The sequence below is a fragment of the Dasypus novemcinctus genome, chromosome 30 (genome assembly GCF_030445035.2).
Source record: "Dasypus novemcinctus isolate mDasNov1 chromosome 30, mDasNov1.1.hap2, whole genome shotgun sequence".
Lineage (NCBI taxonomy): Eukaryota > Metazoa > Chordata > Mammalia > Cingulata > Dasypodidae > Dasypus > Dasypus novemcinctus.
The window spans coordinates 46,476,581-46,548,669 of NC_080702.1; the positions used below are offsets into that span (position 1 = coordinate 46,476,581).

Here is a 72,089-nt window from a genome sequence, read left to right on the forward strand (position 1 = left end):
AGATACCATCTTACTCCCATAAGATTGGCAGCTATGAAAAAAACAAAAGAATACAAATGCTGTAGAGGATGTGAAGAAAGGGGAACACTCATCCACTGCTGGTGGGAATGCAGAAGGATCCAACCATTCTGGGGGACAGTTTGGCAGTTTCTCAAAAAACTAACCATAGATTTGCCATATGACCCAGCAATACCACTGCTGGGTATATACCCATCAGAACTGAAAACAAGGACACAAACAGATATATGTACACCAATGTTCATAGCAGCATTGTTCACTATTGCCAAAAATTGGAATCAATCCAAATGTCCATCAACAGACGAGTGGATCAATAAAATGTGGTATATACACACAATGGAATACTACTCAGCTGTAAGAACGAATACACTACAATCACACGTGATAACATGGATGAACCTTGAGAATCTTATGTTGAGTGAAGCAACCCAGGCATTGAAGGACAAATACTACATGACCTCAATGATATGAAATAAGCAAACTGCCTCAGAGAGCTAGAGTGTGGAAAAGAGGCTTACAGGAAATCGCGGTGTGGAGGAAGGATGTGAGTTAACGTCTGGAGGGGTGGAATCTGTGATGAGCTGGCGGTAAGTATGAGTACAAAGAAGGGACTAAATGGGGCAAGGGGATGCCTTCGGTTGGGGCTTTGTGGGTTTGAGGGGGGCTGGGGATGGGCAGAGGGGTAATATTGTCCAAAAATTGGGGGGAGGAAAGGGCAACATACGAACATGGGAGAGTGTTAAGGTGTTCATTGAGAACAAAAGGTGGAGAAAATCGTATCAAAGTATAAGTAGGAGGGTTACCTGTTTAGGATGCTCAGGGGGTATTGTCTGATGCAGGACTGACTCCGGGGGAATAGCTGAAGGCTCATTTTGCCAAGGTGGGTTGTACCATTGGGAAGAGACCCAAGAAGTGAGAGTTGGGGTGGACCCACATCCTGGGGAGGCTAATGCCGTCAAATAGAGAGAACTGTATCTCTCGTGAGAAAGGATGGCTCCCAGGGCATTAGGGCAGTTGAGAAAGTCAGGCCCTGAATCCTGCTGCAAGTATATCTGGACATGGCTTCTTGGGAAATGGAGAGCGACTGGCGTTGTGGGCCCCAAGGGGAGAGGAAAATGGATGTGGAATGGATGGAACCAAGGTAACTATGGGGGCAAGAGAGGAGTTTTGTGAGAGTACACGAGGATGAATATAAAACATGTAATATTACACCAAAAACATATAGGGGATGACAGACTAATAATGTAAACCATAAGGCAAAACATAGGATAACTAAAAAATTTAGAAAACTGTACAACCTAAAGTATGAACCACATAGTAAGCACAGATGTCACCTTGTTTGAAAGCTATTGTTTCGGAATCTGTACATCAGTTTCAGGAAATATGATATCAATAAGTTAAAAGATTATCGCTGTGGAAGGGAAAAGTTTTTATGGTGGATCTGGGGAAGTACTGTATATTGTATATATGAATTTTGGTGACTTACTTCATTTAAAACACCCAAAACAAAGGTCTGTGAAATGTTTCCTATGGTTATTGTTTTCATTTAAATTTGAGCTGTTGTAAGTTTACAGAAAAATCATGTAAAAAATACAGCATTTCCTTATTGCCCCATATCCTTGGCACTTTGCTTTAGTGGGTTTCCTTTATTATAGTTCATGAAAGATTATTTAACTAGTATTATTCACTATCAACCAAAGTTTATGGAATATGTATTTTTTAACATATAGCAGGCTATAATTACCTCTTTTATTAAACATGCCATATGCTCATTATCTTTAATGAAAGAACATTCTTATACTAGCACTCTGAATTGTAGTCTTTTGTCTCCAAAAGGCTTACTCTATTCTGTGTTATCTTAAAATCTTTTAATTTAATTTTTAATTTTTTTAACTTTTAATTTTTTTTAATAACCTATGCAACCTAAAGTTTTGCCTTTTACCTATAAAATTCATTGTTGGTTATTATACTCTAAATACTGTGCTACCAAAATGACAGCCTTTTTAACAAACAGCTCCCATTCCTCTTGTCAATCTTTCAGGGACCTTCCTTGTTCTTAGAATAAATTTCAAAGCCTTAAATGAACTACACCATCTGTACAATCTGACCAGGGGCATTCTCATCTCACATCTTCTTTCTCCTCATTAAGTCCCAGAGACTCTGTTTCCTCCCTGCACCTGGCAACCTCAGGACCTTTGATTAGGATGTCCCATGCTTGTAAATTTCTTTTCTATCTCTCTGTCCCTTTCCCCTGCCTACACCTACGTGCCAGTTTCTACCCTACTCCTGCTCATTCTCCAGGTACCTTCTCTTGTTTTTCTTTTTCCTCACTTGCTATAAGTAGGTATAGACATTCCCCACTATTCTTTCATTGCACCCTCAATTTCCCTTCACAGCCCAATGCCATCCAATCATCGTTTCAACTAGATTAGTGAGCGGAGCATGAGGTTCTATTGTGTTCACTTCTATATAAAAACAATACTTTAAAGATACTAATATCATATATGTTGAGTGAATGAAAAAATATATGCACACAATGAAATGCACGTAAAACAAAATTAATACAGATTCACAAATTTATTCAACTAACATATTGATGTCCATATGCACCACGCCATGTGCATAGAAAGCATTTCCTCTGAAGATTTGTGGATATATAGTCATAATTTCACTCAGAAAGGAATTACTTACAGATCAATAATGCAGTATCAACAATATAATAGTATTCACTTAAATTAGTCTCAAAAGAAGTATGAGAATAATCTGATCCCAACTTCCATTTTAACCATTTTTACTAAGCAAATGTATACATTTGAAAATGTTTCAGGTGAGAGAGGTATGCAAAGGTAGATTAAGATGATACCTAAAATGACAAAATCTGAGAGCCTTATACAGGCCACCTCCACCACCCACACCCAAGTGGTAACACAACTTCTTCATGCAGTTCATGCTGGGTGTATGAGCTACTCACTTCTGCCTGCAGTTGGTCATCCTGCCTGTAGTGATGGGATCTTGCTCTAGTTCTTTCTACAGAAACCAATTAATATTTATTTATTAGCTTAGCCTATATCTTGACTGGAACAACCTCCAGTGCTAGGAGTGTTGGAGTGCTTATCCATGCACTATCTATGCTAGGAATGGTTTTACATTTCTAGGATTACTGGTTTCTATTTGAGTCCAAATCCTGGAGTTATACAAAACACTTATATTTGATAAGTGGTTCACAAGTTCCCGAAAGATATCAGAGAGGTTGCTTTACTCTAAATTTACAGTGACCTTGAACACATTTGCTTATGATTTGTGACTTAAAAAAAAAAAGCCATAATTTTTTTTCGGAAAGACCTGTATTTTTTCCCCATAGAAAACATTTTGCACATTGTGGAACGCATTGTACAACAGTGGTCAAAAGAACATAGATTATCATGTTGGTACAGACAAAATAGTACATGAAGAAAGTGATAAGATCTTTGAACCACCTCTTCTTACTGATGATGATGATGAAGGAATAATGAAAGAATAAATAAATGGATTTCCTTTAACAACAGATCTTGCTTACTGTTCCACAGCTGATTTGCTGTGATTTGGGGCTCAGTTGACTCATCTGTGAGACAAAGGGTACAGTTTAGAGCATATTTATGCTCAGTTTCAGACCAGTGCTCCTGTGACTTGCTGTAAGTAAATGAAATACATAAAACATAGAAGGAAATACACTGAAACATTCCCTGGGCTCTACACTTCCTAAGAATCTTAGCAGTTTATCAGGTGATTTCAGATATCACTTTATTCTTACTCTTTCAATTCTAATTCTCTTTATCCCCTTCCCAGAAAATCACATATGGGGATGGAAAAACCAGCCAATGCATTTGACCAAAGAAGTAATAGATCAGTCTAAAAGTTAGAGCTGTTCCATGCCATCACTTGGTTCATTTCTTCACTTTGAAAAGGAAAAAAATTCACTTTTAGCCATTCTAGTAGATTAGAATACATTGAGGTCAGCAAGGCTTTTAATATATTGAGCTCCTTTGTAAGTATTATTGACCATTTTTATATCATAAGTTGCAAAATTGTTTAAGTTTTTGTCCATTTCTGATATGGGCTATTCAGCATATATTAATGCATCATGGAGATTTTCAGGTATATGTATTGAGAATATCTTCTCCGAGACTGTGGACACTCTTCATTTTATACAGTCCTCATTGTTTTATTTTTAGCTCTATTGCCATGAGGATTTGTTCTTAATATAACAACCCAGTTATTTCCTTTGTGGGTGTGATATAATGTGATACATGCTCTTCAACAGCATTTCAGTTTAATTAACATATTGATATTAACACCATGGTTGGAATTTTAAAATGAAATAATGTGTATCCTTTGAACAATTATTGAGTACCTCCCAATATCTACGTGAGCCTTATTCCAATTCTAAAACCCCAGATTTTGAGGGAATTGCTTCTTTCTCATCATGCAGAAAATACGTGGTTGGGTGTATCAAACTGACTTACACCCCCGGCATCACCTCTTTTGGCTTAAGCTAATAGAATATTCCTTTCCATCTGGTGCAGTCCATGGGTCAAAAAAGAGCATGTGGCCCAATTTCAGCAATGGGAGGAAGTACATTTCAAGATTGATGGAGAAGATATAATGTATACATGCAATGAACTTCATTCTTCTGCTTGAGCAAATTTAAGTTTTGTTTTCTGTTGCTTGAAACCAAAAGATAGACAAGTTATGCAGTGACTTTATATAATTATGATAGAATTTATGAGAGCATCACTGGATCTATCTTTATATAGACAGTCAACAGTAAGTCTAATTTTATTTTAGATATTCTGTTTCTTCTTCCTCTATTTGCTCACCCGTTCAGCCTTATCATCTCACTCTACCTTCATTTAGTCTCTGTATTCATCAATTATACTAATCTCCTTCTATTCCTCTATGTAGTCCTTTTTTCATTCCTCTTTCTTTCTGTCTTTCCCTCAATTCATTCATCCATCAATTCATTCCAAATTTTTCCCTTTGATTCTCTCTCTCCATTCATCCATCCCTCTATCCAGACATTCCTTCCATTCATTCATTTAATGAACATTTTTACTGTCATTTTTATGCTTAAGAATCCAATAAGTATTGAACTAGAAAGGAAATTTATAGGCTAATGTAAATTTAAACAGATGCAATAACTCTTCATGCAAATTTACTTCAAACAGTCTAATAGAAAAACATCACAAAATGGCCCATTAAAGTTTTTCCCAATAATTCATATTCAGTCTTATTAATGAAATTTTTAAAGTTAACAGGTAAAGGAAAATAATACACACTGTGAAAAAAGTCAAAAAATACATCATCCAAATCATTATAAACTTCTGAACAATCTGGAAATGAAAGAAATAGTTTTTATCTTAAACAGTTATGATAAAACAATTTACCACAAACACCTGGATGATCATGAAAATTTGACAAATTTCCCACTTAAGACATGAGAAATAGATGGAGTTCCATGAGCAACTCTAAGATTACACATCATATTCAACAAATAAAGAAATAAGAGAGATAAAGAATTGGAAAGAAAAGGAAAGGTGAAATTGCCTAAAAAATATATATGAATTAAGAAGTAAGAGAAATAATACTTTTTGTATAAAACATGAATAACCTTTGAAAACGTAGCAGAGAAAAAAAGGCCTTCATATTACCTACAACAAATAGAAGAATTTATTGTCCTTATGTGTAAATATATATGGAAAATATACATATTTACATAAATTATCAATGAATGGTGATTAGTAGAGGAGAGAATGGAAAGAGATAGCCAATCCCTGAAAGAGAAAACTTGCCTGTTGCAAATATATCAGCTTTCCCACAAATTAATCAATAACTTAAATTTATTTCCAACCCGAATCTAATAGTATTTTATTATAGCTTCTGACAAGCCATTTCCAAAGGCCAAATGAAAGAAAATAAACAAAAACAGCCTTAGGTACCAACACCAGTCCTCCTTCCTTAAGTTGTTGTTTTTTTCCATCCTGATTTCCTGGGGGAGAAGGCTGGAGAATGGATGCAGATGGGCTAACAGAAAGTATACAGCAGAGTACTTAATTAATTTTAGTGCTCGTCCTTCTCCTCCAGTTGCATTTTTCTCATAAAGCTGTATTTATGTAAATTTGAAAATTAACCCCTAAGACTTTTTCGAAGACCCTCACTTCAAAAGGCAGTCATCTGGTAGCGGACTTGGCCCAGTGGTTAGAGCATCCGTTCACCACATGAGAGGTCCACGGTTCAAGCCCCATGCCTCCTTGACCCGTGTGGAGCTGGCCAATGCACAGTGCTGATGCACACAAGGAGTGCCCTGCCACACAGAATAGCCGCCCAGTGCAAAAGAAAGTGCAGCCTGAATAGGAGTGGCGCCGCCCTCAAGGAGAGCTGACACAAGATGACACAACAAAAAAAGAAACACAGATTCCCCTGCCGCTGACAACAACAGAAGCGAACAAAGAAAAAGGCGCAGCTAATGGACACAGAGAACAGACAACTGCTGGAGGTGGGGGGGAGAAAGGGGAGAGAAATAAATAAATAAATAAATAAATTTTTAAAAAGGCAGTCATCAATTTTTTTGATCCACATAGAACTTTATATTAGATAAGCATGACAGGTGGTATTATACTGAGGTTTAGGAGATTAAGTGACTTTTCAAAGGCCAAATAGGGTCTAGGCTTATAAGGCAGATCCGTTACATTTTATGTGAAATCTCAGAGATAGCGATCTTGAAAAAGGCTCTTTGAAAATTAACAATCTGTGTAAGACGAAAGGATCTTAAACAGCATCATCACTGTATTTCCATTGGGCAGAAAGTTGCATCTTCAAAAATGAATTTGATTTTAATTACAATAGAGTTCTCACCCTATCTTCCCTCCTTCCTTCCTTCCTTCCTTCCTTCCTTCCTTCCTTCCTTCCTTCCTTCCTTCCTTCCTTCCTTCGTTTCTTCCTCCCTCCCTCCCTTCCTTTCTCTCTCTCTTTTTGACTTTCTCTTTCCTCCATTCTTTTCAACAAAATTTACATACTTGGCTAATAAAAGAGAAAGAGAAATTCAATACAATGGGATGGAAAATGATTCAAATCCTTTGATCTACTTGCTAAGGCTGAGAATCAAATTTGATTCTGAGTTACTTGATACTAGTAAGTAATTCAATTTTCAATAATTGGAAAAGAAGAATATGTTATTTTCTCAGAAAAAAAAGTCAGATATTCTTAGAAATCAACTCTAAAATACGTTCTTAATTAGGACCCCTAATTTAAGTAAGATTCTGAATTGCAAAGTGAACATAGTACAACATAAGTTTTACAAGTAATAAAATGGAATAATATTCCATGATTATTTCTTGAAATCAGAGTAAAACATCCAACACACTGCATTTCTGAAGCTAATGCTCAGCACATAAAGCTTCCAGCATTCGCTGTATGATCAGAACTGGGATTTACAGAAGCTAGAAAGGAGAACACAAATCTCGTCTCTTTTAGATCATCTTCTCTACAATTAGCATTTCTGCCAGACAGGCTTTTGAGTGACTTAGACACATTCAGGTTATTCTCTCCAACAAATCCAGAAAAGGTGCTGAAATTAGCAAGGAAATGTATTATCAAGTATAAAATAAATGTTGTAATCATATTGAGCATAGTAAATAGTTGTGGTTTTTGTTCAAGAGGGGAAAAGTCAAATAAATACATTAGGGAGTTCAGAAAAATGAGTTGTTTATACGTAAAATTTATTATTCTTAAAATCTGGTCATGGAAATCTGGGAGATAATAAGGAATAGTCCATAAATGGTATTGGATCACTAAGACTACCATAAAGAGATGAAAGAAAGGAAATGTTGATAGTGTTTATAAGGGAAATTAGGAAAACAGAAGTGCAAAACAAAGTGGGAGAATATCTGTAAATTTGGTAATTATACACACAATGAATGCAGAGTACCCATATTCATCAGTGTATTTGATACGAGGAAACAAAAATGTAATTTAAAGTTAAAAATTTAGATGGCTGAAAGATGTGTTCCTGAACACTTTGAGAGAATGTAGGAAATTCATATGTTAATTGATGGTAAATTACATTATATTTATATCTAATACCTGAATGCAAGCATGGAGTAGATTTTCATCAGTCTCCCTATTTGTTTTAGTAACCAAATGAGATAAAACTTAAGAAGACTTATTGCCCCCAGAATGTGTTTTATTCCATAACCCATGGTGAGTGTTCCTATCTGGCCTTAAGAAAATAATATAGCACTTTGGAGCAAAGATGCAGCCTAGTAATCCAGCACTGGAAGCCAAGATGGAGAAGATCTCCACAGCTGCCATGACCTTGCCCTTGGTGCTGTGGTAGACAGGGAGGAAAGTGACCCAAACACTGCAGAACACCAACATGCTGAAGGTCAAGAACTTGGCTTCATTAAAGGTGTCAGGAAGGTTCCTGGCCAGGAAAGCTACAATGAAGCTCACAAAAGCCAGGCAGCCCAGGTATCCTAGGACACAGTAGAAGGCAGAGGCTGAGCCCTTATTGCATTCGATGATGATATAACCAGGCTCAGAGTGTGCATCTTTATCAACAAATGGAGGAGAGGTTCCCAGCCAGATGCCACAGAGTGTCATCTGGATCAGGGAGCAAAAGGGAATAACAAAGTTAGGTGCCCCTGAAACCAGCCACTGCCTTATCCTTCTCCCTGGAGCAGTGACCTTGAATGCCAGAACCACTGTGATTGTTTTGGTCAAAACAGTGGACACAGCCACAGTAAACACAATTCCAAACGTGATTTGTTGGAGGATGCAGATGGCTGTGTTTGGGCGACCAATGAAGAGTAAGGAGCAGAGGAAGCAGAGCTTGAGGGAGATGAGAAGGATGTAGCTGAGGATCCTGTTATTGGCCTTGACTATGGGAGTTTCTCGGTATTTCACAAAGACCCCAAGAATAACCGCAGTGAGAAAAGAGAAGCAAAGAGCTGTGCAGACCAGAGCCATACCCAAAAGGTCTCCATAAGCCAGGAAGGTCACAACTTTTTGGAGGCAGTGATTTCTCTCACTGTTTGCATATTGATGATCTGCACACTTCACACACTCATCCATATCTGGTGAGAAAAGCAACATGTCATCAGATCATGTTCAGTAATTTTAACTTTTTTATAAGTCCCTGAAAGAAACACATTGGATACTTTTATTCTTTTTTGTCAACTTGCATTGAATTCACAAAAGTGTGTGTTATAATCTGTTTATTTTTCTTCCCTCAAACTTTCTCTTAGAACTCTGACCTTCTTTCAACATTCAGACCTTCAATTGGATAGGATTTGCTCTTTTCATTTAGTGTTGAGTTTCGATTTCTTCTTAGAGATATATTTCTTCTAGAAATATATTCACTGGTGGGTAACATATACTCATAAAGAGCACATATTATAATTGCATGATTTATGAATTATGAAGAAGGAAACACATGGGTAACAATATAAAAGCCAAAAACTGGAACTAAGCTGCCCATCTGAAGCTCCTTTCCTAACTTCTTCAAATAATTACATCTCCCACATCTTCGAAGATGCTACCTTGCTGATTTCTAACATAGATTACTTCTGCTTGGGTCATTTTACTCAATATTATTTATATGATATTCTTCTATGTTACAGTATGCAGATATGTTTTCTTTTTACTAACACTTCTAGTCTGCTAAACCTTCATTCTCTTCACTCTGCACCCATCTGCTAGTAACGTCTACTCAACTTCCTGACTCTGCAGATTTGGTACTTCTAGACCTCTCTTATAAGATATTGTACAATATTTTTTCTTTCTTTAACTTTCATATTTCAATAGTGTAATATTTACAAGTTTCTTTTAATTAGCCTCATATCTCAGAAATTCATTTTTTACTTGTTGCCAAATAATGTACTGTGGTGTGTATGTCCCATATTTTATCAATTTAGCTCTTGATGGACACTTGCATTATTTCCACGTTTGTATTATGAATAATGCTTCTATAAATATTGTACACAATTACCATTCTGAGAACCTCTTTTCATATTTAATATAAACCTAGAAGTGGATTGCCAGGTCATGTGGTGATTCTATACTTCAATTTTTAAGGAAGTCCTATAATGCTTCCCACAGTGGCTGAACTAAATTACATTCCCACAAACAGGCGTTAGAATTCCAATTTCTATGATTCCTCTCCAACAATTGTTATTTTATATTTTTAAAATACAGTTATCTTTTTTGGGTGTGAAGTAGTAAAAACTATTCACTTATACTGCTGGATAGATTTCAATTATATTAATACATCATATTTTATTTACACATTTTACTGGTGATAGATGATTAAATGTTTATGCATTTTGATTACTATCGATAGTGCTGCTCTGAGCATCTTTAGACATCCAGTACAAATATGATGCTCCATTACTGGGTCATATGCTATATAAATATTCATCTTTCTAAATAATGCCATCCACTTTTCCAACTACTTACACCAGTTTAAATTTTAGCAATCAACATTCATTTCCTTGTACCATGTTCCCTTAGACCCTTGACATGGAAGTTGTTTAATTTTTGCTATTATGGGGGATGCTTTGAGCTTTTTCACTGTAACTTTTGTTTGGAATTTCTTGGAGAGTAGTTAATCTGTACACTAGCTCATATGTGCTTTGCACATTTCAAGCTTTTTTTGAGGAAAGAGCTTGTGCTCAAGCCATGCCCTTTTTAATGATGTATTTTCTGTCTCTCTTGTGATTTAGTAAAAGCATATATATGCTAGGAATGATTTCTCACTGGCTAGAACTATTTTACACATTTTATCCAACTTTGGTTGTTCCCTTCTATTTCCAATTTGGTAAGCAATGGTTTTGTTGTTTGTTTTTAAATAATGAATGGATACTCAATTTTATTCAATGTTTTCCTGAATTTTTTGAAATGATGGTTTCTCCTTTTCAAGGTGCTCATGTACTGATTTATTTTGCATAAAATAAACTTCATCACAATAAGTTCTTTATGTTATATAGCTGGATTTGGATAGCAGCTTTTCTTTTCAGCAAATATGAGTTTAGGCTCAAGAGCAAAATTGACCCATTATTTTATTGCTTACAGCAATGTTATCAGACTTTGGTATCAATGTTAAGCACTTCTCGTAAAATTAAATGTGCAGTTTTTCCAGATTTTCCTAGTATCTGTAAATGTTTGAGTAGATAAGGATCCTTTTTCCTTGAAAGTTTGGTTGCCTTTTTCAGTGAAGTCATTGGTCTCCCAATTTTTTTTAGTAGATATGTCATTTTAAACTATGGTTTAAAACCCAAATGGATATGAATATTTTCAGATTTTCCATTTTTCTTGGGATGGTTATGGTAACTTTTATTTTTGTGGGAATTTGAGAATTTCATTTAAATTTTCAAATATTTTGGCATGAAGTTATTTTTACTATCCTTTTATGATTTAATATTTCTGTACATATTTCCCACTTTTAAATCTTTTCACTGTTTATTATGCAAATTTTCTTAATTCATTATTCTATCAATTCATCATTACCTAACAATTTGTCTTTCATTAGATTTAGCTTTGAGTTTTATCCTTTCATATTTGTCTTTTATTACATTTTCTTTTTATAGTTATTATTTTCAATCTTCCACTTTCTTTATGTTTATTCTAATGTTATTATTTTAGTTTGTGATACTTAAACATCAGATTTTTTATATTTAAATATGCATACTAATAATACACACATAGGCATATAAAATTTAACATTAAATATTAGTCTCTGAAGATACCTTTAGCCCTATCATATAAGACACGAAATGTGGCAATTTCAATTTTAAACATTTCATAAATCCTATCATACTATTTACTTTAAACCGTGGGCTATTTAATAGTGTATTTCTTAATCTCCAAATGTATGAGAATTGACTTTGTAGATATACTATTCTTTTACATGTGCATGTGGAGCATTTACTCAAACTTGCTTATAACCAATGTGTACTTGAATCATTTTCCCAAGTTGACTAAATGCCAGGTTATATCATCAGAACAACATGTCTCAAAAAACTGAAACAACAGTAACCATTTCAGGGAATTAAATTGCATACAAATCACCAAAAGAAACTTAGAAATTTACCACCTTAGAAGTGATTCTATATTTTAATATCATGAATATGAATAATTTCAAGATGTTAATTATACTATGAAAATAATATTAAAGACTATTCTACATCATATCTCAAACCCCATCCTCAATATTCTGTGTTATCCTGTCACATTGAAACTCTTTTCCGGTGCTCTGAATCTCTGAATATTATATGCAGTGGTGGTTTCCTTTTCTTCATTTAAAATAATTTGGCCAAGATTTTATTCCTCCCTTCACTCATTTTACATAATACTAATTTCCTGCCTCTCTGAAGAACCCATGAGACCCGTCCTCTCAATGCAGGTACGGGTCAACAGGTTCCTGTTCAAACATTCACTGTGTGCTTTAAGCATGGACCAAAAAAGTCTATGTTTTTCTCCCCAATTATCTGGGAACTTGAGGAGAGGGAAAACTAAAACTCCTCATCAAGGGTAAGTTAGGTCATCTTCATTTGTACACAATAGAAATAAATATTTCTAAAATCATTCCCAAACATTCTGAGCAGCTGCTCTGTGTCATGAACAGTTTTAGGCACAGAAACTGAGGAAGGTCTAAACACATTACATAAATATAATCTAAACAAGCTTTCACTCAATATGGAAATCAGGTACTTGGAACACCATGTACTAAATTCCAAGAGAGGGAGAAAAGGTGTATTAATTTGGTGGTATCAACAAAAGGGATTCCTAGAGACTATTTGGCCTTACATGTGTCTGAACAATGACTCAATTAAGCTAGTTCTGGGCAGAGAATTGGTGTCATTTCAAAGGGAAATATTTTTTATTGTAAAAATGAAATACTATACAAAGGAAGGAAGAATTTTGTTTCTGTAGTTGTCCTCCAGATTCTTTCTAAAACCTTGTATGAATTGGGGATATAAAGGAGATTTGGGGACATTTTTGTGGGCATAAACTTACCTGTCTCATTGGAAATCTCATTCTCTGGGCAGGGAGTGCAAAGAAACCAACAGGCAGCCTTTCCCTCCTGAAAGGTTTTCCTGAATCCAGGAGAACACTTCTCACTGCATACAGATTTGGGAGTCTGGGAAGAAATCAGAAACATGCTCTTAACAGTGAATCTTTAATTCATCAGTATTTAGATTGTTGGCATATTGGAGCACCAACAAATTTAAATTTCAAATACCGAAGTCAAATTAATTGATAAGATATCAAGTTTATAACATGGTATGAAATATAATAACTTAGATATGTATCTTAAATAAATGTTTTCTTTTTCCATCCTTTGGATAGTAGGTGAGAAAATTTATCAAGTGAAATGGTAAGTGGTTAAACTAATAATCCGGTCATGTACTTAGCTGGAAGGAGGGTATAAAGCCTCTGTGTTGCTTAGGTTAATGTATTAACACGGTCACTGTTTGGTCAAGTAAACTCTGGGCTAATTGTTATAAAGGATATTTATGGATGTTAATCATCATGTAATAAACTGCATAAATGAGGCTGATTATATGTAAAATCCACCAGGGAGATTTCTGTCAACAATGAATAAGGTTTTTACAATCAGACTACCTTAAAACAGGAATTGATTTCAGGATTTGGAGAGAATTTCCCAGCTCCTGTTTGGACAGGCAACGTCTCCTGGGAACTGATCAAGGGCCTTCATGGCACCTTCATTGGAGCCCCTGTTTTCAGCCTGCCTGCAGAATCTGGACTTGGCCATTCCCGTGGTCACATGAGGGAATTTTATTGAATCTCATACTATTCACAGATACCTCCTGTTGATTCTGTTTCCTTAGAGAAACTTGCCTATTACAATCTCCATGACAAGATTTTTGATATTTTGTTGTAATACTAAGCATGGTAATTGGGTCCTACCCACCTCTGAAAATCCTGTGGCCCATTCTATCACCTCCTCAGATATAGACAATTGTTGATCTCGTGGCACAGCTGAGTCAAAATGTCCTACTTTAACTTTAGGTCCAAAACCTTCTGGAAAATTCCAAAAGTTGAGAATGTCATAACTGGCTTCCAATTTCCTTTCATCATGAAAATACACTGGGTCACAAGCAGGATTGTTAAATGGGATGTTCTTCAGAAATGGGTGAAGCTAAAAGAGACACACCTGTGAGGAAGTGGGTCCTCTGATCAAGGACAGATCACCAAGGTCAGAACATCCCTGATACTCTATAATCCCTGCTTCCTAAGGCAATTTTATTAACATTCAATTAAGTAAAAAAAAAGAAACCTTAAGGAGGACTAAAATGTCACGGCATAAAATATTAAGTTTTAGGGGAAAACTCCAAATACAACGAGATGAAAACAATCTGTGAGTGTGGAATACAGACAAACCTTATTAGAAGAATCATATCTAAACACTCTCAATTGCTAACTGAATTCTCCCCAAGCAAGGTCATCAATATCTGAAGAGCTTGCAGAATTAAATGATATAATTTATATACAGTATCTAACAAAGTGCCTAAAGCTAATTCAAAAACTAGTTTGTCCCTGCTGGCATGTAATTGTTCAATGGAAGAGGTCTAGGTATTTTATATTAAAACTTTAAGTGGGCAGAATGTTGAGGGCCTTAGTAACAAGAAGCATTGCCGTTGACTAATAACTCCTTCCCTCTCTGCCATTGGCACCTTCCTGTTCATTACCATTTCTGCATAGGGCTAGATTTACCTCTTAGACAGTGAACAAGCAAATCATCTCTGACACTTTTCAAGAGACAGCCCTAAACTTCTTGACTTGAGCATATGCTGCATTCCAAGAAATTTATGATTATGACATATTGTGAAATACACATGCTATTCAATGGAAGAGGTATTACCTGCCAAGGGTAAATCACCAGTTCAAATCCATTTTCCACTGACTGTACTTCTACTTGTTGAAGAAGAATTTCATGAAGGCTCTGAGCCACAGCATACTCTGCATTATAAACATTATAACTTCCTTCATTCATGTCCTTGTCAAATAGCCACCAAGGCAACAACTCCAAGGAGGCATTGGGAGGACAATTCTCCAGAGTGTTGCAGTCAGATTCAGAAACCAAGCAATCAAAAGAGACGTACCACAATTTAGTGAGATAAAAGTCTTCTGGGTATTTTGAAGGTTTAACTGTCTGGATGAAAGTTTTGAAACCAGGCATATCAGCAGTGTGGTGTGAAAAAATGAGGGCCCCATGGAGTGAGTCAAGTAAAAAGTTTCTCTCACTGGTGGTAAAATCCCACTGTGAGGTTGTAACCCAAACTTTCCCTAAAACTAAGAGTCTCCATCTCCAAAAGCTCAATCCCATTAGGGAGTCGGAGTCACCGTAAATGACAGTCACATTCACTGCTGATTTTCTGATCTGGAAATGATATTGCCAGTGTTTTGAAGAATATGTCCTCTCAGTGACAGGGATCATTTCCAAGAAGGCTGCGCAGACTCCATTTTTGTCCATCTCTGCCCTCAAGTCCCAAAGAAACTTTACACCTCTCTTGTCTTCTGAGATGACTAGTCCCACCCAGTTCCAGCTGAAATGGAGCATCACTGAGACCATTGCAAGGGCCAGAGTTGTGTCCTTGGGGGCCATCTGATAAAGAGATGACCGCTTGCCATCATCACTCAGTTGTGGGTCATAGAGGCCAAAAGCAAGCTAAAGGTAGGCGTGAAAGAGCCGGTATGAGAAAGAAGATTGGTCAGAAGCACAAAATCAGCCCAGATGAATATTAAACAATGTATTATTTTTTATTAAATTGTCTTTTGTTTTTAAGATACATAGATCACATAGAATGTTACCTTAAAAAATATGAGATTCCCACATACCCAACACCCCAATCCACCACTACTCCTACATCAACAACATCTTTCATCAGTGTAGCACATTCACTGCATTTGGTGAATACATTTCGGAGTATTGCTGCACCATGTGGATTAGAGTCTACATTGTACTTTACGCTCTCCCCCCAGTACATTCAGTGGTTACGGCAAGATATTAATGTCCAGCATCTGTCCCTGCAATATAATTTTGGGCAACCCCAAGTCCCCAAAATGCCCTTACATCCCATCTCTCTTCCACTCTCCCTGCCCTCAGCAACTATAGTGCCCACTTTTTCCAGATCAATGCTACGTTTCTTCCATCACTAGTAAGAATATTTCTGTAGTAGAATACCAGTAAGCTCACTCTAATCCATATTTTACCTCTCCATCCTGTGGACCCTGGATTGGTGAAATCCACTCCACTTCTATATCAAGAGGGCACTCAGATCTCACATGTTTGATGGATGTGATTCTCCTACTTTGAGTTGTAGGCACTCTCAATTCCTAGTTGTGGTGGTTGACCAACTTCAACCTCCCTGTTAGCTGACCTGGGTAAGTAGATACAACTCCAGGTACTGGTGCTCCTGAGGGCTATAGAGACACACAGGACTATGATCATGGCAGCTGACTCTGGAGTTCAGTGCCCTATTTTGGAATTTGTGTTCCTCAGTGTGATGGAGGTGGACTCAGATGTGATCTTTCTACACATGCCTCTTCTGTCACTTTTACTGCACCTGTGGTTGGCACTGGGGTTGGTGTATATCCAGGAGACCTGAACCTCAAGAATGACCAAATTGCAGCTGGGCCCTGAGCCTCAGCAGAGTTGTAAATCCTACTCACTGGTTCATTAAAAAATGTTTTTAACAGGAAAAAGGAAATATTTGCTCTTCTTATTTTCTAATAATCTCCCTATCCCTGAGAGCATATTGGAAACTACTTGATCAGTCTCAACGGTCTAGGAAACTCCTTTGGCTCTACTCACTTGGTTTCACATATGTTCTAAAAAATGACATGTGAACATCCCATCATGTCACTGTTTATTGGCTGTAACCTTTGAGATATGAGTAACCACAATTTCTTCATTTGACCTTTTCTTTTAAGGTCCCTGAAATTAGCAAAGGAAACATTAATTTATCTTCCCTCCCATCTAATGAGGCTCACCTGTGGAATTTTGTAGAGTTCCAGCAGTGTCCCAATCTGGGCAGAAACTGCCCATGTTGTTCCTGTAAGGGCTGCTACAGACTTGCTCTCTTTCCTACAGGTGTAATTAGGAATGTCCTTGCCCAGCCCTGATTGCCAAATGATGGGATTCTCCAATGTCCTCTGTTCACTGTGTAGTGAATTGTACAGATCAAATCCTAAAGTAATGTTGGGCAAAAGATGGGGGTTCCTGTTGATCTCTTCAATAGCAAAAACCAAGGCCAGAACATACTGGTAGTTCTTGGTCTGAAACCTGTATGGAATGCAAAGTTATATTTAGACAGAAGACTCAAATCATGATTCTATTCAAAGTCAATAAAATGACCAAATTAAGGATGAAAGCAGAAATTGAGTCATTCTTGATTAGTGCTTCTGAAGCCTTGGAAATCAGCTAATCCTAAAAGAGCTAAAAGATATTTGAAGGCTATGACTGAATTTTGTATCTTTGGAGGAAGATGATACTGTTTACAAAGGAAAGTGTAATGAGTGAAAAAATTCATAAAGGATTTTTAATTTATTCTTTATATCAGGAAACAAGAATTATTTTTTCACATTAACACATTATTAAATGGTTTATATAATAGCAGGATTATTGTCATGAGTTTAGAGTAATTCCAACTGAAGGGTATATCTCTTCAAAAGTTCAGTTCCACAGCATAAGCAGAATTGGATAAGAGAGGCAGAGGGGCATAACATCTGTTGGGTGAAAAGTGTCGACAAGAAGATCGATAATCAATTAGCCTTAGGTTCTACCCCATCAAGTTGTGGACATGCCCTCTTCCAACGGTGACATACTGGAAAGAATGTCAGAGCACAGAATAGGAAGAATCATGTAAGGCAGGAATATTTGGGAGAAGGAAACTGATGAAGTGCAAGGTGATCCGTACCTATATCTAACAGGACTGGAAACACTGTAGTATACTAAAGGGAAAGGTGTCATGATGTCTAGGAAGTCTCTTAACCATTTCTTAATCAAAATATTACAATCCTAATAACATTAACAAATAATCCCAGATCTTCCTTTGTACTCCCTTCATATGACCCTTACTCTTTTCATCTTTATTGTTGATTTGTGCACAGTTCCACTTCCTTTATTAATAGCTCCTTTTGCAGGACAAATGAAATTCCTTTCATATTTTTACCTGGCCATTGAATTTCCAAGAAGAACAAAAGTCTCCTGCATCCATTACAAACAGTCTTTTTCACAGGCTTGATTAACACACTAGTAGCTATCGCTTACTGTGCATTTCAACAGTTCGACACAGGTTTTCACGTGTGCTCAATCAATCAAACTTGTCAAATTTTTCAAACATAATTTATGTTTAGTAGATATATGTTGTCATTTTAGAGAGAAATATTGAAATTTCTCACTATGATGCCTTGTTTATACCTTGTTTCATTATTTATTTGTTTGAGGATATTATATATTGATAATAATTGCTATTCGTTTGTGAAGATTTGAACCTTTTTTTTAATATGAATGTACCTACCGCTCAATTCCTAAGGATGCATTTATCCTCATCCAGATATAAATATACTTACCTCTGGTTAATTATGGTTTTTAACTTTTGTAATCTAGGGTATCTTTAGAGCTACACACTTTGGCTTTCAAGTTTTCATTTTTCTTTATATGTGTCTTATAAACACATTTTATAAGGAAGTAGGATGGTATAGTCCCTATGGAAAAAAAAATGAATTATCTACTGGATCTCTTCCACAATATAGAAAAAGAAGGAGCACCATAGCCGTGACAAACACCAAGCAGAAAATAATATGAAATAATCGTAAAAAAGTACTATTAGCGAATTAGGTAATAGTTTATCAGTCTTCACTTTTCTGCAATGATAAAAAGGTGCACACTCAAATAAGTAGATGAAGCATTAAAGAACATTGAGCATCTAACTGAATATATTTGTTTAGGAGAAGAGTATTTTCTTAACATGATTAAACACAAAAACAAAAATGACTTAAATTGAGAAATTAGAGTTTGCTTAATGCAAAGATAGTGAATCAAAATTGGAGGTGGCTGAAGGTCAGGCATGGAAGGATCACCCCCACACAGGGGCTGATCTGCACAGTCTAATACTCTCCCCATTCAGGATCTGAATGGCCAAAAGCATTAGCCAAGTTTGCTGATGCAGAATGTCATATGCTTCATGTATTGCGGTATGTGCTGTGCTTGAAGAATCCCTGAACAAAAAGCATTTTCTTTAAAATCAAGGGGAGGATGAGTTTTGTTAATTCCAGGATTGCCTTGTACCTTACTGGCATTGCTAGCCTATTACAAAATGCAATAAAATCACAGGCAAAAAAGAATGGAAAGAAAGGAGCAAACCACAATCTTGCTGGAAGCAAGAGGTTCACATGGGAAATGCAAGAGAAAACGTGAAAAGTATTTTTAATTGAAAAGGAAGTAGCCAATCAAATATGTACAACTCTTAACAATGTTTAAATATAATATCAATAATTTATTAAGCTTTATGGGAAACAGATATGGTAGCAATAGATTAATAATAAATTCTTAATATTAATAATGGTATAATATTGGGCAATTTCATTTATATATTTTAATACAAGTAAAAATTAATATAATTCGTAATTGATATTATTAAGACATATTTTAACAATAAATGCACTGTAAATTTACCTATAAATCAATTTGTCTGTTACCTGTGAACAAGACCACAAAGCTCTACTGAGGAATGTAAATGCATAACAAACAGGGAAGTGGGTCTAATTCAGTGGTTGAGCACCTGCTTTCCATGTAAGATGTCCCACACTCAATCCCCCGTACATCCCCCAAAATATTACAACTACGTCAATAGTCTACAAACGTTCTATAAAAGTTTAGTAGTAGTATTATTGAATTAATGAAAGTTTTCTAATAATGATTGAAGTAATGAGTGCAGAAATATGTGATAATACCAAATATCATTGATTGCACACTTTTGATGAATTGTACGCTTCATGAATATGTATCAATAAAATTGATTGTTTAAAAAAAAGTTAGCACAATTAGTAGATTCCCAGTTACCAGGGCACAGAGGTTGAGGTGAAGGAGAAGGTGGAATTATTTTTTAGTGGGCATGGATATATTCTTAGAGATGATATACACATTTGGGTAATGGATGTTGGTGATGGCAGCACAATAATCATTTGGAATATTTGAGTGGTATATATGTTATTATAAACTATTTTTAAAAATCATTGAGACATTTATAAAGTTAATGTTAATACAGCTTGAGGTTTCTGGAAATATGGTAAGTTCAGGAAATTATTGAAATAATTGAGAACACTAAGGGGAGAATATAACAGAAAAACCAATAATTGCAGTATTTAATTAGGCACAATATTTTAAACAGAATGGGAATGGCATTGGAAGATATGGATAGATCAACAGGACAGGACAGAAAATGGAGAACCAATCTGTGTTTAAGTGACTATTTCACGAATTATCAAGCTGGTCTTGGAAAAATGAACTGTTTCATTAGTGATGAATGTATATAATTTTGGAATATAAAATGAGGTAATCTACTACATACTTGAGGCAAAATCTTTCCAGTTCTCAAAGGAAACACAAAGTAGTAGAATAAGCACATCTATTTATCAACCTGTAGATTAGGGAGACATGGCCAGAAAGGCACTCAAAATAAAAGAAAATATACCTAAATTTTACTTTAACTGAAATTTCATGTTGTTTTTTATTTAAAGATATGTTACGGAAAAATATTTAAAGCTAGCAACAACATAATGATGAAATGAATTTTTAATGAAAATGCTCTTGTTAATTCCACTAACAACAATATTCTTAAAAAGCGAAAAGCCCTAGATGTGAATAGAAAAATGGCTAAAGCCCTGAAAGGCAAATTGCCACACCCTGAGGTGGTTTGAGTGGATAGCAGAGTGTAAGAAGAAAAGCAGTTAGTGCCTCCTCTTCTGTCAGACATTACACCTCTCTTTCCCTCGGCCTTATAGGGTTCTTAAAACAAGCTGGGACAGATGAGAAAATCTGGCCTTCTACCCCAGGAAATTCAGGTCGAAATGTCCCTGAATGAGCCAAGCTCTACTCCTGCATTAAAAGGCAGCAACCAGCAGCATCCTTCAGAATGAGGTGTGTGCATCAGTCATTGATGACAATGGGACAAATATATTTTGGAAAATTATGGAGAGGAAATAAGCAGGGAAGCATTGGAGGAGTATTAAAGAATGGAAGAGATAGGCAGACAAATATCCAGAAATGTGAAGACAGAAAATTTAGTTGCAAACTCCTTCGAAGGAGAAAGAGGTCCCAAATTTCTAACCCTTCCATCCCCTGTCAAAATTTTGCAGAACTGCTTGCAAATTATATGCTTCAGGCACTTTCAAAAAGCATTAACGCATCATTTTACTGAGTGAAATCCCCTCTTCTCACATAAGCAGAAACTATCTGCTGGAATCTCCTGAATTTTTTTTATCAATTTTTTTGAAACGTGATCCCTTGAAGTTTCACTTCATCAATTCATTAATTACACCATCAGATATAAAACTGGCAGTCTCAGAAATCTAAAAACAGAGGTAGTTTAGATGCCCCCATGAATCAGAATCAAGCTGGAGTTGAAAATATCTCACAAATGATTCATCTCTTATACCTGGTCAGGCAGGCTGTTCGAGGAGGCATGAATGAAGCCCGAGAGGTGATGATACAGAGATATTTCAAACAGTAGCCAGATGCCTACAGTAAGAAATCAGACCATGCGTGGGGGACACATATACATGGGTCATCTTGGTAAGAATATTAGTGACTATCTTCATGGGGAAAGAATAATTAGCAAACCCTTGTTTGGGGAACAGATATTTACCTGAAACCTTTTAGCCAAGCTCTAATGCCAAAGGATAGGTTTTCTAAGACATATCACTTGATCCACTGCTTGCGGCAGCAGACTCAGGAGGAAAGGCAAGGAGAAGTGGAGCTTTTTGGAGAGGGCTGTCTCACTTGGATTCCAGCACTGGAAAAGGGAAAGTCATGGAAACTAAAAGGAAGAAAAATAGAATATTCTCGTTCCCCTTTGAAAGAAAAAATAGCAGTGGGAAGAAACAAAATAAATTACTCACATGCTGGGATGTGGGTAGCAGGTGTGAATGGCAGGGCAGGTAATGTGGAGAATGTTGATCAAGCCATCAGCAAATTGCCTAGGCAGCATTCAACCTAATAATAATGCAGAAAATGAATGAAAAAGCACTTACTGCTGTAAATAGACTTCCTTGTTAGGCTGGGTGATCCAAAAATTTGTTAGAAATGTATAAAGGGGGAAAAATCCACCTATAATCAAGTCTCCATCCTTAAATACACTGGGTTTCATTCTGTGGAAGCAGGTAGGATCTCTTAATCGCCATGCAGAGAGAGGAAGCTGAAGGAGCAGGAAAATAAAAATCAGTGGGTACATCGCAGAACTGTCTCCATGAATCACAGCCAAAGCTTTACATGTGTGCAAAGTATTTATCAGACAGAGATGAATTGGAACCTGTAGCCACAAACAGATATATCTATAGATATAGATATAGATATATAGATATATAGATATATAGATATGTGCACGTATGTGTTTGTGCAGGATATTATTATGATCTGGAAAGGGGAGTCTAATTTCTCCAATGATCTCTTTTTGCTAAGCTTTTCCATATCCTCAAAGACAATAGGGGGAACTGAACATATTTTACCCTTAGGCTCTGCATCTGAGGTCCTGTGCCCAGGTGAAAATCAATGGTTGAAAACATGTTTGGATTATCCTCTTCACCCATAGGCGCTATGATTTCATCAATAAGACTCCAGGGACCACCTCCTCTCCAGGAAGTTTTAGCCTAAACTTTGTCAGTGCAGCAGGTGTAGTCAATGAACTAGTGTCCATCCCATCAGAAAAATGCTGTGTCATGAAGGAAGGACTTATGCTGGTCAAGTTTTAGGAAGAGCATCCTGGGATCATGGACTCCAGAGTCCATTGATATGGGTATCCTAAAATACATAGGTCCCAGTGTAGCAACATATACTATATGGCAGACCCAAGTCTGCAAGCCTTTCATTTGATCAGTCACCCACACGTCGATGTGTCTGTGCCCGGATAAGAAACAGTCATGCTAAAATCAAAACTCACAAATCAGTACCTTAAGAACAATGTAGAAATAAATGTGCATTTTGAATTACTAAAATTGACACATGTATTTACACCTCAGTCCTTATAAACCATCTTAAACCCATAGATCAACAAGTTATACTGATCCATTCCTTCACCTCCAGATTGCTTTCCACTAATATTTGTATTTTTGTGGGAGCATGGTCTTATGTTGGAAACTCTTTTCTTTTCTCAACATAAGACAGAGAAAGTAGCTGGAAAGCACCTCACACACTCTACCACATTGAACATCTGTGGCACATGCAACACCTATAGATTTCTATTACCCTGGTATTAAAAAAAGGGGAGAGGGCTTATGGCAACTGACTTTAAAGGGAATTTAAAGATGTGCTCATTGGGCAAGCACATCCACTTACAAGTGAATCAATGGTAAAGGGAAAGAGTTCTAAGTTGTGGGAATACACATAAATTTATGGCCTACCACACTCAAGTTTGCCTTCTCTGACTAGAGATAGTTAATGATCCCTTAGGCTATGGTTGCTAGAGCTCTTGTAACCCCAGAAACAGACAACCTAAACAGACAACAAGGCTTATTCTTTCCCTTTCAGGTAGGAGTGAAGGTCACATGTCACTGTGCTCCACTGTGGCTATTTTGCAGTCTTAGATGCTGGTAAGTTCCTTTCAATATTTGAGGATATATAGGGATGAATATTATTCCAAAGATTAATGGGAAGTTTGTGGTCCAAGGGTTCAAAATTGGCAGAAAGAGCTATCAAAATGTAAATGCAGTCACATCCAGGTGGCCCTTCCCTGGTGATATTGAGGAAAAATATCCCCTTTTCCAGTACATGATGGACTAAAGAAGACGTACTTTGTAATATAATTTTTCCCTTCTTAATTCCTGGCTTTGTGACTGAAATTTCAATCATTCTAGTTTTCAAGAAATTGTTGCTCGGTTCTAGATATGATAATGAGGTTAATGTGGAATAGTGTGGGGTCAGGAATTGAGACTCCAACTTTTGACGTGGGACTTTGGAAAATGTTTATGAATGTAGAGCAATGCATTTGCTCAGAAAGGTGATAAGTCTGGAATCTGAGAGGAAGTTGAAAGTCTTGAAATATTCTGAATCAGTTATAAATACAGTTTTCAGTTAAAAAAGCTTGTAGTTTTTTAACTTTATTTTTAAAAAAGTTTTAGAGTAAAGAAATGTTAGAGCAATAACATAGGGGATATCAATGGTTCTTCTACCTCCCCCATTCATATTTTCCCTTATGAATAACATCTTTCATTAGTGTGGAACACTTGTGTCAATTGATGAACGCATATTGAAGAACTGCTACAAACCACAGGCTATAGTCAGCATTATGGCTTACACTTTACACCATGCAATTTTATGGGTTTTGTCATTTATAATGGCTTATATCTGTCTTTGCAAATTCATGCAGAACAATTCCAATGTCCCCAAAATGACCAATGTTGCACCTATTCTTCCCTCTCCCTCCCTTCAGAACCTGTGGTGACAACTCTTTTTATATCAGTGTTACAAGATGTTCTTAATAGGGGAAAATATGACAGAGGAAAGGGTTGGAAGAAATGAGAATTTCCTATATTTTCAAACGGACTTTTCTGTAACCTAAAAGTTCATTGAAAATAAAGTGAAAAAAATAAGACACTGGGGGACCATACAAAACAAAGTATAAACATACATAAAATATAACAGTATATTCTGTTTGTAAGACAGTTTTGGGAAACATAAATAAAAATATAATGAGAGAATAAAAAAGAAGAGCAGCTGTGCATGACGGAAACCATAGAGAGATCAAGAGGTCATGATTTTGCTTTTTGTTTTTTATTTTGTATTATTATTGGAATAATGAGAATGCACTAAGAATGAATGAAGTAATGGATGCGCAAATATGTGACTACATCAAATATCATTGATTGTACATCTCAGATGAATTTATGTTTTATTAATACATGACAATAAAATTGATTTGTTAAAAAATAACAGTTCACAGAGGACTGAGGTTGTAATTTTAAAAACTATACTTGAATATTTATGAAAATCCTACCTCTGTGTTAAAGGTTCATGAGAATTCATTGACACACACAGGAGTGAATCTTGAATGGAGAGAGAAGTTTTAATACTTAAGATAGCATATTAATATTGCAGTGCACATGAGGAAAATTATTAATAATAAAGTTAGTTTGGCAGTCAACAAATGGGAGATTAATTCACTTAGGAAAAATATAACTAATGTGAATTAAACATGAATTTAAATGAAATATAAGTAAGCTCCTCAAGGAAGCATGTGATGGATGTGTATGCCTTTTAATTCATATGATTTGTTTCTTTTTACACATAACATTCTTTGGTTCTTTGAGATATGATTGGGGACATTTATAGGGCATGTAGTTATCCTAAATGATATTGCATGGGCAGGTGCTGGATATTATGCATCCTGCCATAGCCCACTAATTGGACTGGGAGAGAGTGTAAACCACAATATAAATTATTGTCCATACAGTGCAGCAATGCTATGAAATGTAATCACCAAATGCAATGAATGTGCCACAATGATGAAAGAGGTTGTTGATGTGGGAGGAGTAGGGTAGAGTGGGGTTTGTGTTATAGGGAACCTCATATACTTCATTCCTTTTTTTATTTATTTTTATTTTTAATATTACATTAAAAAATATAAGTGGTTCCCATATACCACTACCCACCCACCCCAATCCTCTGACTTCAACAACCCCCTCAACCACAGCGGCACAGTCATTGTACTTGGCATACACACCCTGGAGCACCACCACACCACATGGATAACAGTCCACATTGTAGTTTACACTCTCCCACAGTCTACCCAGTGTGTTTTAGCAGGATGTTGTAATGTCCAGCATCTGCCCCTGCAACATCATTCATGGCAACTCCAAGTCCAGAAAATGCCCCCATATCACATCACTTCTTCCCTCAACCTGCCGTCAGCAACTACTGTGGCCTCTTTCTCCAGATCAGTGCTACAATTTCTTCCATTACTATTCACAATATTTCCATAGTAGAATGTCATTAAGTCCACTCTAATTCATTTTTTTTCCCTCCATCCTGTGGCCCTGGGATGGTGATGTCCACTCCACATCTATATCAAGAAGGGGCTTAGATTCCACATGGATGTTGGATGCATTTCTCCTGCTGGCAGTTGCAGGCACTCTCAGTTCTCTGGTTTGATGGTTGATCACCTTAACTCCCTGGTAGCTGGCCTGTGTAAGTCCAATGAACCAGAGGGTAGGAGTTGTCAGACTCAGAGACTCAGGGCCCAGCTGGCACATGGACAGTCCAGAGATTCAAGTCTCCTGAGTATACACCAACCCTAGCATCAATGACAGGTTACGTAAAAGTGACAGAAGAGGCATGTGTAGAAAGGCAACATTTTTTGTGTTGTATGTTTATTCAAAAAATACAATTAAAAATAAATTTTAAAATGCATATATAAATCACAAAGAGATAGATATGATAAAGAAAAATTAGAGAACATGAAAGCAATGAATATACCAGTGAAAATAAATTATCAAATTAGAGTATGAAGAGCAAAATCTTTACCTGAGCTGAACATACTCATCAGAAGTTTGACATTTGAGACATAGTTCTGTGGAAATTATCAAGACCTCACAATAGTGTGAAAGAGATGAAAAATTTTAAGAAAATAAGACTTACAGAGTTTCTCTAGAGTAATTCCAGCATGAAAAATGTTTGAGACATAAAAAGCAGAGTGAATAACTGAAAATCGAAATGTGAAGAAATAATGTAGGAGAAATTTCCAAAACATATGATAGGTTTTTTTTTCCTTTTAAAAGATAGCCAATATGTGATAGGTAGAGCGAGTAAAAATCAAGCCGCCCATGAATACGTTGGGGTGAATTTGTAGACTATGAAGGATTTATTCGTTTTTCCAGGAACCACAAAGGTCAGATTACTGACAAACTGCCAAAGTAAAACACAATAAAACAAACAGAAAATATTAGCGTTGAATTCATTATTTATTGAATGTCCAGAAACACTTATGAAGGTACTGTAGAAGAAAATAATAATGTGAAGGTGTTCATCTTAAATGATAGAAGTAACACATTCCTAGGCTTGGTCACTTTTCTGAAAATAATCCTTTTTTTCCTTGAAATGGGGGTCAATTCAGCATCCTATTTTGTTTTAACTTAATTCTTTTTCCTTTCCCTCCCCTGCTGGATCCCACATATGATGCTTCAATATAGTTTGTTTTTGCCTTCTAGTTGAGATAAAACCCTGAAGTAGCTGCCAAACACCACCACTTTTCCTTTAAACAAGACTTCCAATAATTCTGATCACTTCTCTTTTCTTTTACCTTTTCTGCTAGGTCTGTGATCATTCTGCTTTAAACCACACATGGTTACCAGATGAAGGTATGACTTAATCAATTCCAGAGGAAATACATACTTCCTAGGCCAGCATTAAAAGACCTTCAAGATCTGATCCAGCCTAGTGAATCTTTTCCTCCACATGGAACCCAAGTCTTAATAAAAATGGTGACACTTCTCCTGGTACTTAATCTAGTTCTTGAGTCAGCCCTGGACCTCATTCATACACTCAACCTCATATTAATAAGACCTGTGCATAAATGCAAACTTATTCTATGCGGCGGCTTGCTCAGTCGGTAGAGGTGGGGTCTGGCTGCGGACGAGGGGTCGGTCCAGCAGCAGACGAGGGATCGGTCTCACAGGGGTTGCGCGGTTCGGCTGACAGGGTCGCCCGGCGAAGCCGGCGATGAAGGGGTCGCCCGGAGAAGAAAGCGACGAACTGGGGACAAGGGAGGCCAGGCCCTTGTCGGGGGCTCTCAGGACTGGAGGGCGCAGGGCAGAAGAACTACCGCGGAGACAAGGTAAACACGCAAGTCCACTTTATTGAGGGAGAGGCAACAGTTTTATAGGGGCTGGAGAAGGCTGATTGGTCGAAGCCACACCCTGTTCTGATTGGTTGCCAGCGAAAGGTCAGTGGGCGGTACTGGACGGGGGAGAGGTGGTGGTTAGGGATTGGCTGTCGCTGTTGCTGGGGGAAGGGGCAGGTTTTAGGGATTTGTGGCTGCTGTTGCTGGGGTGGAGGGCAGACTTGAGTTTCCCGCCCACGCCTGGCTGTTGCTGCTGTCGGGGGAGGGGAAAAGGGCAGACTGGAATTTTCTGCCCTGCGCCTGCGCAGGGAGAAGGAAAAAGAAGGGTGCCACCCCACAAGGCATCGGGTGGCGCCATCTGGGAGGAGGGGCGGCTGCGGAAGCATGGCTGCCGAGAAGGGGAGACCCGAGGGCACTCTGCGCCCATGCTGAGCTTCCTTCAGGGGTGGTGGTGAGTCCGACCAGCCACCCTATTATGGGGGCAGCGGCTTGGCCTGCCACGGCTGCTCCCCCACCAGGCCAGCAAACCACACTTCAGCCCGAGGGGTGACTGCATTTCCCCCTTCTTTTCAAATAAGGAGCAGGATGGCAGCAGCAACAAGTAGCTGAGGCCCAAGAGGCAGTAAGCAATGAGGGAAGCGGGGCTGAAGAGGGAGGTGAGTATGACGGGGATATAAATGTACAATTTGGGGGGCAGTATCTTGCTGTTGCAAGCAAAGGTGGCCAATGTCCAATTCTCGTTGATCTCCTATAAGGTCCATCTGCTGTTAAAAGTCCAGGATGACAGCGCGTTGCAGGTAGTTGATCTCTCCTTGGCAGCGAAGACATTGTAGGAGAGGATTACTTTTTCCTGCCAGAGGCTTACTGTCCAATTAAAAGGCTGATGGCTGGGGTTGGTGAGTGCAATGGGGAGTGTGAGGAAAAGAAGGGTGATGGTTTTGGACAAGAGGAGGCTTGGTGAAGTCATTATGGGAGGAAGATAAGGAGTAAAGCATAAAAGAGGATAATAAACAGAAAGGCGATGGAGAGTAGAATTCGTTGGCTGAGGTTCCAATCTTCTGGGGCGGTAGTGGCTAGACAGATGGCGGAAAATATTATCAAGAAAGCAAAGGTTACGAGGAAGAAATAAAGTATTAAAGGCTGTGGGGGAAGTGAGAAGATCATTTCGAGGATAGGGTTGAGAATGGTATGTTTAAGACAGAAGCTTTGTGGTTTGTAGGAGACTGCTTTATAAACGAAGGAGAATGAGGGCAGTAAATATAGTAACGATAGATAGGAAGATGACAGTGAGGAGGAGTCTTTGTTTAAGGTTCCAATCGTCTGGCGCAACAGTGGCTAGGCCGATAGTGAGGGGTGTTGCTAAATAGACAATGGCTGCAAAGACAAAATCATCCTCTGTTTCCTTAAGAATAACTTTTCTTTAAATACTTAGTAGCATGCAATATTAGAAACCATTTCCTAAAAGCAAATTGGCAGGGGAGCTTGGTTGCTGTTAATCTTTCCTGTTATAAAATTACCTTTTATTATTATTATCATCAATTCAGTTTTATATATATATATATATTTAAGAATGACCTTTTGGAATTAGCCATTTAATACCTTAATGTAAACTATTGAAGATAAATTTTATCTTTACAGAACACATTCCCTTACGTAAAGTTATCACAATACCTTTTTACACTTGCTGCATGCAAATTAAGTTTCAAGAGTTTATGAAAAATTAGCCATCCTACTTTAGGACAAAATACGTCTTTTTGCAAAACTTAGTACATTTCCATTAGCATTTTTACAAACTTTTAACCTTTTTAATATTCCTATAAGTTTTACATTCTTCATATTATCCTGTGAAGAAAAATAAGTTATTCATTTTAATCTAGGCAAGAACAACTTTTTATGAAGACGTACAGTTAATTTTGTTAATTAAGACTTACAATTTTTTTAATTGTAGATATCTTATTAACATTTAAACTTATGTATTAATATAATTAACTTAAGTATTAATATAAGCGCTTATTTAATTTTTGGCCATTTGAATAGAGCTCTTTCAAAGATTTCTAGTAATTTATATTTACCATCCGGAGGTATCACAATATATGTTGACATTGAATGAACAGACAGACAAACACAGAACAATTACAACACATTAACAGAAATATATAATTTATTTACAGTTGACTCATAATTCTTACTTTCTGGTATAGCTGCTTTTAAATCCTTTTCTATATAGCATATCATAGATTATACCCTTCAAGATTTCTTCTGGACTTCATGTTGCCTGTAATAAGCCAGGAGGGAATCTTTTACCTTCCTGCTCCACAGCAAAAGTGACCCTATCTATAAGGCGAGTATAGGTGTCTGGGTCCCAAAGCTGACACATGGTAAGCCATGGATTAAAGGGGAGAAGAAGGTCCCAATATACTTGGAGCTGTTTTAAAGAGATCTTATACCGGTGAGTGTCTAGGAGACCGGCAAGGGCCTGAACTTGCGGGGCTTGCTTAGCAGATAGGATGTTACCCATTGCTAATGGCCTTTTGGAGCCGATAAGAAAAGGGGCCCTTACCTTGAGAGCGCGGCGATGGGAGCCGAGGTGTGCGGTGAGACGAGGGGTCGGAGCCGATGGGACTCCGACGGTGGTCGCGGGCCAAGAGAAGGCCCCGACGAGGGGAGGGCGGAATGACGAGCATTGGAGCAAGGCAAAGGGTTGCAAGCATGGAGGGGAGGAGGCAGAGGTGAAGGCAGGGGTGGAGGTGCTCAGGCACGCGTTCCTGAGAGTTTTATTGGCGCCTCTTAATCATAGCGGGTCGGGATAAACCCCCGACATGGAAGGAGAAAGCCATCCAGTGATTCTCCCAGACCGCCGTGGATCATATGAGGTCACCAAGGTTCAGGAGCAGCAATGCAGAGCGAAAAGATAGGGGTGAGAAGAGAGGAGGGCGTAGGGCTGTGGTAGGGTTACTTCAGACATGCAAGCGTGCGCTCCCGAGAAATCCAAGGCTCCTCTTAATCATAGTGGGTCGGTATAAGCCCCCGACATGGAAGGAGAAAGCCATCCAGCGATTCTCCCAGACCGCCGTGGATCGTATGAGGTAGCCAAGGCTCAAGTAGCAGCAATGTTGCACGAGAGAAGTCCCAAGGTGAGAAGAGAGGAGGGTGTAGGGCTGTGGTAGGATTACTTCAGACGTGCAAGCTCACGCTCCCGAGAAATCCAAGGCTCCTCTTAATCATAGCGGGTTGGTATAAGCCCCCGACATGGAAGGAGAAAGCCATCCAGGGATTCTCCCAGACCGCCGTGGATCATATGAGGTAGCCAAGGCTCAGGTAGCAGCAATGTTGCACGAGAGAAGTCCCACGGTGAGAAGAGAGGAGGGGGGGGCCGCCAGGTTATGGAGTGAGGCTGTGGTGGAGTTGCCTTGCCCCACGTTGGGCGCCAACTGCGGCGGCTTGCTCAGTCAGTAGAGGTGGGGTCTGGCTGCGGATGAGGGGTCGTTCCATCAGCAGACGAGGGATCGGTCTCACAGGGGTTGCGCGGTTCGGCTGACGGGGTCGCCCGGCGAAGCCGGCGATGAAGGGGTCGCCCGGAGAAGCCGGCGACAAACTGGGGACAAGGGAGGCCAGGCCCTTGTCGGGGGCTCTCAGGACTGGAGGGCGCACGGAAGAAGAACTACCACGGAGACAAGGTAAACACGCAAGTCCACTTTATTGAGGGAGAGGCAACAGTTTTATAGGGGCTGGAGAAGGCTGATTGGTCGAAGCCACGCCCTGTTCTGATTGGTTGCCAGCGAGAGGTCAGTGGGCAGTACTGGAAGGGGGAGGGGTGGTGGTTAGGGATTGACTGTCGCTGTTGCTGGGGGAAGGGGCAGTGTTTAGGGATTGGTGGCTGCTGTTGCTGGGGTGGAGGGCAGACTTGAGTTTCCCACCCACGCCTGGCTGTTGTTGCTGTCGGGGGGAAGGAAAAGGGCAGACTGAATTTTTCCGCCCACGCCTGGCTGTTGCTGCTGTCGGGGGAGGGGAAAAGGGCAGACTGGAATTTTCTGCCCTGCACCTGTGCAGGGAGAAGGAAGAAGAAGGGTGCCGCCCCACAAGGCATCGGGTGGCACCATCTGGGAGGAGGGGCGGCTGCGGAAGCATGGCTGCCGAGAAGGGGAGACCCGAGGGCACTCTGCGCCCATGCCAAGCTTCCTTCAGGGGTGGCGGTGAGTCCGACCAGCCACCCTATTATGGGGGCAGTGGCTTGGCCTGCCGCGGCTGCTCCCCCACCAGGCCAGCAAACCACACTTCAGCCCAAGGGGTGACCGCAATTCTATATCCAAGTATGCCTATTTCTCTGGAAAGCCAACTGAGAAGAATAGACTCTATAGGCTTTGGATATCAGGGAAGTGGTAATTAAAGATTAACCAGAATGCGGGGGTGGGGGGTTGGGGGGTCATGGTAAAAGCTTACCTGGAATGTAGAGAATATGTGTTAATTGAAGTTCACCTGGAGTATATAACCTATTTTATACTCAGATAAAACACATGATGAAACTAACAATAATTCATTTTTTATATAAGCACCATTTGACTCCCCACTCTCACATCCTCTATATAAAAGGGACCCAAAATTCTTATTCAGTTTTTATTAGGACAAGAATCTTCCAAGTTTGGCAAGTTGTAATAAATCTTTCTTCTCAGAATTTTCTCCTCCTGGCCTTCAATATCATGTACACCCAACTTCTCTCTGCTACAACATCTCTTGGGGCTCATCCAGGATACACTGAGAAGGTCAGAGCCAGCAACAGTTGACTGCCTCTCCAGGACTTCTCTGAGTAGGCTGGGAGGGCCCAGGTGAACCCCTGACATGGGTGCCTCTGGACTCTCCTTTAGTTTAGAAAGAGTTTGTGGACTCCACAAGAGCCCTCCTGGAGAACCGAGAGACACTGGATACACTGAGAATGAAGCAAAGAGTTCAGCATGCCAGAAATGTAAGACACCCAGGGGCAAAACATAATTCTGAAAAAATATAGGAGGGGACCCTGCTCAGTTCTCAAGAGGAGACCCCAGTACTCCTGAGGAAAAGAGAGGAAGTGGTCTTCTCTAGGTCCGAGAAAAGAAAAGGGGTGTTTGTGTGTGTGTGATTGTGGAAAATAAGTGAGATGCAGAAACACACTTCTGCAGTGCCATTGCAGAGTCCTGATCCATGGTTCTGTGGTGACCTCATCCAGCCAAGTGTGGTTTGGATGGTCTCCCTGCACAGGGACCCTCTTCTGAGTCAGGGGTTTATACTGACCTGCTAAGGCTAAAAGGTGCCATAAGCTCCTGTGAGGGAGGTGGCTGGAAATGTATGAAGCTTAAGGCTGAGTGAGTGTTGTGCCGCATTGGCATAGGGTGGAAACATGGAAAACACACAAAGTAGGACCACATTAGGTTGTATGCTAAAAAACTTTCCCTGAGCATTCCATGGCGATGTATATCATAAAGTTCCAGCCAGGAAAGCTTAAAATGCTTTCTGATTTAGAATGACCAACTTTTGGCATGGGCTGGATCTTTTTTGACCCCCAGATCATCCATAAAGTCCACAACATAGTAACCAGAAAACCCGGGCACCACGGCCAGTTCCCCTATGTTGATGCCTGGCAAGATGTTATAAGTCAAAATCCGCCCTGGTTAGGGAAGGGTACAACTACAGAAGTCAGGATATGCCTAATACAAAAACCGAGAAGAGCTGTCCCAGGGACTAGGCCAAACAAGCACTGTGAAAATGGTCCACAGGAAGTAAGCCCTAAATCCAGTGCCAACCCACCCATTCAGCCAAATGAAAATTACCTCCTGCCACCCTATGCAAGTGTTCCTATAGTGTCCGTCCTAAGGAAAGGGGATGAGCCAATTTCCCTAAGCAGTGCTCCCCTGTTGTCATCTGTGCTGGAAACTGCACCACCCACACCATCCCTCCAGCTGTCTTTGTCACCATCTGCACTGAAAAATGCAGCACAGCCTTCTGCACAGCCATTTCCCCTGGCAGCCCAGTGCTGACCATCAGTTAGGAAGGAGTCCCTGAGAAACAACAACTTAGATCATGAGGAGCCTCAGAAGCATGGAGAACAGGGAGAAGGGCATCTGTACTCCATGAAGACCAAGGTCAAATTTATTATGACACAGATGGCCAGATTCAAGGGGGAAACTATACATATGTGTCCCAGCCCTTGACTACAATGGACTTATTTAACTGGAAAAGCCATACCCCTCCATACTTGGAGAAACCTCAGGCCAGGGCAGACCTCTTCCAGTACATCAAACCCGCCTGTACTGATTGTAAACAACTCATTATGATCTTACTTAACTTTGAAGAAAGAATGTGGGTCACACAAGGGGCTATAACCTGCCTCAAAGAGCACCCACCTGAGGGAAACTTGGACAGTGACCAAAATGCCCACATCCAGTTCCCCGACAAGGACCACCAATGGGATCCCAATAATGCAACTGGGCTCAACTGACTAGAAACTTTCCATAGCGCCATAGTTGAAGGTTTCAGAGCTGGGAGCAAAAAAGCAGTAAACGTGGCAAAAACCACCCAATTCCTACAAACTCTCAATGAAAGTCTGGCTCAGTTCTATGACAGACTGTGTGAGGCATTTTGTGTACACACATCCTTTAACCCAGATTCTCCGGAAAACCAAACAATGGTCAATGCAGCATTTGTTGCCCAATCACAGGTTGACATCTCAGAAAGCTACAAAAGTTGGATGGCTTTGCTGGAATGAATATTTCTCAGTTCTAGGAAATAGCCACCAAGGTTTACATCAACCACAATGTAGAGACCAGGAGGGAAGAGAAGTGGAAGACGAAAAAAAGTAGACTTTCTCCCAGAAACAATCATGAAAAGAAGCAAACCTGTGTCAAGGGAAGTAAATTAGGAAACCCCTGCCCCAAAAAGAGAGAGGATCCCACCCCAAGGGTGAAATCAGTATGCATACTGAGGGGAGGAGGGACACTGGAAGCAGGAATGTCCCAGCAGGCCACTCTACTCCATCGCTGGAAAAAAAAAGCAGCCTAAGCATTATCAAGGAGAGCTAGTGGAGTGTCACAAACTAAACACTGGGTTAGCAAAAATTCAGAAGGAAGACATGCAAATCACTTCATTGGACTCACAGAAATAGAAGACTCTGATTGTGATTATTAGGACAGACCGGGCTCCTATTTTCTCTGTCCCACAGAGCCTATGGTTTGTGTCCAAATTGGGGGTTTATCCATACATATGATGGTCAATACTGGGGCTCAGCACTCTGTAATGACCAAACCAGTCTGGCCATTATAAAAAAGACAATCCACTATCGTAGGGGCAACTGGTAAAATCCCCAGTGGCCATTCCTCCAAGCCAGGACCTGTAACATTGGAGGTTAGGACACCACTCATGAATTCTTGTATCTCCCAGAGTGCCCCCTCTTGGGTTGAGACTTGCTGTCTAAACAAACTGCAAGCTCAAATTATCTTTAATGCCACGGGGCAATCCACAATAACACTGGACCACCAAGCCCTCCAAAAATAGTGCTAACCCTCCCTCTGCAGGAGAAATGGAGTCTCTTTTGCCTCAGTGAAACGAACCAATCTATGGTCACACAGCTCCCCTTCAAAGATGTGTCCAAAATATGGGCAGAGGGCAAACTAAAGTGGATGGCACATGACATTCCTCCAATTATTATTGAAATAAATCCCACAGCCAGCCCAGTGAGCATAAATATCCAGTTTCACGTGAAGGGCAAGAAAAAGTCTGGTTACATATTTAGAGATTGCTAAATGAAGGCATACTAAGGCCATGCCAATCTCCATGGAATACCCCACTCTTCTCAGGAAAAAGGCTGATGGGGATTACTGCCCGGTCCAGGACTTATGAGCAGTCAACGCAGCAGTAATAACTCTACATCCTGTAGTCCCTAATCTATACAATCTCCTCAGCTTGATATGCTCATCGGAAATCTACTTTTCATGACCAGATCGGGAAGATGCCATCTTCTGCTTTCAGATAGAGCCCTAGAGCCAACTGATTTTCACCTTTACCTGGGACAATCTGAACTCCAGTGAAAAGCAGCAGCTAAGTTGGACACAATTCCTTCAGAGATTTAAAAATGCACCCACTACTTTTGGACAAGCCCTCGCCAGTGATCTCAAATCCTTTAAATCAGAAAGCCATAACTGTTTTCTCCTCCAATATATAGATGTCCTCAAGCTTGGAAGTGCCAACTACCAAGACAGTGCTAGCAGAACCCATGTCTTTTTAAAATATCTCCAACAAAAGGACTTCACGTGTCCAAGAAAAAAGCCCAAATCTGCCTACTTCAGGTCAAATATCTAGGTTATAAAATAGTGTAGGGGCACCATGAATGGGGACTTGAAAGAAAGGACATGATCTGTTGCTTCCCTGAACCCAATACCTGCCAAAAGTTGTAAGAAATCCTTGGAGGAGCTGGATTCTGCCACATTTGGACCCCCAATTTTGGGGTCCTCACATGCCCTTTATATGCTGCCACAAAGAGGGGAGATCATGATCTTCTGCTCTGGGAAATCCCAAGAAGGATGCTTTCAGTGCTCTTAAACAAGCTCTTATGGAAGCACCAAGCCTTGGACTTCCAGATCGCAGAAAAACTTTCTTAATATATGTTCATAATCACCAAAGCATCACAGTAGTACCCACTCAGTACCTGGGTTCCTGGCAAAGAATTGTAGCTTATCTATCCAAACAACTGGACACTGTAGCCCAGGGATGGGCCTCAGGCCTGCAAGCTGTAGCAGCTGCAGCAATCTTAACAATAGAAGTCATAAAGTTAACCCTTGTGCAAACTATGATTTTTTAGCTTCCACGTGCAGAAATTACAATCTTATAAGCCAAAGGAACACACTGGCTTACTAACAGTGGCCTGATTAAATATCAAACTCTATTATGTGAAAATCTATCCATCCAACTGGAATTGTAAAAACCCTGAACCCTGCTATTCTGCTACACACCAAGCTGGGAATTCCAACTGATAACTGTCTGGAAATATTGCAAGAAGTTCATTCCATCCAGCTGGACATTCAAGACCAGCCACTACCAAATACCAACATGGAGTTCTTCATGGATGGGAGTTTACTCAGGGCAGTGATCAGCAAGCGGGATATGCTGTAATAACATCTGAGAACACAGTAGATGCCCACCTCATCCCAGGTAACACATCAGCACAAAAAGTCGAAATCCTTGCACTTACCTGAGCCCTACAACTTGTGGCTGGGGCCAAGGTTAACATCTATGCAGATTCCATATATGTCTTCCTTACCCTGCACATGCATGGAGCCTTATACAAATAATAAGGACTCATTAACTCAGGAGGAAAGAGCATTAAATATGGCATGTAGATTCTGGAACTACTTGAAGCAGTTTGGAAACTATCAAAGCAAGTGTGATGCACTGCAAGGGACACCAGACAAGCCACAGCCCCATCGCTCAAGGAAGTCATAGGGAAGATGCTGGAACCGAAAGAGTGGCATGGGAAGGATCCCTATCTGAAAACCTGGCCACTTCCCTCATTCCTCAACTTCTTAATTATCATAAACTCCAGTACACACTGCCTGCTCTTATCCTGCCACCTCTGAATCACCAGGAACTGCAATACACTCAAGCCGAGAGAGAATGGATACTCTCTGACAGTGGGACACAAGGAAAAAATGGATGGCAGATATTGCCCAATCACAGAATAGCCGTGCCTCAAATATTATCCATGACTGTAGTTCAAGACTACCATGAAAAAACACACCTGGGAAAAACCCATCTTAAAGAATTGTTAGAAAGATTCTTCTACATCCCAAACCTAGTCATTATCACCCAAGCTGTATGCCAGTGGTGCATGACATGTGCAAAAATTAACATTTGCCTGGGACCCAAAGGAGACCCAGGAGACCAAAGAATCAGTAATAATCCCCTCAAAGATCTAGTAGTTGATTTCACTGAAATGCCATGATCCAGAAGCTGTAAATATCTCCTAGCCCTCGTTTTCACCTTTTCTGACTGGGTGGAAGCCTTTCCTACTTGAACAGAAAAAGCTGAAGAAGTAGCCAATGTTAGCTTCAGGGAGATCATTCCTTGATATGGGCTAACCTTCTCAACTGGCTCTAACAACAGACCTACTTTCATCTCTGAAATTACTCAAAAGATGGCCAAAGCACGGCACATCCTATGGAAACTGCACACCACTTACAGTCCTCAAAGCTTAGGGAAAGGAGAACAAATGAACTGTACAATAAACACTTATATTGCCAAGATTTGCCAAGAAACTGGGATAACAAGGGTGTAAGTACTCAGGAGTGTTCTCCAATTTCGGGCCAGCCCAAGCCAAAAGCTAAGCCTAACCCCTTATGAAATCCTCTTTGGGAGCCCCCCCCCCCCCCCCTTTATCCAAAATATAGAAGGGGATCTCAGAGAAAGAGGAAACTTATGAAAAGTTCAGCAAATGATCAGCTTAGGAAAAACCCTACAAAAACTGCATCACTGGGTCCAAGAAAAGGCCCCCCTTAGCTTAAGCAGCTCCACACACCCGAATAAGCCGGGAGATGTAGTCTGGGTTAAAGACTGAAAATCAGCTCCACTAACCCCTCAAGGGCAAGAACCCTATCTTGTCATTTTATCCACCCCCATTGCAGTTAAATTAGCTGGAATCACCCCATGGATACACCATAGCCAGGTCAAGCAAGCTGCCCCAGAGTCCTGGACCTGTATTCCAGATACCCACAATTCAACCAAACATATCTTGTGAAAGAACAAAATATCAGTCCCTGCTACAGTCACATCCCAGAAGCTGACTGGTCCACACACGGATGAAGATTGAGGATGAACACTAAGACCTGCTCCAGTCACACCCTGGAAGCCAACTGGGCCACACATGGCTAAAGGTTGAGGATGAACACCAAACTCTGCTCCAGTCACACCCCGGAATCTGATTGGTCTACACAAAGCTGAAGAATAAGAATCTACTTTATCTGTCTCTGAGACTCTGCTCAGGTTTGCATAAGGGCAATCCTTCTGACAACCTCCAGACTCTTTTTTAGAGACTCATAGCCATATAAACTCACTTGTCTTTTCCACTTCCCCCTTACTTTAAGTTAAAAAGCATTTTTAACTCCTGTTATTATATGTAGAAAGGGATATTCTGCTGGTCTGTGTTGAACCTTTAATTCAAGGTCATTTTCTAGTTATGTCATCAGCTGGTACTTGGTAGTGATCCCTTGGTGCCAGCGAGGCTCATCCGCGGGTGTCATGTCCCATGTTTGGGGGAAGGCATTGCATTTACATGGTGAGTTTGGCTTTGAGACTGACCACATTTGAGTAACACAGAGGCTGTTAGGAGGGAACTCCTGGGCACAGTGCTGCTCTAGGCCTTGTTCTTATTTCTGGTGTATAGCCTCACAAGCATAGTCATTAGTATCAGGGGCTCACTGTTGGACCCTCATTCCTTCCTGGTCCTTGCCATTGTGCCTGGGAGACTGCCGCTGCTCCCCTAGGGACCCTGACAGAAACCCCCCCTCCCGGCCAGGAACCCAGTACCCCCCCAGCTGTTGTTTTTAATTGTTTCCACTATGAGTATATCCAAACATTTCCATGCACCCTGGACACATGCCCTGTATAACTCCCTGTCAACCATATGTCCCCTGTCAATGACACAGACCGATATATGCACACCAATGTTCATAGCAGCATTGTTCACTATCGACAAAAGTTGGAATCGACCCAAATGCCCATCAACAGATGAGTAGATCAATAAAATGTGGTATATACATACAATGGAATACTACTCTGCTTTAAGAACAAATACACTACAAACACATGTGATAACATGGATGAATCTTGAGAACCTTATGTTTAGTGAAGCAACCCAGGCATTGAACAACAAATACTGCATGACCTCAATGATATGAAATAAGCAAGCTGCCTCAGAGAGCTAGAAACTGTAAGATAGGCTTACAGGAAGTCGAGGGGTAGGGGAAGTATGTAAGGTGACATCTACATGGGTGAAATCTATGATAAGCTGAGGTAAGTATGTGTACAAGGAAGGGATAAAATGGGGGCATAGGGTTACCTTTGGGTAGGGCTTCGGGGGTTTGAGGGGGGCTAGGGATGGGCAGATGGGTAATATTGCCCAAGAAATTGGGGGGAGGGTGGGGCAACTTATGAACATAGGAGATTGTCAGGTGTTGGTTGAGAGTATAATGCTGAGAAAACCTTTTCAAAATATAATTAGGAAAGTTACATGTTTAAGATACTCAGAGGAGATAATCTGACGCAGGACAGACTCCTAGGGAATATCTGAATGCTCATTTTGCCAGAGTGGGTTATACCAATGGGTAGAGACCCATTTAATGAGAGTGAAGGTAGACCCACAACCTGGGGAGGACTAATGCCATCAAATAGAGGAAACTGTATCTCTCAAGAGAAATGGTGGCTCCCAGGGCATTAGGGCAGTTGAGCAAGTCAAGCCCTCAACACTGTTGCAAGTATCTCTGAACATGGTTCCTCAAGAAATGTAGATTGACTGTCACTGTGGGCCCCAAGGGGAAGGGAAAATGATATTGAATAGATGGAACCAAAGTAAATGTGAGGGCAAAAGAAGTGTTTCACAAGAGTACACAAGGATGGATATAAAACATATAATATTTCAGAAGTGTTTTAGATCACAGTAGTTCATATATACAATATACAGTACTCCCACATATCCAACATTCTGTCCAGATGTTCAACAACATTTTTTGATCATTAGTGGTGATGAATTAGATATCTCTAAAAGACAGGTTAGAGGGGAAGAAGTACACAAGAGTGTGGAGTTGGGGGTCTGAGATAATGGCCAGGATGATGAGCAGGTTCCCATGAATGTGACCAGGTATATGGAAACAAATGCAACCAACCAATTTATCAGAAAAGAGACAGGCAATTTCCTGGGGAAACTGTGGCTTTTGAAAAAATGGTTCTGGGACAATGGAATACACACTTGCCAAACAAAAAATGAACTTAGGCACAGATTTTATGCAACTTATACAAATTAAATGTAAATGACTCATACAAAATAAAAGTAAAATGCAAAGTAAAACTTCTAGAAAAAATACACAAAACATAGAAGCCCATGACTTGATGATGACTTTTTAGATATAGAATGATTCAAGATAGAAGAAAACTTATGAGTTGGATTTATTCAAATGTCAAATTTCTGCACTGTTAAACTCATTGATAAAGGATTGAAAAGAAGATTCAGAAAATTGGAGAAAAAATTTGCAAATCTCAACTGAAATATGATTTGATCCAAATAGTCAAACAACTCTCAATATCCCAAAATAAGAATGCAACACACAATTGTAAAGTTCTAAATAAAATCCAAAGATAAAAATATATATATATACCCTTTATAAATAAGCATACCCAAAGAAGCCCAATATCATTTGTCATTAGGGAATTGCAAAATTAAAATCAAAATTATATATCATCACATGCTTTTTTGAAGGGTTAAAAACCTAAATACTGACAATACTATTCAGTGGTGAGAGTGTGGAGCAATACAACTCTCATTCATTTTTAGTGAGAACACAAAATGTTGCAAACAGAAGATAATTTAGCAGTTTCTTTTAAAACCAAGTATAGTTTTACCATGCAATCCAGCAATTGTGATCTCTTGTATATATGTGGTGATATGAAAACTTAAGTTCATACACACACACAAAGCACATGACTGTTAATGGCAGCTGTATTCATAATCTCAAAATTTAAAACCAACAAAGATATCATTACATAGGTGAATAGATACAAACACTGTGGTATATCTATTCATTAAAATATTAATCAGTGACAGAAATGTTCCATCCTACCACAGAAGGCCAGGAACACTCTCAAATGACCATTCTAAAAATGCAATGTGAATTATATCAATTAGATGACCTTCTGGATAAGGCAAAAATATGAGATGATAGAATGATCAATTTTTGCCAGGAGATTGGTAAGAGAGAAGGATGACTGAGTAAATAAAGCACAGGGAAATTTTTAAAGGGATGAATCTATTTCATACAATAGTGTTAATGTTAATTGTAGACGAAGGACATCATGCATTTGTTAAAACACACTAACCTTGAAAAGACAAAGAATGAACTATCTGTATGCAAATAAAAATTCACTTACAAGTTTAAGAACATCCAAGGATAGAATGAAAAATAGCAAAATTAGATAACTGTATTAGAATTGTATGCTTTGCCCTTACAGGAGGGGATGGGGAAAAAGTGCAGAAAGAAATAATACTGGATAGGAACAGAGTGTATAAAATGAAGTCAAAGCTAACTTGCATAAATACTTTACTGTAGTTGACAATGATGTATCCCATCAGGGTATGGATTAATAATTCTAAAAATTCTATACTTGATACTGAAATCAGGTAATTAATGGAAGGATGACTGATGGCAGAATAGATACTCACTGTGAAGGGGGAGGTTACAGATAAGCAAAGGGAGGAGGATAAAATTTTCACATATATAATCACATATAAACATGTGATAATGGTAGAGAAACAGACACTTCAGGGTGAACTTATTTGTAGGTGAATGTAGATAGAGAGGCTTGTATGCAAATCTATTTGTAGACAAATGTATATACCCAACTCAATACACACATAAATTTCTTTACATTGTCCACAGAGAAGACCTAGAGGCCCCAGTAGCAAGGAGAACAGATAGTGTCCAGACATTAGAATTTAACAACATTATCCAATGAGTCTTCTTGTGAAATAGCTAAATCTAGGAAAGAAATATTCAAGAAGCAGCTGGAGCATCTTGCAATATCAAAAATTACATACATGTTAGAATATACTCCTCAATGATGGGGTATAGTAATAAGATACAGGGTGCAGCTGAAAGAATCCCCATGGTCAAAATGGGAACAAACTGAACAACAAGAAATAATAAAGTAGTATTGTATCACAATCTAAATTATAAATTAAATATGTCGAGTCCATTTTGATATAAATAAATTATTAATTAAGTAAATAAGAGACAAACCTCCCATGCTGAAGTATTTCAATAATTTATATAGTAATTGCTCTCCCAAGGTAGTAGAGCATAACTCCCACTCTTGAAGTGTGGGCTTCACTTAGTGACTTCTTTTCAAACATCATATATAGAAAGGTAAAGAAATGAGAAATTTTATAGTGGGGGGCCTGCAAACACTGCTGATCAAGGTCACTTCATCAGTGATAAATTAGGTTGGTAGGATGAACCTGTGATGAAAATGCATTTAACTCCTGGCATCTTCCTCCAAAACCCCATAAAACCATCTAATTAGGAGGAGAACATCAAAGTCCACCTGAGGGACACTTTATAACACACACAGCCTGCACTCTTCAAGATTACTCAGGATGCCCCGGTGTCGCCCCCGTCCCGCCCAGGAAAGGCCTCTTGGCATGCGGGGAGGGAAGCAGCTTGCAGGCTCTGTCCAGGCCCTGGGGCTGCCTTCGAGTTGCCCGGGGGTTGCGGGCAGCAGCTCTGCCTTCCTCAGCTCTGTCTTCCGCTCTCCTGCCGCCAGGCCTGCACCTGGGTGGGTCTTTACCCGAGCCGTGGCCTCTGCGCTCCGCTGAGGGCTGGGGGAGGTGCCTGCAGGGGGTGCTGGGTAGCTTGAGCACACTGAAATAAACTGCTTTTCTTCACTTTATAAAAGAATAATCTGGGAGATCAAGATGGTGGCTGAGTCAACTTGACTTGCGGTCTCTCCTGGGAAGAGGCGGCTGGGTGCCGCTGGAGGTTCTCTGAGGCCAGGCTTTTATGGGATTTTTGCAGGGCAGGAAGTGTCTGGACATCGATTTGGTGGAAAGGTAATGGAAAGGATTGCTCTATAAGATATAATTTGGGTTCTATTGCCCGGAGGTGAGACCTGCACATGGGTTGTTCCCTCTTTGGGGGTGGGTGGAGCCGTGGTATCGGCACAGTGGCTCCGCTTTTTGGTGGCTCTGCAGTGTTGGGGAGCTCGCAAGTCCTGGGCAGGCTGTTGGGGGGTTGATGGGACGGGGCACCTTTGCAGACGATTTGGGGAGACAGACGGTGTTTTGTTGTGAAGCGGGGGAATTTTTGATTGCGGACACAAATAATAGCGCTTCTGCCTGGAGCCCCGCCCCCACAAGCCTGGCTGCCGATCTGCAACAGAATTAGATTGTTGGCAGTAAAGGGACATATTTGGGAGGTTGTTACAGGCTGCGGTGAGGAAGGGGGACACGTCGAGAAGCTGAGTGGGGAATATTTTGCGAAGCCTGGGAATTCCGGTTTTGGAATCTGTTTTCGGAGTTTCCAACTGGAGCCCAGCCCAAAGCCAGGCTTCAGATCTGCATCATTAAATTGGCTGCGGTGTAGAGGCGCCCTCACGTGGCCGTTTTGCAGGATCACAGGGTGGGAGCTGTCCAAAAGCTGAATTGACGATATACTGACAAAATAAACCCTACCGAGTAAGTGAATTGCAGGGTTCAGACATAATATAGAGTTTGCGGATCTGACTTCCCCCATAGGGCGGGCACCCAGCTGTGGGGATCCCTGAGGGCTGTGTTACACTGTGGGACTTCTAGGCTTCCTGTTGACCAGATTTGAGGTTGCCGGGTCTGAATCCGCTAAACTCTGGTGACCCACACCCCAGAGTCACACACCTCTTGAGCCTTCAATATCTCAGACTTTCCACCCCTGAATCCATCACACCCGGAGGTCCATCTGAGGAACTTGAATGCCCTAGCCTACAACATTTGCGTTTTTTCTTTATCATTTTTTTGTTTTGTTTTTATTTTAATTTTATCTTATTTTTTTTTACTTTTTCTAATGTCCTGATTGCTAATATTGCATTATACCCTAGTCTTTTCTCCCAGCGTATCCCCCAAAGTCTTTATTTTTAATTCAGTTATTTAGGGTTTTTTTTTTTTCTCTTGTTGTTGCTGTAGTTGGTGTTCCAATTTTGGTTTGTGTATATCTGTTTTTTTCTTTCCCCTACCTGTTCCCCACCCTTTGCCCACCCCCTTTTCTTTCTTCCTTTCTTCTCCTTTTTCTTTTTTTTTTCTTTTCTTTTTCTGTTTTCTCTCTCCCTCTTGTCCCTCATTTTCTACTTATTTTATTTTAACTCAATTATACAATAGGTGTGGCAGGGAACACCTCACATATGCTGGGTTTTCTCATCCTCCACTGCCTCATTTCTGTGTGAAATAATTTAGGCTACCTACACTATCCCCTTTCCCCTACATCTTGATATCCACCGTCATCTACTGTCTCTCCTATATTCCACCTCCCACCTCCCTTTCTTTGATCCACAAAGTGTCTAACTCTTAATTTCTAATACCTTTGTTTTGTTTGCTCTCTGTTATCCACTCTTGAAACTATTACCTTTCTTTTCTCTTTTCCTCTCTCATGTAAACAATAGCTTTTTAGCTCATACTATATTCCTCCCATATTCAGTCATCTACCTCATAATAGGTACTTTACCTACTGTTATAACTCTACACAATTTACATGAATCTAACCTCCATCCTCCCAGATCTAATATTCTTGCTTTCTTAACATATATCACCAATACTACTTTACACTTTTTCCTTGCTTATGCAATTGCCTTTCCCCAGCACTAATACTTTCCTTTAAAGCGAACTTAACCAGCAACAAGAAATTAGAATAAGAAGAACAAAGTGACAAAGAGAAGATATAACACTTACACAAAAAAAACCAGCTAATTAACCTCCAAGAGTAGACAAAGAAGCTAAGGAACTGAATAAACCCGTCAAGATAAAATAGGGCTGACCAGACAGCAACAAAAATCTACAAACCAAACCAGTAATCAGGAAAATATGGCTGAATCCAATCAACAAACTAAAAATCAGGAAGGGGAGCAGAACTTCGCTCAAGCAATGAAAGATCTCAGAACATTTATCACTGACAAATTTGATGAAGTAATGAAAGAGGTTAACAACATGAAGACAACACTTGGAGGGGAAATTGCAGACATATGCAAAAAAATAACAGATATGATGGGATGAACACCACAGTTCAAGAAATCAAAAATACACTTGCAGCAAATATCAGCAGACTAGAGGAGGCAGAGCAGAGAATTAGTGATGTGGAAGACACTACAACAGAAATCAAACAGATAGTAAAAGAGGTCGATAAAAAGATAGAAAAAATGCAGCTAGGACTTAGGAACCTGAATGACAATGCAAAACGCTCAAACATACGTATAATAGACATTCCAGAAGGAGAAGAGAAGGGAAAGGGGTCAGAAGGAATGTTGCAGGAATTAATGGCTGAAAACTTCCCAAATCTACTGAAAGAGACAGATGTACATATCCAAGAAGCACAGCACACTCCACTAGTCATAAACCCCAACAGGCCCACCCCAAGATATATACTTGTCAAATTATCCAATGCTCAAGACAAAGAGAAAATTCTAAAAGCAGCAAAAGAAAAGAATACCATCACATAGAAGGGAAGCTCCATAAGATTAAGTGCTGATTTCTCATCTGAAACCATGGAGGCAAGAAGGCCTTGGTATGATATAGTCAAGGTACTAAAGGAAAAAAATTTCCAACCAAGAATACTCTATCCAGCTAAACCAGCATTAAAACATGATGGAGAGTTCAAAATATTCACAGATAAACAGAAACTGAATGAGTATACCAACAAGAAACCTCCCCTTCAGGAAATTCTAAAGGGAGATCTGCAGGAAGAAAGAAAAAAATAGGACAGGCAGAGTTGGAGGAGAGTATAACAGCAACAAAAAAAGACAAAAATAGAAGGAAAAAAATACAAACAAAATATGACAAACACAAATCCAATCAAAATATGGCTAACACAAATAATTTCTTGAAAGTAATAACACTGAATGTCAACAGATTAAACTCACCTATCAAAAGATTCAGACTGGGACATTGGATAAGGAAATATGACCCATCTGTATGCTGTCTAAAAGAGACACATCTTAGACCCAGAGACGCATGGAGATTGAAAGTGAATGACTGGAAAACAATCATACAAGCAACAATAACCAAAAAATAGTCAGGAGTAGCTATATTAATATCAGACAAAATAGACTTTAAATGTGAAACAATTGTGAGGGACAAAGAAGGAAACTACATTTTAGTGAAAGGGAAAATTTGTCAAGAAGATCAAACAATCATAAATATTTATGCTCCTAACAAGGCTGCCTCTAAATAATTTAGGCAAATGCTGGAAAAACTAAGTGAAATAATAGATGCATCTACAAATACAGTGGGGGATTTTAATACACCACTATCTACCTTGGACAGAACATCTCAAAAGAGAATCAATAAAGAAATAAAACATTTGAACAGTAAATTAGAGGAGCTGGACCTAATAGACATATATAGAGCATTACAACCAAACACAGCAGGATATACATTTTTCTCAAGCGCATATGGAACATTCTCCAAGATAGACCATATGCTAGGCCACAAAGAAAGGCTGAGTGAATTCAGAAAGTTTGAAATCATACAAAACAATATTTTTGAACACAGTGGAGTCAAGCTGGAAATTTGCAAGGGACAGAGGCCCAGGTTTCACACCACGATTTGGAAATTAAACAGCACACTCTTAGAAAAAAAGTGGGTCAAAGAGGAAATCTCAAAAGAAATCAATGACTACCTTGAAACAAATGATAATGATAACACAACATACCAAAATTTATGGGATGCAGCAAAAGCAGTACTGAGAGGTATATAGCCATAAATTCAGATATCAAAAAAGAAGAAAGAGCAAAAATTGAAGAACTAACTGCACATTTGAAGAATTATAAAAACAACAACAAAGTAACCCAACAGGAAGAAGAAGGAGGGAATAACAAAGATAAGAGCAGGACTAAATGAAATAGAAAATAAGAAAGCACTTGAAAAGATAAACAAGACCAAGAGCTGGTTTTTTGAGAAGATCAACAAAATTGACAAACCTTTAGTGAGACTAACAAAGAAAAAAAGAGAGAAGATGCAAATACACAAAATAAGAAATGAGAAAGGTGATATCACCACTGACACCACAGAAATAAAGACTATCATAAGAGGATACTTTGAAAAACTATATTCCAACAAAAATGACAATTTAGAGGAAATGAACAAATTCCTAGAAACACATAAGCATCCCATATTGACGAAAGAAGAAACTGATGATCTTAACAAACCAATCACAAGCAGAGAGATAGAATCAGTCATTAAAAATCTCCCAACTAAGAAGAGCCCAGGGCCAGATGGCTTCACAGGTGAATTCTACAGAACATTCCGGAAAGAACTAACACCAATCCTGCTGAAACTATTCCAAAAAATCAAAACAGAAGGAACATTGCCGAATTCCTTTTATGATGCCAAAATTACCCTAGTACCAAAGCCAAACAAAGACAACACAAGAAAGGAAAATTACAGACCAATTTCTCTAATAAACCTAGACACAAAAATACATAACAAAATACTTGCTAATCATATTCAACAACACATTAAATGAATTATACACCACGACCAAGTGGGATTTATTCCAGGTATGCAAGGATGGTTCAACATAAGAAAATCAATCAATGTAATACACCATATAAACAGATTGAAGGAAAAAAATCACATTATTATATCTATAGATGCAGAAAAAGAATTTGACAAAATACAGCACCCTTTCTTGATAAAAACACTCCGAAAGATTGGAATACAAGGAAATTTTTTGAACATGATAAAGAGTATATAAGAAAAACCTAAAGTCAACAGTGTTTACAATGGAGAAATCCTAAAATCCTTCCCTCTAAACTCAGGAAAAAGACAAGGATGCCCATTGTCTCTGCTCCTATTTAACATTGTCTTAGAAGTACTTGCTTGAGCACAGAGGCAAGATCCAGATATAAAAGGCATTCAAATTCGAAAGGAAGAAGTCAAAATTTCATTATTTGCAGATGACATGATCCTATACATAGAAAACCCTGAGAGATCTACAACAAAGCTTCTAGAAGTCATAAATGACTTTAGTAAAGTCGCATGTTATAAGATCAATTTGCAAAAATCAGTAGCATTTCTGCACACCAATCATGAGCAAGATCAGGAGGAAATCAAGAAACAAATACCATTCACAATAGTAAATAAAAAAATCAAATACTTAGGAATATATTTAACTAAAGAGGTAAAAAACTTATACACCGAGAACTGTACAAGACTGTTCAAGGAAATCAAAGAAGACCTAAATAAATGGAAGAATATTCCTTGTTCATGGATAGGAAGACTGGATATTATTAAGATATCTATCCTACCAAAACTGATCTACACATTCAATGCAATCCCAATAAAAATCAACACAGTCTTCTTTAAGGAAATAGAAAATCTAACTATGAAATTTATTTGGAAAGGAAAGAGACACCGAATAGCCAAAGACATATTGAAAAAGAAAAACGAAATTGGAGGAATCACAGTACCTGACTTCAAAACGTACTACAAATCTACAATAGTGAAAACAGCATGGTATTGGCATAAGGAGAGACACACAGACCAATGGAATCGAATTGAAAGCTCTGATATAGAACCTCACATGTATAGCCACATAATATTCGATAAAGCCACCAAACCCTCTCAACTGGGAGAGAGTGGCCTATTCAACAAATGGTGTCTGGAGAACTGGATAGCCATATGTAGAAGAATGAAAGAAGATTACCATCTCACACCTCAAACAAAGATCAACTCAAGATGGATCAAAGACCTAAATTTAAGAGCCAAGACCATAAAAACCTTGGAAAGCAGTGTAGGGAAACATCTCCAGGACCCTAGTACCATGAATATCACACCAAAAGCATGAGCAGCAAAAGAACTAATAGATAAATGGGACTTCCTCAAAATTAAAGCCTTCTGCACCTCAAAGGAGTTTGTCAAGAAAATAAAAAGGGAGCCCACACAGTGGGAGAAAATATTTGGCAACCATATATCTGATAAGAAACATATGACTTGCATATTTAAAAACTCGTATATCTTGAAAATAAAAAGATAAGCAACCCATTTAAAAAATGGGAAAAGGATTTAAACAGACACTTCTCCAAGGAAGAAAGACAAATGGCTAAAAAACACATGAAAAAATTCTCCAAATCTCTAGCTATCAGGGAAATGCAAATCAAAACTACAATGAGATACCATCTTACTCCCATAAGATTGGCAGCTATGAATAAAACAGAAGAATACAAATGCTGGAGAGGATGTGAAGAAATGGGAACACTCATCCACTGCTGGTGGGAATGCAGAAGGATCCAACCATTCTGGAGGACAGTTTGGTGGTTTCTCAAAAACCTAACCATAGATTTGCCATATGACCCAGCAATACCACTGCTGGGTATATACCCAGCAGAACTGAAAACAAGGATACAAACTGATATATGTACACCAATGTTCATAGCAGCATTGTTCACTATCGCCAAAAGTTGGAATCAACCCAAATGCCCATCAACAGATGAGTGGATCAATAAATGTGGTATATACGTACAATGGAATACTACTCGGCTATAAGAACAAATACACTACAAACACACGTGATAACATGGATGAATCTTGAGAAGCTTATGTTGAGTGAAGCAACCCAGGCATTGAAGGACAAATACTACATGACCTCAATGATATGAAATAAGCAAGCTGCCTCAGAGAGCTTGAGACTGAACGATAGGCTTACAGAAAATCTGGGGGTGGAGGAAGGATGTGAGCCGACGTATGCAGGGGGGGAATTTATGATGAGCTGGCGGTAAATATGAACACAAAGAAGAGATAAAATGGGGGCAAGGGGTTGCCTTTTGGTGGGGCTTTGCGTGTTGGAGGGGGGCTGGAGACAGGTGGATGGGTAATATTGCCCAAAAGTGGGGGGAGGGAAGGGTAGCATATGAACATAGGAGAGCGACAGGTGTTGGTTCAGAGTAAAATGCTGAGAAAATCATATCAAAATATAATTAAGAGGGTTACCTGTTTAGGATGCTTGAAGGGGATGGTCTGATGTTGGATGGGCTCCTGGGGAATATCTGAATGCTCATTGTGCCAGAGTGGGTGGTACCATTGGGTAGAGACCCAAGTAGTGAGAGTGGGGGTGGACCCACATCCTGGGGAGGATGAATGCCATCAAATAGAGGGAACTGTATCTCTCAAGAGAAAGGGTGGCTCCCAGGGCATTGGGGCAGTTGAGCAAGTTAGGCCCTGAACACTGTTGCAAGTATCTCTGGACGTGGCTCCTCGGGAAATGGAGGTTGGATGTCACTGTGGGTACCAAGGGGATGGGAAAATGGATGTTAAATGTGTGGAACCAAGGTAAATGTGGGGTAAGAGAGAAGTTTCACAAGAGTACACAATGATGGATATAAAACATGTAATATTACACTATAAACATAAGGGACGATAGACTAAGAATGTAAACCATAATGTAAAACATAGGATAACTAAAAATTTAGAAAATTGTGTGTCCTAAAGTATGCACCACAATGTAAGCACAGATATCACCTTGTTTGAAAGTTATTGTCTCAGACTCTGTACATCACTGTAAGTAATTATGATGTGAATAGGTTGTAAGAGTATCACTGTGGAAAGGAAAAGGTTTTGTGGTGGATGTGTGGGAGTGCTGTATATTGTATATATGAATTACTGTGGTCTAGGGCTCATGTGAGGAGAAGTTCAATAATTAGGGAAAAAAGAAAAAAAAAAGAAAAAGATAGGATGTAGAATTTTTCCAAATCAATATGTATTCTATATCTAACCTTTAAACCCATCGCTATATGCCATTTTACTAGTAAGGGATCCTGACATTATACTGGGCTTCAATTTTCAGGAAGTTCTGGATCACAGATTGGTTCAACAATGGCAGCAGAGAAATACTGGTATAGGATACTATTGATAGGTGATATATGGCTGACAGGGAGCTATACAGGGCATATGTCCAGGGTGCATGGTAATGTTTGGATATACTCATAGTGGCAACAATTAAAAACTACAGCTGGGGGGGTACTGGGTTCCTGGCCGGGGTTGCTCTGTCTTGGTCCCTTGGGGAGCAGCGACAGCTCTCCAGGTGCAGTGGCAAGAAACGGGAAGGAATGAGGGTCCAACAGTGAGCCCCTGCTACTAATGACTATGCTTGTGAGCCTATATGCCTGAAATAAGAACAAGCCATGAGTAGCACTGTGCCTGGGAATTTCCTCCTGACAGCCTTCATGTTACTCAAATGTGGCCAGTCGCGAAGCCAAACTCAGCATGTAAATGCAATACCTTCCCCCCAGCATGGGACATGACACCCGGGGATGAGCCTCCCTGGCACCGAGGGATCACTATCAACTACCAACTGATGATGCAACTGGAAAATGACCTTGAATTGAAGGTTCGATGCGAATCAGCAGAATATCCCTGTCTACATATAAGAACATGACTTTAAAATGCTGTTTGACCTAATGTAAGGGGGAAAAGGAAAGGAGAAATGAGTTTATATGGCTATGAGTCTCTAAAAAAGAGTCCTGAGGCTGTCAGAAGGATTGCCCTTATGCACAACTGAGCAGAGTCTAAGAGACAGATAAAGTAGATACAATCCCCAGGTATTGGTTCATTGGAGGGCTAAAGAGACCCACGGGTTCTATCGTCATGGCAGATGGGGTTCACTGCCATTTCAGATGGCCCTTCTTTGTAGCTGGTGTTTCTGAATGATGAAACTGGACTCCCATGGGATCTTTTTTCATAAGACTTTCATGCTACTTTACTAGAATTGTAGATGGTGTTGGGGTTTAAGATATATTTAGGGGATTTGAATCTCTGGACTGACAATATGATAGCCAGGCCCTGAGTCTCAACAGACTCCAGCTCCTACAATCTGATTTATTGGACTCAACCTCACTCAGCTAAGATGGAGTTGAAGAAGGATAACCACCACACCATGGAGCCCTAGTGCCTACAACTGAAAGCAGGAGGATTGCATCCACTATCCATGTGGAATCTGAGCCTCCTCTAGACATAGAGGTGCAACTGACACAACCAATCCAAGGTCCACAGAGAAAAGTTGGCATTGGAATGGGAAAAGTGGACATGGTGGCTGATGGGTATGGGGAATGGCAGGAAGAGATGAGATGTGGAGGCGCCTTTGGATTTGGAGTTGTCCTGGATGGTGCTTCAGGGGCAATCACCGGACATTGTAAATCCTCCCAGGGCCCACTGGATGGAATGGGGGAGAATATGGGCCATGATGTGGACCAGTGACCATGAGGTGCAGAGATTCCCAGAGATGTACTTACCAAATGCAATGGATGTGTCATGATGATGGGAGTGAATGTTGCTGGGGGGGGGGGGGGGAGTGATGGGGTGGGGGTGGTGGGGTTGAATGGGACCTCATATTTTTTTTAATGTATTATTTTTACAAAATCAATTAAAAAAAGTGAAAAAAAAGATTACTCAGGATGTCAGAAACAAGGAGATTATGGAAATGAAGGGCCTACGAATTCATGACAAGTAAATTTGGTATTCTTGATGGTAGATGTTAATGGGAAAAATAGTTGTGGTGTACATAGAAACTCTTTACTATACTTGCATTTTTCCTGTAAATATAACACTGATCTAAATGATTAAATTAATTAGGAAGGAAAAATATTCATGAGAAGCAAAAACTTAGGACACAGCCAACTCTTACCTTCATTTCAGATGCAACTACCTGCCTTGCAAAAGAATATCACAATGCTGTAAATATCCTTATCCACTGAACCAGAATAGTGAAAACAGTTTCACAGACTTATTGAAATAAATTAAAAAATGAACATAAAATGTTGGGCATTGTGCCCAGTATCAGTAGAGAATATTTTATGCATTATGACTCAACCCACACAGATTCATCCCCCATCTCCATTCACACATTCACTGGGCTATTTTGATTCCTTATCATCAATGTGGGGTTTTAACAACAGCATTACTCACACTGACCTCGAGTGAGCTTTCCACAGGACAAGACTTTTCATGAACATCATCTTCAATAAATCCTGCACTGACTCTCCAATAACTTCAAATATAAATATCCATCTTGTAATGAAAACACTAGGATCTCTGTTATCTGGCTACTAACAAACTGGACAGGCTCATCTTCCACTTGCCCATCCTGTCCCTCATTGTTCATCAGATATTAGGAGCTATATTTAATGTCTCAACACATATTACGGTTATACTTAGCTGTCATTTGTGACCCTTAAATCTCTTCTTTGTGTGCTTCAACTACCTTTTCCTACTGCCTAATAACTCTAAATCCTCCTTTGAGATTTCTAACTGGTTATATTAGGGAACAGGAAAATGTCTTGTGAATTTGAAAGAGATACAATTGGCCTTTATCCTAAAATGACACAAAGTGATAGTAAGTTTGGAATTCTCTGTCAAATGTACATGATATGTTATGAGATTGGTTTATTGGAACTTGGAAACCATTTATCTCTCCTTCTGCTTTGCATTCCTGAACTCAAAGGATGGTGAAATAAAAGGGGCAATGATTTAAGCAAAACTCATGGCAACAGTGTCCTTCTACCCAGAATCAGAAAACTCAGTATGTTTGGAGATCCATCAATTTTGGTGTATTATTCTTGTTTATAAAATACTCCTGACAATAGAAAATTACAGTGTTTTGTACTTCAAAATACCTGAAAAGCATACCTCTGGTTTCTCCAAATAGATTCAGATTACATGTTTAATAAACTTGTTCTAGGCATTCTAATAGAGATTTTTAATTTTTTTAACTTTTAAAGAAACTTTAGATAAATAAATGATAAATAAAAACATAAGGACTATATGGGAACTTCTTATATTTTTCAATGTCATATTTTGTATGTTCTACGGATCTTTAAAAAATAAATTAAAAATCTACTAAATATCATAAGGGATTACTGTATATACCATCACTTCCCGCTCCCACACTTTCCCACATTAACATTTTTCATTTGTGTGGTACATTTGTTACAATTGATCTACACATATTAAGGCATTGTTATTAGAGTTTATAATCTGCCACACGCATTGTCATAGATTATGACAAAAGGTATTATGACTTGTGTCCATCATTGTAGTACCATGCAGGAGAATTCCAATGTCCTGAAAATGACCCCATGTTACCCCTACCCTTCCCTCTTCCTCCCTGCAGAAACTCTGGTCGTCACTACCTATATATTAATAATAAAATTCTTCTATTCCTGGAATAATAGTATATGCATAATAGAATATCAATAAATCTAGTTTAGTTCATTGTTACCTGAATCTCAGCAGAGTTGCAACATTCCCTCAGGACTCACTCAGGACAACTAATAAGGAGATGCAGATCCCAAGGAACAGAGAGTGTATGCAACTGCCAGCAAGATAATTCCATACATTTGCCCCATGAAATCTAAGCCCTCTCTCAGTTAGAAACAGAGTGAGCATCACCATCTCCAAATACTCAAGGCTGAAGAATGAACAATGGACAAATAGAAATGTCTTTTCAAAATGAGAATCTGCCTAAATAAAATTATGCATAGAGATAAAATATTTTATATAAGAATTGATTACATAAACACAGATCTTCCAGACTAGTTATCTTGGTATTGACATGTAAGTATCAAGTGTGAGAACAAGAATGGCACTATTTCCATTGGATAAATATACACAACTTGTATATGTATAACAATGACAAATATGACTCACAATATATTGTTTGCACTCACCACTAAAGACAGTGGCTCAGGGAGATTTGGACACTCTAACTGCTTTATGTGATTAAGATTTTGTTTAGAATCATAATTCAAGAAATGTGCATTGAATTGAGTCTCAGTTGCAATGAAGAGATTAACAAAAATGACATGCCAAGGATTTTTAGTTTTCAAATTAAGGCCCAATAAAAGATCAGAAATTTTCCAGGAAACATTGAGTGAAAAGTCTTTTTCCTCTGAAAACTACAGTCAGATGTGGGGATGACTGAAAATTAGACAATGATTTTGTGGGTTGATAAATTACAAAATTAGAGGCATTTACAACTTGACAAAGAATGTAAAGTGATTGAAAATGAATGACCATATCACATTTATTTCTCAAAATTCAACACTACCTCAGAGCAATTGCTAATCCGAAAATGCCACTCTGGTTTGCCAGGCAAAGTGATGGATCTGAATTGGCTGATAAATGAATAATTACTCTTTTTCTATCTTATAGAAAAGACAGTAAGTCTACAGTAAGTCTACATAATTTTTGATATCATTTCCTATTATCTGGCGTTAACCGCTGGAAAAGTCACAGTTGGCAGGGTACAAAATATCCACATTGTTTTTTAATCAATTTTATTGAAACATATTAAAAAATCGTACTACCAACCATTATCACTTGACACAACTAGAAAAAGATCTTGAATAAAAGGGGATAATGATAAAGACAAATGAGTTACTAAGGCTTAGAGTTTTCAAAAAAGAGTTTCAGAAGGTCATTAGGTCACTCTTACATGCATCTCAGTAGGTTCCAAGATCCAGTCAATGCAGACACAAACCCAGGTACAGGTGCTCCTGAGGGCTACAGAGACACAGGTTCTACAATCATGGCAGATGGCTCTGGAGTTCAGTGACTTGTCATTAAGCCCTACTTTGGAATTCGTGTTCCTGAGTGTGATGAAGTTGGACTTAAATGTGACCTATCTGCACATGCCTCTTCTGTCAGTTTTACTGAACCCGTGGTGGGCACTAGGGATGGTGTATACTCAGGAAACTTGAATCTCTGGACCAGCCATGTGCCAGCTTGGCCCTGAGCCTCAGCAGCGTTGCAACTTCTACTCTCTGGTTCATTGGACTTGCCCAGGTCAGCTAACAGGGATGTGAAGATGGTCAACTGTGGGAGGAGGGACACCCGGCTTGCCTCAGTGGCAAATAGTGCGGCAAGAGGTGACACCGCCTCTGCCCAATGGGCCTAGACAAGGTGACCACGCCTGACTAGGCCTTTGTTGCTAATGGCTAGCTGGCACCGCCCTCCCCCTTCCTATCTCCCGCCTAGCCTAGCCCAGCTCTCACTTCCCCTCCCCCCTCCCTTAAACCTAATCTCTTAGTACGCTGTTTGCCCAGCAACAGCTTACAACCACCTATCAGCTTAGTAACAGTGTCAGCCTATCAAGAGTTAGCACATACTCTACTGGCCAATCACTAGCCCAATGCCAGAACATTGCCTTATATGGAAACAGCATTTGCCCTAGCCAATCAGAACCTGCCACACCACTCCCCAATCTGATAAATCTGCATCCCCTTCCGCAATAAACCAGACTTGTGCCATCAGCCTGTCTCTGCGACTTCTTCCTGGGTCGTGTGCCCTCCACGCCTTCAGAGCCCCCGAGGGAAGCCTCAGCGGCCATAAGAGACTTTCTTTCCAATGCCAGGGACCCCTCTTGTCCCACAATGGGACCCCACTCGTCCCTTAACAGGGACCCCATTTCATCCCTCAGGTCAACCACCACACCAGGGAGCCAAGAGTGTCTAAAACTGGAAACAGGAGAATCATATCAATCAACTATGTGGGACTAAGCTCCCTCTTGACTTAGTGGTAGAGGACATCAACATCCCAGGGTCTACAGGATGGAGGAATAAAATATTTATTAGAGTTGACTTACAGGTATTCTACTATAGAACAATTGTGGCTATAGCAATTGAAGAAATTGTATCATTGATGTGGAGACAAGAGGCTGTGTTAGTTGTTGAGGGCAGTGGAGGAAGAATAGATGTGATGTGGGGGCATTTTTGGGACTTGGAGTTCTCCTAAGTGATATTGCAAGGACAGATGCTGGGCATTATATATACTGCCATAACCCACTTAATGGACTAGGGGAGAGTATAAACTACAATGTAAACTGTATTCAATGTGCTGCAGCAGTGCTCCAAAATGTATTCACCAAATGCAATGAATGTGTCACAATAAGGAAAGAGTATGTTGATGTGGGAGGGCTAGGTGGTATGGGGTGTGGGGTGTGGGGGAAATGCTTATATTTTTTAATGTTACATTTTTTTGAACTGTGTATCTCTAAAAAAGTAAATTAAATTAAAAAATTCAAATAACAACAACTACCACATAATCCATTTAAAGTGTACAGTTAGTGGTATTTGGTATAATTATTGGTTGTCCATTCATCATTTCAATTAATATTAGAGCACTATCATTAGTCCAGAAATAGAAGACAAATAAAAGCAAGAAAACAAATGAACACAAAAAAACACTACCTGTTAGTGGTCCTCTATCAATCTCTCTATACCTTTCCTGCCATAAAAATTGCTAAATTATTTCCATCTCTATAATTTATTTATATTTTCATTTTATATAGATGGACTCTAACAATATGTACTAAACTTTGGTTTCAGTTTTTCACTTAGAATATGTGCTTTATTTATTGTTGATGGAAGGTTATTATATCACTATATACCACTGCCCATAGTTCTCTTTGGCTGTATTTTCCCAAAATATATCCTCATATTAATATATTGTAACATTAATATAGATTTTTCTAGTTTGTACAAGAATATTCTTATATATACATTATTAATCATACCCATTTTTCACAAGAAGTTTCACTATACTATATAGTCCCATGTTTTGTTTTGTTTTATACCATTCTTTCTAGTATTATACATGACATTTGAACCTCCCTTTCAAACACTATCATACCCATATATTAGGTTTGCAAATTTACAAACACTCCGATGTCCTTTCACCCTTTCTACGCATTTCCAAACATGTGCAAATGGACTTTACCAATTCTGTACAAATAAACTTCATCTTTCCTTTCTCTAACACCATTCTGTTTTCTGGTGACTTATAGTCTGACTACTGATTCCACAAGTTTGTTCATTATATTCGGTTCAAAATAGTGAAATAATACAAAATATTGTCTTTTTTGTCTGACTTGCTTGACTCAATATAATGTCCTCCAGGAACATACGTTGTCATATGCCTCATGACTTCCTTTATTTTCAAACTGAATGACAGTCCACTGTATGTATACACCACAATTTGTTTATCCATTTTCAGTTTAAGGACACTGAGGTTTATACTATCTTTTGGCAATTGTGAATGATGTCCAAAATAACATTATTGTTCAGGTGTCTTTTTGTGTCCCTTTTCTCAGTTCTTCTGGTTAATATCTAGTAATGGTAGTACAGGTGACATGACTGATCTTTATCTAATTTCCTTAGAAACTGGCTAACAGAGTACCACACCCACTGTACCACACTACATTTCCACTTACAGTGAGTAAGCATTCCGATTTCACCACATCATCATTAACACTTGCAGTTTTGCTTTTTCTAAGACTGAGCATGCTATTAGGTGTGAAATGATATTTCTTTGTAGCTTTGATTTGCTTTACCATAGTTGCTAGTAATATAGGACTTTTAGCATGGTGCTTTATTGCTATTTATATTTCTTCTTTAGAAAAATGTCTAGTCAAATCTATTGTCCATTATTAAATTGTGTCTGTTTGGCTGTTTATTGTTGATTTGGAGGATCTCTTATTTTTCATGAATATTGCACTTTGTTGGATGTGTAATTTACAAACAATTACTACCAATGAATAGGTTAACTTTATACCTACCTCACAAAGTTCTAAATGTGCAAAAGTGTACAAGTTAAAGGGAGTCCCATTTATCTATTTTTCTGTTGTTGCTTGTTCTTTGCTTGTAGGGTTTAAGAGACAAACACCTCCCACAAGACATTGAAGATATTTCCTTATGTTACCTTCCAGGAGATTAATGGTCCTGGATGTTATGTTTAGATCTTTCATCCATTTGTAGTTGGTTCTTTTCTATGGTGTAAGAATGGGACCTTCTTTCATTTGTTTGGTTAGGGATATCTAGTACTCCAAGGGCCATTGTTGAATAGTGTGATCAGACCCAGTAAAGGGGATTTTATATACATCAAATATCAGTTGTCCATAGAGTTGAGGGCCTACTTCTGAATGCTCAATTTGATTCTTTTCATCAATGAGTCTATCTTTATAACAATACTGTGATGTTTTTATCACTGTAACTTTGTATTATAATTCAACATCAGGAACCGTGAGACCTCCAAATTTGCTCTTCATTTTAAGGATGTTTATGGTTACTCAGGGCTACTGCCCCTTCCAATTAAGTTTGATAATTGACTTTTCTATGTCTATAAATTAGGCTTTTGGGAATTAAGACTGGATTGCCTTGAATCTATAAATCAGTTCAGGTAGCATTGACATCTTCATGGAATTTAATCATCTAATCCATGAAAAGAGAATATCCTTCCATGTGTTTAGGTCTTGTTTTAATTCTTTTCATATTGTTTTTTTATGATGTGTACTTGAAGACAACTATCACGGGAAAGGCAAAGAGAAATTTCTGGAATATGTTCTCTTAACAAAATAATTTTTAAAGAGCACCCTTACTTCATTTGCAGACTCTAAGAGATTAGTGAGCTCGTCAGTGTTTGAAGAATCAGGGGTTATAAAGTGCAAGCTCACTTAACTTATAATAGGGAAGATGAAGGAGAAAGGCACCTATTGGAGATTGAATTTGAATTACTGTAAATCTAGTCAGATGGTGATTCAATTTCATGGTGTAAACTCTGGAGCCAATTTACACACACTGCCAACAGAAACACAGTTTATACGAGAAATTATGTTTCATCCAAAACCATATAACAAAGGACATTGCTAGAATTGTGGGATCATGGCAACAGATTAGGCAGAAAGTGCTCATTTCTCACAAAAACAATAGAGAAACAGCCAAAGGCACCCGAGGGACACACTTTGAGGGCCAGCAAACCAGGGCAGTGCTTCACAACTCCCAGGAGGGTGAGAAACAGAGAGATAAAGAATCCCAAAGAGCAAGCAGTTAGTTAGAAAGTCTGCCAGCCAACAGAAAGGGCTCCCCTCCACCACCCACCAGATAAAATGTGGGAGCAGAACCCATGCTCATTTCAGCTTACTGAAAGTAGAGCTGACTTCATCCTCCCTGCCAACTGTTACAAGGGCAAAGGGAAGCAGCGTCTGGGGTACTTTTCTTCAGTGAATTCAGCCAGCAGTGACCACTTTGAATTTTGGCTCTGGCCAGAAAAAAACAGAGAAAACAAAAAGAGATGCACCTCTGTGGAAAGGTGCTGCAACAAGCACCATCTGCTAGCAGGCCTGGAAATTATATGGACAGAAACTGCTTTTAGAGCTTTCCTTACTGCATGTCTGGGAGAAAGTCTGCAACCCATTATTAATTTCTGGCAGAGCTTTAGTAACTTAAGCTGGCAATTTTAAAGACTTAGGAGAAGTTATATCAAATAACAAGGAGCTGTGAAAAAATAATAACTATAGGCAAGAATGAGAAATTGGCCATCAGAGTAAATTTACAAATATATCAAATGCCTAGACATCAGCAAAAAATTATGAGGCATACTAGGAAACAAGAAGAGATGGCCCAACTGAAGGAACAAAACAAATACCTTGAAGAGATTCAGGCTTTGAGACAATTAATCAAAAGTAGTCACACAATGCTCTTAAATCACTTTAAAGAATTAAAAATATATGACTGAACAGATAAAGAATATTAAGAAGACACTGGATGTGCATTAAGAACAACTTGATCATCTTCAAAAAAATGTTAAGTGACATTATGGTCATGAAAGACATGATGGATGATATTAAAATGTTTTGGAAACAAAAAGAACAGATTTGAAATCCTCAGAAACAGAATTAGTGAATTTGCAGGCAGAACCTCTGAACTGGAAAATAAAAGGAGAACAGGAAGATAAGAGAAAGGTATTGAATGACAATGCAAAATGCAAAAATATATGCATTATTGGCATCCCAGAATAAGGGAATGGAATAGGGGAAGAAAGAATATTTGAGGAAACAATGATTGAAAACTTCCCCATCCCTATGAAAGACATAAATATCAATATCCAAGAAAAAATGCACAGGACAAAGAACAGGTCTACCTGAGACACCTACAATTCAGAATGAGAAATATCAGTGATAAAGGGAAGATTCTGGAAGGAGCAAAAGAAAATAAAAGCATCACATTCAAGGGAAACTCAGTAAGATTAACTGCCAAACTCTCATCAAAAACCATGGAGGAGAGATGGAAGTTATATTAATCAGCCAAAGGCGTGTTGATGCAAAATAACAGAAATTGCTTGGGTTTTAGAAAGGGTATCTATTTGGGGTAGGAGCTTACAGATACAAGGCCATAAAGCATGTTACTTCCCTTACCAAAGTCTATTTCCATTTTCTGGAGCAAGATGGCCACTGATATCTGTGAAGGTTCAGGCTTCCTGGGTTCATCACTTCCTCAGACTTCTTTTTCCTGGGCTCGGTGTTTCTCTTTACCTGAGGCTGGCTTCTCTTTCCTCTGTGAGCTTACTTCCTGGGTTTCCAGATTCATGCTTCAGCATCAAAATCCAACATCACAGCCCCAACACCAAAAACCATCCCACTCTGTCCTTTGCCATGCCTTTTGTCTGTGAGTCAACACCAACCAAGAGTGGTGGCTTCATACCCTACTGGCACAAGAGGTGTATCTTATTACTTACTCAAGTAAACCTCTGAAACCTATTTAATCTTATATGCCCAGAGGAAATGATCAGTTTAAAACATAATCCAATATTTCTTTTTGGAATTCATCAATAATATCAAACTGCAACAGAAGTGGTACAATGTGTTCAAGCTATTAAGAGAGAAAAACTACCAGCCAAGAATTCTGTGTCAGGCAAAACTGTCCTACAAAAATGAATGGAAGTTCAAATTATTCACAGACAAACAAAAACTGATAGAATATGTTACCAAAAGACCAGAATTACAAGAGATACTAAAGGTAATGCTGCAGCCTGCAAATAAAAACAAGATGAGTGACAGAGAGGAGTGTAGAAATGAAGAATATTCGAAAGAGTAAAAAGCTAAACTATAGTATATGAAATGACAACAGAAAACCAAAGATCAAAATGGATGACATAATTAATTCCTTTAGAGTAATAACACTGAATGTTAATGATTTGAACTCCCTAATCAAAAGACATATATTGATATGATTGATTGAAAAATATGAGTCATCTATATTTTGTCTTCAAGAGGCTCACCTCAGAAATAGGGACACAAACATGTTAAAAGAGAAGGGCTGGAAAATGATATTCTATATAAATAGTAACCAAAGGAGACCTGGAATAGTGATATTTATGGCAGAAAAAAATAGATTTTAAATGCAAAACTGCTATAAGGAATTAAAAAGGTCATTATGAATTAATAAAAGGGGAACTTCACAAAGAAGAAATAGCCATACTAAACATTTATGCACCTAACCTAATAGCCCCAAGACACATGAGGCACATGCTGGCAAAGCTGAAGGGAGAAATAGATGTCTCTACAATAATAGCTGGATAAAAATACGTAACTTTCAGTATTGAATAGAACATATGGACAGGGGATAAATAAAGAAACAGAGAGCTCAAATAATATGATAAATGAAGTAGACCTAACATACATCTATAGAGCACTGCACACCAGCAGCAGGATATACATACTTTTCACGTGCTCACAGATCCTTCTCCAAGATAGACCATATGTTGTACCACATGACAAGTCACAAAAAATTTAAAGCAATTGAAATTATGCCAGAAACTCTCTCTGATCATAACAGAATGAAACTGGAAATCAATAATGGACAGAAAAAAAAGGAGAATAACTAAATATATGTAAGTTAAACAACACACTGTTCAACAATCAGGGGGTGAAAGAATAAAATGGAAGATAATTCGGTAAATATGTTGAGAGAAATGAATATGAGAACACAACCTATCAAAATTTATGGGACACAGCAAAGGCAGTGTTAAAGGGAAATTTATAGCCTTCAAATGCTTAAATTAAGTGTTTCAAAATATATTTACCGGATGCAATGATTGTGACAAAATGGTGAATGATGTTCTTGATGTGGGAAGAGTGGGAAGGAGAGGGGTGTGTGGTATGTGGGAACCTCATATTTTTGGTGATCTATGTACCTTAAAAAACACAATGTTATAATAAAAAATAAAAACAATAAAAAAGAAGAAAGAGCTAAAATTGATGTTCTAACTACACATCTGGAAGAACTAGAAAAATAACAGCTAACTAACCCAAACCAAGCTGAAGTAAATAAGTAGAAAATATCAGGACAGAAATAAATGAAATCAAAAGCAATTATACATTAGCATAACAAAACCAAAAGTTGGTTCTTTCAGAAATTCAACAAAGTCAACAAAACCTTATCCAGACTGACAAAGAAAAGAAGAGAAAAGGCACAAATGTAAAATGAGAAATGAGAGGTGGAACATTATCACTGACCCCCAGAAAAAAGAGAGATCATACGAGGATTCTATGAACAACTGTCTTCCAAAAAAAACCTGGAAAATGTAGATGAGATTGGTGAATTCCTAGAAAAACATGAACCACCTACACTGAGTATAGAAGAAAGAGAAGACATCAACCAACCAATCACAAGTGAAGTCATTGAAGCAGCCATCAAAAACGTCCCAAAGATGAAAAGCCCAGAAACAGATGGCTTCACAGATGAAGTCTACCAATCCTTCAAAAATGAACTAATACTGACCTTGCTCAAGTTCTTCCCAAAAATTGCACTGGAAAGAATACTACCAAACTCATTCTATGAAGCCAACATCACCCTAATACGTAAACTAGCTAAAGATACTATGAAAAAAGAAAATTACAGATGAATAGCTCTAATAATTATAGATGGAAATAACCTCAACAAAAATCTTCCAAACAGAATACAAAAGCACATTAAAAGAATTATACACCATGATCAAGTTGGTTTTATCCCAGGTAAGCAAGTGTGGTTCAACACAAGAAAATCAATTATTTCAGTAAATCACATTGACAAAATTGAAGAAGAAATATCACATGATCCTCTCGATTGATGGAGAAAAGGCATTTGACAAATTACTGTACCTTTTCTTGATTAAAGCAGTCTAAAAGATAGGAATAGGACACTTTCTTAATATGTTGATGCACATATATGAAAATACTACAGCTAACTTTGTACTTAATGGTGAAAGATTGATAGTTTTTCCATTGAGAACAGGAACAAGATAAGGATGCCGACTGACACCATTATTATTCAATATTGAGCTAGAATTTCTAGCTAGATCAATTAGGATAGTCAAAGAAATAAAAGGCACCCAAATAGGAAAAGAAGTAAAACTTTCACTATTCTCTGAAGACATGATCCTTTATCTAGGAAATCCTGTAAAAACCACATTAAAGCTCCTAGAATTAATAGACAAGTTCAGGAAAGTGGTCAGATGCAAGGTTAATGTGAAAAATCAATAGCATTTCTATACACTACTGATGTGAAATCTGAGGAAGATATCAGAAATAATTCTATTTATTATAAGGAACAATCAAATTTTTAAGAATAAATTTAACCAAGGACATAAAAACCTTGTATTCAGAAAACTACAAATCACAGTTAAAAGAATCTGAAGACAACTTAAATGGAAGAATATTCTGTGTTAATGATTGGAAGAATAAATATTAAAATATCAATTTTACCCACTGATTTACAGATTCAATGTAATCCCAATAAAAACCACAACCTTGAGAGGAGGCAAGATGGTCGCTGAGTGATCTTGCCTTTGCGGTCGGTCCCGGGAGGAGACGGTTGGGCACGGCTACAGGCTCTCCAAGGCCAGGCTTTTTCGGGATTTTTTCAGGGCAGAAGTGCCTGGACATCGATTGGGTGGAAAGTTAATGGAGAGGATTGGTCTAGTAGATATAATTTGGGTTCTATTGCCCGTAGGTGAGACCTGCACACGGACTCCTCCCTATTGGGGGTGGGCGGAACCACGGTCCAGCCCAGCGGCACCGCTTTTAGATGGCTCTGAGCTGTTAAGGAGTTCGCGAGTTCTGGGCGAGCTGTGGGCGGGTTGATGCGACGGGTCGCCTTTGCAGGTCGATTTGGGAAGATAGACGGTGTTTTGTTGTGAAGCGGGAGAAACTTGTGATGGCAAACATAAACAATAGCGCTTCCGCCTGAAGCCCCGCCCCCAAAAGCCCGGCAGCCGGTCTCTGACCCAAATAGGCTGTAGGCAATAAAGAGACGTAATCGGAAAGTTGTTTTAGGCTGCAGCAAGGGAGGGGGACACTTCTGGAGGCCGATTAGGAAATATTTTGCAAAGCTTGGGAATTCCGGTTTTCGAATCTGTTTTCGGCATCACAGGCCTGGCTTTAGATCTGTACTAGCAAAGTAGCTGCGGTGTAGAGGCGCCCTCTAGTGGCAGTGGTTTAGAATCACAGTGTATCCCCCAAAGTCTTTCTTTTACTCAGTTATTTAAGGCTTTTTTTTGTGGTAGGTGCTGTGTAGTGGGTGTTTTAATTCTGGGTCATGCATATCTGTTTTTTTTTTTTCCCCTACCTGTTCCCCACCCTTTGCCCACCCCCTTTTACTTTCTTCCTCTAGTCCCTTCCCCCCACTTTCTTTTTCTGTTGTCTCTCTCCCTCTTATCCCTCATATTCTATTTAGTTTATTTTAACTCAATTATACAATAGGTGTGGCAGGAAACACCTCACATTCGCTGGGTTTTCTCATCCTCCACTGCCTCATTTCTGTGTGAACTGATTTAGGCTACCTACACTATCCTCTTTCCCCTAAATCTTGATATCCGCCACCATCTACTGGCTCTCCTATATTCCACCTCCCACCTCACTTTCTTCGATCCACGAAGGGTCTAAGTCTTAACTTTTAATACCTATGTTTTGTTTTCTGTCTGTTATCCACTCTTGAAACTATTACCTTTCTTTTCTATATCCCTCTCTCACGAAATCAATAGCTTTTTAGCTCATACCATATTCCTCCCATATTCAATCATCTACCTCATAATAGGTACTCTACCTACTGCTATAACTCTACACAATTTACATGAATCTAACCTCCTTCCTCCCAGATCTCATATTCTTGCTTTGTTAACATATATCACCAATACTACTTTACACTTTTCCCTTGCTTACACAATTGCCTTTCCCCAACACTAATACTTTCCTTTAAAGTGAACTTAACCAACAACAAGAAACTAGAATAAGAAGAAAAAAGTGACAAAGAGAAGGTATAACACCTATGCAAAAATAACAGCTAATTAACCTCCAAGAGCAGACAAAGAAGCTAAGGAACTGAATAAATCCGTCAAGATAAAGAGATGACCAGAAAGCGACAAAAATCTACAAACCAAACCAGTAATCAGGAAAACATGGCTGAATCCAATCAACAAACCAATAATCACGAAGGGGAGCAAAACTTGGCACAACCAATGAAAGATCTCAGAACATTTATCACCGAAAAATTTGACAAAGTAATGAAAGAGGTTAACAACATGAAGACATCACTTGGAGGGGAAATTGCAGACATACGCAAAAACATAACAGATATGATGGGCATGAACACCACAGTTCAAGAAATCAAAAATACACTTGCAGCAAATATTAGCAGACTAGAAGAGACAGAGCAGAGAATTAGTAATGTGGAAGACAATACATCAGAAATCAAACAGATAGTAGAAGGGGCCAATAAGAAGATAGAAAAAATCCAATTAGGACTTAGGACCTGAATGACAATGCAAAAGGCTCAAACATACGTATTATAGGCATTCCAGAAGGTGAAGAGAAGGGAAAGGGGTCAGAAGGAGTGTTGCAGGAAATAATGGCTGAAAACTTCCCAAATCTACTGAAAGAGACAGATGTGCATATCCAAGAAGCACAGCACACTCCACTAGTCATAAACCCCAACAGGCCCACCTCAAGACATATACTTGTTAAATTATCCAATGCTCAAGACAAAGAGAAAATCCTAAAAGCAGCAAGAGAAAAGAAAACCATCACATACAAGGGAAGCTCAATTTGATTAAGTGCTGATTTCTCATCTGAAACCATGGAGGCAAGAAGGCAGTGGTATGATATAGTCAAGGTACTAAAGGAAAAAAATTTCCAACCAAGAATACTCTATCCAGCTAAACTAGCATTCAAACATGATGGAGAGTTCAAAATATTCGCAGAAAAACAGAAACTGAAAGAGTACACCAACAAGAAACCTCCCCTTCAAGAAATTCTAAAGGAAGTTCTGCAGGAAGAAAGGAAAAAACAGGAAAGGCAGAGTTGGAGGAGAGTATAAGACCAACAACAACAAGAAAAAAGACAAAAAATATATATACAAACAAAATATGACAAACACAAATCCAATCAAAATAAGGCTAACACAAATAATTCTGTGATAGTAATAACACTGAATGTCAACGGATTAAACTCACCTATCAAAAGATTCAGACTGGGACAGTGGATAAGGAAATATGACCCATCCGTATGCTGTCTAAAAGAGACACATCTTAGACCCAGAGACACATGGAGATTGAAAGTGAAAGGCTGGAAAACAATCATACAAGCTAACAATAACCAAAAAAAGGCAGGAGTAGCTATATTAATATCAGACAAAATAGACTTTAAATGTGAAACAATTGTGAGAGACAAAGAAGGATACTACATTTTAGTGAAAGGGAAAATCTGTCAAGAAGATCGAACAATCATAAATATTTATGCCCCTAACAAGGGTGCCTCTAAATACGTCAGGCAAACGCTGGAAAAACTAAGTGAAAGAATAGATACATCTACACTTATAGTGGGGGATTTTAATACACCACTATCAACTCTGGACAGAACATCTCAAAAGAGAATCACCAAAGAAACAAAACATCTGAATAGTAGGTTTAGAGGAGCTGGATCTAATAGACATATATAGATCGCTACACCCAAACACAGCAGGATATACTTTTTTCTCAAGCGCACATGGATCATTCTCCAAAATAGATCATATGCTAGGGCAAAAAGAAAGGCTGAACGAATTCAGAAAGATTGAAATCATACAAAACATTATCTCTGATCACAGTGGAGACAAGCTGGAGATTTGCAAGGGACAGAAGCCCAGATTTCACACCACGGTTTGGAAATTAAACAGCACACTCTTAGAAAAACAGTGGGTCAAACAGGAAATCTCAAAAGAAATCAATGACTACCTTGAAACAAATGATAATGATAACACAACATACCAAAATTTATGGGATGCAGCAAAAGCAGTACAGAGAGGGAAGTTTATAGCCATAAATTCATATATCAAAAAAAGAAGAAAGAGCAAAAATTGAAGAACTAACTGCACATTTGAAGGAATTAGAAAAACAACAACAAAGTAACCCAACAGGAAGAAGAAGGAAGGAAATAACAAAGATAAGAGCAGAACTAAATGAAATAGAAAATAAGAAAGCACTTGAACAGACAAACAAGACCAAGAGCTGGTTTTTTGAGAAGGTTGACAAAATTGACAAACCTTTAGTGACACTAACAAAGAAAAAAAGAGAAAAGATGCAAATACACAAAATAATAAATGAGAAAGGCAATATCACCACTGACCCCACAGAAATAAAGACTATCATAAGAGGATATTTTGAAAAACTATATTCCAACAAAAATGACAATCTAGAGGAAATGGACAAATTCCTAGAAACACATAAGCAGCCCATATTGACAAAAGAAGAAATTGATGATCTTAACAAACCAATCACAAGCAGAGAGATAGAATCAGTTATTTAAAATCTCCCAACTAAGAAGAGCCCAGGGCCAGATGGCTTCACAGGTGAATTCTACAAAATATTCCGGAAAGAACTGACACCAATCCTGCTGAAAGTATTCCAAAAAATCTACACAGAAAGAACATTACCGACTCCTTCTATGATGCCAACATTACCCTAGTACAAAAGCCAAACAAAGACATCACAAGAAAGGAAAATTACAGACCAATTACTCTAATGAACCTAGACGCAAAAATACTTAACAAAATACTTGCTAATCGTATTCAACAACACATTAAACAAATTATACACCACGACCAAGTGGGATTCATCCCAGGTATGCAAGGATGGTTCAACATAAGAAAATCAATCAACGTAATACACCATATAAACAGATTGAAGGAAAAAAATCACATGATTATACCCATTGATGCAGAAAAAGCATTTGACAAAATACAGCACCCTTTCTTGATAAAAACACTCCAAAATTTGGAATACAAGGAAATTTTTTGAACATCATAAAGAGTATATATGAAAAACCTAAAGCCAATATTTTGTACAATGGAGAAATTCAAGACTCCTTCCCTCTAAACTCAGGAACAAGACAAGGATGCCCACTGTCTCCACTCCTATTTAACATTGTCTTAGAAGTACTTGCTCGAGCACTGAGGCAAGAAACAGAAATAAAAGGCATTCAAATTGGAAAGGAAGAAGTCAAAATGTCATTATTTGCAGATGACATGATCCTATACATAGAAAACACTGAGAGATCTACAACAAAGATTCTAGAACTCATAAATGAGTTTAGTAAATTTGCAGGTTATAAGATTAATGCGCAAAAATCAGTAGCATTTCTGTACACCAATAATGATCAAGATCAGGACGAAATGAAGAAACAAATACCATTCACAATAGTAAATAAAAAAATCAAATACTTAGGAATAAATTTAACTAAAGAGGTAAAGAACTTATACACCGAGTACTATACAAGATTGTTCAAGGAAATCAAAGAAGACCTAAATAAATGGAAGACTATTCCTTGTTCATGGATAGGAAGACTGAACATTATTAAGATGTCTATCCTACCAAAACTGATATACACATTCAATGCAATCCCAATAAAAATCAACACAGCTTTCTTTAAGGAACTAGAAAATCTAACTATGAAATTTATTTGGAAAGGAAAGAGACCCCGAGTAGCCAAAGACATAATGAAAAAGAAAAACAAAATTGGAGGAATCACACTACCTGACTTCAAAACATACTACAAAGCTACGGTGGTGAAAACAGCATGGTATTGGCATAAGGAGAGACACATAGACCAATGGAATCGAATTGAAAGCTCTGATATAGAACCTCACATATATAGCCACATAATATTTGATAAAGCCACCAAACCCTCTCAACTGGGAGAGAGTGGCCTATTCAGCAAATGGTGTCTGGAGAACTGGATAGCCATATGTAGAAGAATGAAAGAGGATTACCATCTCACACCTTATACAAAGATCAACTCAAGATGGATCAAAGACCTAAATATAAGAGCCAAGACCATAAAAACCTTAGAAAGCAGTGTATGGAATCATCTACAGGACCTTGTAATAGGAAATGGATTTATGAATATCTCACCAAAAGCACGAGCAGCAAAAGAACAAATAGATAAATGGGTCTTCCTCAAAATTAAAGCCTTCTGCAACTCAAAGGAGTTTGTCAAGAAAGTAAAAAGGGAGCCCACACAGTGGGAGAAAATATTTGGCAAACATATATCTGATAAGAAACTTATAACTTGCATATATAAAGAACTCCTATATCTTGAAAATAAAAAGATAAACAACCCATTTAAAAATTGGGAAAAAGACTTAAACAGACACTTCTCCAAAGAAGAAATACAAATGGCAAAAAAGCACATGAAAAAATGTTCCAAATCTCTAGCTATCAGGGAAATGCAAATCAAAACCACAATGAGATACCATCTTACACCCATAAGATTGGCAGCTATGAAAAAAACAGAAGAATACAAGTGCTGGAGAGGATGTGAAGAAAGGGGAACACTCACCCACTGCTGGTGGGAATGCAGAAGGATCCAACCATTCTGGAGGACAGTATGGCGGTTTCTCAAAAAACTAGCCATAGATTTGCCATATTACCCAGCAATACCACTGCTGGGTATATAACCAGCAGAACTGAAAACAAGGACACAAACCGATATATGTACACCAATGTTCATAGCAGCATTGTTCACTAACGCCAAAAGTTGGAATCAACCCAAATGCCCATCAACAGATGAGTGGATCAATAAAATGTGGTATATACACACAATGGAATACTAATCGGCTGTAAGAACAAACACACTACAAACACATGTGATAACATGGATGAAT

The 72,089-nt window shown here is 38.7% G+C and overlaps 1 protein-coding gene across 1 annotated transcript; it reads right to left on the reverse strand.

Moving 5' to 3' along the window:
* Positions 1–8,205: 8,205 nt before the first annotated feature.
* Positions 8,206–22,887, reverse strand: LOC131276873 (vomeronasal type-2 receptor 116-like). Its single transcript, XM_071212806.1, has 7 exons — positions 22,807–22,887; positions 21,738–21,820; positions 17,071–17,362; positions 14,939–15,745; positions 13,988–14,215; positions 13,069–13,192; positions 8,206–9,128 (listed from the first exon to the last, which is right to left on the reverse strand). Exons 1-7 carry the CDS (start codon positions 22,885–22,887, stop codon positions 8,206–8,208), a joined length of 2,538 nt encoding a protein of 845 aa, XP_071068907.1.
* Positions 22,888–72,089: the final 49,202 nt, after the last annotated feature.

Bases quoted from the DNA above. Each gene is read 5' to 3' on its own strand.
- LOC131276873 (XM_071212806.1), bottom strand. From the start codon at position 22,887: ATGGGTGAAGAGGATAATCCAAACATGTTTTCAACCATTGATTTTCAC. The intron at 14,216-14,938 runs GTAATACCTCTT...TGTCTCTTTTAG, and splicing joins TGGTGATTTACCCTTGGCAG to CTTCACCCATTTCTGAAGAA. The intron at 13,193-13,987 runs GTGGGTAGGACC...ATTTCTTCCCAG, and splicing joins GGGCCACAGGATTTTCAGAG to ACTCCCAAATCTGTATGCAG.